General features: G+C 43.3%; 4 protein-coding genes across 8 annotated transcripts in view; 2 read left to right on the forward strand and 2 right to left on the reverse strand.

Annotated features, from left to right (window-relative positions):
• Positions 1–1,521: 1,521 nt before the first annotated feature.
• Positions 1,522–38,338, forward strand: rnf157 (ring finger protein 157). Of its 4 annotated transcripts, XM_029698967.1 has the most exons (19): positions 1,522–2,006; positions 5,307–5,425; positions 9,765–9,853; positions 10,056–10,205; positions 10,540–10,657; positions 10,813–10,923; positions 11,324–11,371; positions 11,574–11,645; positions 13,796–13,955; positions 14,178–14,290; positions 19,915–20,147; positions 21,607–21,709; positions 21,790–21,898; positions 22,018–22,226; positions 28,247–28,330; positions 28,434–28,482; positions 30,408–30,515; positions 31,961–31,995; positions 37,261–37,327. In XM_029698967.1, exons 1-18 carry the CDS (start codon positions 1,919–1,921, stop codon positions 31,993–31,995), a joined length of 1,998 nt encoding a protein of 665 aa, XP_029554827.1. In that variant the 5' UTR covers positions 1,522–1,918; the 3' UTR covers positions 37,261–37,327. The 4 variants fall into 4 exon arrangements, with proteins under 4 accessions (XP_029554827.1, XP_029554823.1, XP_029554826.1 ...); XM_029698963.1 differs by lacking the exon at positions 31,961–31,995 and having other exon boundaries at positions 37,261–38,338; XM_029698966.1 differs by lacking the exon at positions 37,261–37,327 and having other exon boundaries at positions 31,961–32,128.
• Positions 38,339–47,646: 9,308 nt separating this feature from the next.
• LOC115153483 (leucine-rich repeat-containing protein 59) lies at positions 47,647–52,942 on the forward strand. The gene is made up of 8 exons (XM_029698968.1): positions 47,647–47,844; positions 48,130–48,240; positions 48,516–48,575; positions 49,083–49,241; positions 50,350–50,454; positions 50,726–50,798; positions 51,756–51,947; positions 52,046–52,942. The coding sequence occupies exons 2-8, from the start codon at positions 48,142–48,144 to the stop codon at positions 52,387–52,389; spliced, it is 1,032 nt and encodes a 343-aa protein (XP_029554828.1). The 5' UTR covers positions 47,647–47,844; positions 48,130–48,141; the 3' UTR covers positions 52,390–52,942.
• A 96-nt stretch (positions 52,943–53,038) lies between these two features.
• Positions 53,039–56,158, reverse strand: nat9 (N-acetyltransferase 9). Of its 2 annotated transcripts, none has more exons than XM_029698970.1 (7): positions 56,072–56,158; positions 55,611–55,703; positions 55,146–55,255; positions 54,791–54,931; positions 54,571–54,630; positions 54,338–54,432; positions 53,039–54,046 (listed from the first exon to the last, which is right to left on the reverse strand). In XM_029698970.1, the coding sequence occupies exons 2-7, from the start codon at positions 55,685–55,687 to the stop codon at positions 53,885–53,887; spliced, it is 645 nt and encodes a 214-aa protein (XP_029554830.1). In that variant the 5' UTR covers positions 55,688–55,703; positions 56,072–56,158; the 3' UTR covers positions 53,039–53,884. The 2 variants fall into 2 exon arrangements, with proteins under 2 accessions (XP_029554830.1, XP_029554829.1); XM_029698969.1 differs by lacking the exon at positions 56,072–56,158 and adding an exon at positions 55,906–56,063.
• A 4,814-nt stretch (positions 56,159–60,972) lies between these two features.
• eme1 (essential meiotic structure-specific endonuclease 1) overlaps positions 60,973–71,267 on the reverse strand; it is a 26,813-nt gene continuing 16,518 nt past the window's right edge. The window contains exons 5-9 of the mRNA XM_029698971.1: positions 65,840–65,961; positions 65,366–65,510; positions 62,597–62,712; positions 62,260–62,449; positions 60,973–62,163 (exon numbers count right to left, since the gene is read on the reverse strand). Of these exons, the coding sequence (XP_029554831.1) occupies positions 61,987–62,163; positions 62,260–62,449; positions 62,597–62,712; positions 65,366–65,510; positions 65,840–65,961 (750 nt within the window). The 3' untranslated portion in view covers positions 60,973–61,986. The remainder of the gene's footprint in view (positions 62,164–62,259; positions 62,450–62,596; positions 62,713–65,365; positions 65,511–65,839; positions 65,962–71,267) is intronic.

A 71,267-nucleotide genomic window follows, 5' to 3' on the forward strand; every position in this document is an offset into this window, starting at 1 on the left:
TGGACTTGGACCTGCTGTTAGAGGTCTTCATGGATCCACCTGTACCCGAATACCCTAGACCCGATCCGGGACCCGAGTGGGCCTGGATCCTGAATTCTAAATAATGTCACGGGTCTGGGTCGAATCTGATATGATTGTCACGAGTTTTGGGTATGTGTAATTTTAACTGACTTGACTGGAAGGGCCCGCACAGATCGAAATGCGACTGCTGCAGAGAAAGAGACATTTTATATTTTATGCTGCTTCTCTTGCTTTTCATGAGAGTGAAGCGTGTTGCTTGTTGTTGCCCAATCATAAGTCATCAAAGCGACAATAGGCTACAGTCATAGACGGTGTCGTCCAGTTCCAAGAACTGGGATTGGTTTGTTGGGTTGAAAGTTGTCGCCCTTGACAGACTTGTGGCTTGAGGCTGGCGGATGAAGAAGCTGGGGTGCCTTTGGCGGAAAGATGTGAACCAATCCTTCCCGGACATCTCCTTGGTGTCTCAGGTCTCAGGATACTTGAAGCGATAGCGTTGGGCAAGCTGATATGCACATTTCCTTACCTAAATAACAAACACAACATTTCCTTAAAAAAAAATAATAATACAAAAAAAATGTAATTGTGAGTTTTCACTTTTGGGCCATTTCTATTGTGTAAGACTACCTCTTTAAGTAAATATCTGCAGCCCTTAACAGATACTCCTTCAGACTCCTCTCCTGCTCCTTACTAAATACTTTGTTGTGGTCTCTGTAGGCTGGCATTCAGGTATTACGACTATCCTTCAACCTCCTACAGTATCTTTAGAGTGTAACATGGCACACACCATGCGCCTTTGCTGCACCCCTGACTGACTGGACTCCTACCAGCACTTCTGGGAAGCTCTTTCGTAGGTCTCTGGATGAAACCTCGCTCTGTCTGTTGTTTTGACCCTATTTCTGGGCATGTCCTGTCAATATTCTGTCAATAAACAAGTCAAACACAAATGAAAACACATTCTGTTACTTCCGTCCCACCCCTCTCTCCTGTAACTTCTCCATGCAAGCATCCAAGACTAGCTAGCACAATACTTCAAACCTATGCTGTCATTAAGTCACTAGATGGGTTAAGAAAATAACGTATGTTTGGAAACGTAAAAAAAAGAAACACAACTCTACAACTGAAAAACACTTCTGGGTCATTCTTTTTACTATACCTCGCTTAAAGCAACCTTCAAATGTTGATGCAGCGTGCTGATATCTTGCAGGGAGGGTCATCTTCTGTATTAGGCACTTGCATGCGTCATTACAAAATTCGAGTTTCTTGTAATTTGAAAAAAATGGGCGTGGTACTTTCGTCCTGGCTCTTCCCTACAGTAGCTGTACTGTAAAATAAATTAGCTTAAAAACTGCCTAAATTTCTCTACACCTAATTAGATATTTTTTTTGGGGGGGGGGGGGATATCAGGAATCTTCAATTATTTCTCTCTTCTGTCAAGAGGGGGGCCACTAAAATGTTTTGCCTGCGATGTGAGGGACCCTAGGGCCTCCAAAATGCTAGGGCCGCCCCTGACAGTGGTACATAGCGAGAGACCTCGTTCTCCTCCGAAACGCGCTGAATTGGAGCGAAGAATGCGTCACGAAGTGAATGGATAAATTGCTTTGCTATTAAAGGGATGCATAGTACTGCTTTTCTGTCGGAAAACAAACCATCGATCAGTTTTGGCGACAGCACCAACCCCACTGGGCTTTGATTAAAGCAGACAAGAACAACAACTAATCCCAGAACGAGCACAACTAGGCTATAGCTGCCACAGGCAGGGAACCAAGGACATAAACCGAGATAAAAAATGGAAATGGCAGCACGAACTGGATTAAATGAAAGGGGGTAGAGGGGTTTTAGAGAATAGCGAATGTTTTCTTGTTATGTTCGTTAATTTGAGCTTTTATTTTCTGTGGAAATGGGAGCTTTGACCAGCAGACAGAACGCAGGAGTGGAAGAGGTCGATATACCGTCCACCTCGGTGTACCGCTATCCACCAAAATCTGGTAGGTGCCTGTTCCCCATAGACGACAGTAGCCTAACAGGAGCGAACCCATTCAACCCACAGCATATTCCAGGACAGCCTATATCTGCCTTCTCGGGTTGGGAAAAAAGACGTAGGGATTTATTATTAGGATATTATAAGGCCTATTTATTAATATTCGGATAATTATAGGCCTATGACTTATTTGTAAAATCTATTATTTAAATATAATGATGAATCACAATCATTACATCAGAGGACAAGGTGTCAGATCTAATGACAATGCCCAACATATGCCCAACATCCTGTCCGGAACCTAAAGGCCTCAGTGCTAGGGTGGCTAAATGTGGATAGAAAACTTCAGCAATAGAGCATTCATGAAAAAACTGGTCTACCAGACATCGAGTGCCAATCATAAAATTGTCATGTTTGAAACACACATGGAAAAACACGAGGTCTATGTGATGTTGGTCGGGTCAGTATCAGCCTGACCACCAGCCTCCCAGCAGAATAACGCTGAAAAGCATTATACCACATTCATTTTTTACAATTCCAATTAAAATAGGAAAAAGGAGCAAACTGAAGATTGCAGTGTGCAGGGGTGTAGTGCTGCTGCAGCGCACTCAAGCGTCGCTCAGACACTTCTCACAATGGTGCCCCATTTAGGTCTAGATCAAAGCTGAATCAATGTCTGTAAAGTCACATAATGTTTTATTTGTATTCTACATAACATAACCGAATAGAATAGCATAGTATAAGGTTACTGTTGAACCAAAAACACCACCCAATTTCTTATGAGATTTAGCTGAGTGAAAAGAAAAATATGCGCCAAAATGTAACTTTTTGTGTGACCCGACCAAATTCACATTAGATTGTGTTATAGATTGTGTTACAGACATGTCATTGAAGCAAATCTAAGAAGCGGTAGATCTGTTTCATGTGCACTATTTTTATGCTTTCCGTTCTTAAGTTTTTGCATCTTTTACTTTTAGTTTTGTACACCAGCTTCAAACAGCTGAAAATACAATATTTGTGGTTATGTAAAAGATATTTCACAGCGGTTTAGATGGTACAATCATTCAGAAGGGGACGGAGGGGGGTGCAACTCAATATGAAGGTGTTCTTAATGTTTTGTATACTCAGTTGATTAAAAAACAAACGTACTATTGTGCCCCTCAGTGACTTGCTAAGAGGGGGAATTGCCTCAATGAAATCGCAGGATTTCATAGCATACATTTTAACAGCACAAGGTAAATATACTGACTGTACTGGGGCGCTCAATTGTGTCTCCCAATGAGTCTTTCGTTCCAGACGGCTTTTCCTCTGCACATGAAACTAGATCTGCTCTTTCAGCTACAGATGGCGCTAAAGCAAAAAGCTAATTGTAATTAACTTGTAAATAAATCATCATAACAGTTATGGGAGTCTGGGACCTGATAAACTGGACATCTACATCCAACAAGTGTCGAAGGACAGATGAATACACTAGGTAGAACCTTTTCATCGTGGATCTGGTAGGACAAAAAATGCATGACTGGCTGGCCAATTTGATTGTTCATCATATTCTATTGTAGGTGACAGGGCGACGTGTTGTGTGGATTAAAACAGCATAAAACCGGGTGTATCACAAAGCATGATCAAATTAATTAGCGAGCTGCAGTAATTTTGAGAAACATTGAGAGGCTGTTTGGTACATTTTTGGGGAGAAATGAACTAGTTATCTACCTTTGATAAGCAGCAATTTCAAGTCTATCTAAACTAATATCGTTCTAACTCGGAAATATTAAGTTATTTCAGAATGAAAGTGAACTAGCGAGCGCATCATGCTTTGTGACATTATGTTAGCTATTCCCAGTAAGATCATGTGTTTTCATTTCTTACATCTGCATGCGTTCATGAGCTGGCTGCTCTTTCTAAATGGTAAATAGTATGTTCTAATCTGTTCAAAACAGTGGCAGCATGTGCAGAAATGGTCATTCGGTTTATGACATCCAAAAGTGAAACATGAGTATTTATGCTGCTGTTCAAATGCACAGATTGCTTTATATATCTTCTAAAAGAAACTACTGGTCGTTCGAAAACTTGGCATCATATTTCTGTCCTGCTGCTTTGTTGACAACTCCATCCACCACCATTCAGCCAATCAGCGCCCGCCACTGGCTGAGCTCATTCAAGAAGATCTAAATGCATATTCCCACGAAATTGATGGAGATCAAATGATTGGTATGCAGATGCAGTTTGGACATTTCACCGGTTTTAGAATATGAATAATAATTATTCGCTATTGACAGATGTCCTTTTGAAATTAGCAAAATCTAATTTGGTGTTTGAGGGAATTAAAAATAAAAATAAATAATTGAGACAAAATGTGTGGGCGTAGGCAGACGTTGCATTTGGAGGATGTATTATATGCATATTTTAAAAATTATGTTCAATAGGCTACATCTGTCAGTACCGGGGGTTGGAACCGGTTCAGTGAACAGAACCGAAAACTGGAAAATAACAAAACATTTAGAAGAAGAGAATCAGAACCGGGAACGAAAGAGATCTATACTGTTCCGGAACAAAACCGTTATTTTAAAAGCATGGGAACATTTAAATCCCAGTTTTTCCGAAGCTCACTCCCTAGTACTCTGTAGTAGTTTCCACACCAGATTATCTCGTGATCCCAGACAGCAGTGCACCTTTAGGGAGATATGGAGTTAATTCGGTAAACTCTGGAAAAGTTGGATATAAATGTTTCTTTTCACACATTTCATGAACCATACCGACTAGTAATTCATTCAGGATTATAGAATTCCCCACCAGGCAGTCTCATGAAAGGCATTTCCTGATCAGCACCATATATTCATTTTTTTCTTTGAGTTTAAAAACTTTTGTCCCTGTGATAAGACCAGAAGGGAGTTGGGGGGAGAGAACAGCAAAGGGGGGTTGGAGAACAGCCAGAACAGTCATGTTGATTCAGATCAGACGACCCTAATATGCATGCTACCCGACAGATGACTTTACTGTATAGAGAGACGCTCGAGACGCCCCCTAAACACAGATCTAGGATCAGATAACCTTACCTCAAACTGTAAAACTGTAATCTTAACCAATATGTGGTTAAGACATTTCTGATCTAAGATCAGTGGTTAGAGGCAATGTCTACACAACCTATTCCCCGGAACCAGGGTTGGAACACCTTGACCTAGCTCAATGAGCTCCTGTAACTGTCCTCTGTTCATGTAAAAGGGGAGAAACAGAATTGGGCTTCTGTGTATATGAGGAGGTGGAATCTTTGGGATCAGGTTTGCTCAATTCCTTTTCCTGTTCCCCACAGGAAGTTACTTTGCCAGCCACTTCATCATGGGCGGGGAGAAGTTTGACTCCACCCACCCCGAGGGATACCTGTTCGGAGAGAACACCGACCTCAACTTTCTGGGAACCAGACCAGTGGTGGTACGGATTGTCACAGTACACTACAGTACACAACAGTACACTACAGTACACAGTACAGTACAATACAGTACAGTACACTACACAGTACAGTGCAGTACTCTACACTACACTACACTACACTACACTACACTACACTACACTACACTACACTACCTTCTAAGTCTCCAGCTACAATACCATCTGTCTAATTCTTAAGACAAGCTTGTTGATGATGACGATGACTATGATAATGATGATGATGATGATGATGATGATGGCAGCTCAGCTTTATGTCCTCCAGGGGGGGAGTCCACATTATGACCTGGCTATGATGCTCAGAACAGTCTTGAGTTCCAGTTCTAGAGAGCACAGCACATACTAGAAGGGAAACATCCATTTGCTATATAAACTCACTCCACTGTGTGTCAAACACTCATAAGGGAATAGTTGTAATGGGTCCCAAATGGTACCTCGTTCACTATAGTGCACTACTTTTGACCAGAGCCCTATGGGCCCTGTTTAAAAGTATTGCACAATATAGAGAATAGGGTACCATTTGGGCGGCAGGTTTTGTTCCAAATACCTCCGATCGCAATTCTCATCATCTCTGCTGTATAGACAAGGGGAATACCATAGAATGTGACTGGGGGTGTGGTATGGAGCAATTTCAGTGACAACAGGAACTGTATTTGAATTTCATCATTTTGAATTTGTATTAGGAAATTTAATTTAAATGTCATGTTTTTAAATTTGTAATGTACACTGTTACACATTGAATATGTGTAACAGTGTAGGTTCCGTTCCTCTATTCGCCCCAACCCGGGCTCGAACCAGGGACCCTTGCACACATCAATAACTGACACCCGAAGCATCGTTACCCATCGCGCCACAAAAGCCGCGGCCCTTGCAACGCAAGGGGAAACCCTACTTCAAGTCTCAGAGCGAGTGACGTCACTGATTGAAATGCTATTAGCGCGCACCACCGCTAACTAACTAGCCATTTCACATCGGTTACATATGTAAATTGGACTTGTATTTCATGAATTGAAGTGGAATTGAATGAATATTGCATTCATTTAAAAATTATATTTAAATTCAATTGAATATTCAAATTAATTTATATATATTTATATAGGCCTGTTCAATTTCATTATGGTAGATATTGCATTAATTGTCTGTGTATTAAGTTTACAAACTATAATTTCAAGTTTATCAAAGTTTCATTCATTCAACTTCTCAGATGCATTCAGATTCAGTTTTCAAATTCAGTTCTTTAAATTCAGATTCAAAACCAAAGACAACACCTGGTACTTTGCCAGTCAGGAAAGGTAGAGGACAGCCCATAGAATCAAACGCTTCCTTTGGTAAACAGAAACTGATGGCGGTTTCTGAAGCCAATGTGGCATGTTGAATAAATGCTCTTCCAATGAATTTGGCTCTAGCATTTGAAATGTTTTGGCTATGAACTACTATGACCCCATTCCTGAAAGCTAAGACTCTCCGGAACATGGACATGCCTTCTGTTTCCCTCTATGATAATGGCAGGATGCGTTAGAAGGGAGTTTCACACAAAAACTAAATTTGACCCCCATTAGAATATAGTTTAAATGCCCTGTCATAGCCCTTCTAATGATAGCCTTTCCACTCCCTATTTAATTTTGATCTTGTGACTGACTGGGTTCAAACTAGGTCTCCTGTATGTCACAAGATTGTGTTAGCACACTTAGCTAAAACCTATAGGGAGGGATACGTTCAGGAAGTTAATGTAAAGGACGGCATGCTGCTTGCTTAACAAGTACCGCTTCCCCCTTATTCAGCTCATATATAGACTCGAACTAAGGACTTCTTCCTCGAAAACACCCTCCTGAAGCATTCCAACCCATCCTATTATTAAAAAAGGCCTTCTTCAATTGCACAAGGGGCGACACTTCAGGCGGAGGAGTGAGTTTCACAGATCCCCATCTGCTACGCTAATGCAAGTCTTCAAGATCTCATCAAAATAATGTGATCATGTAATCCATGCCTATGTGATGAGAACCTTGCCTGAGACCTGAAAACGTGTTAGTTTGTGTTACACAGTCTAGTTTTAAGCAGGGGAGGACATGGACATGTAGGCTGGTCCAGTTTTAGCCCAGTGGGCCTGTCTAACTTATTGTTTTTTGCGCAAAATTTAAATGATCTGGGGCCTCAAGGAAAAGAATGGGCCAGTGTGGGGGCCTGGAGGAAAATAATGGGGGGGGCTCAAGGTAAAGAATGGGCCGGTGTGTTAGAAATTCCAGGGCTGATTTATTGTAGATATTTTAAGGTTAACATGTGATTGACTGGGTTAAGAATGTGTTAGCCTGTTGAGCTAAAACCCTAAACATTGGTCCTTTGACTTGGTTTTGGCACACCCTGATCTGTTTCACCTGTCCTTATGATTGTCTCCACCCCCTCCAGGTGTCGCTTATTTTCTCCAGTGTATTTATCCCTGTGTTTCCTGTTCCTCCGTGCCAGTTCGTCTTGTACGTTTCTAAGTCAACCAGCGGTTTTCCCCAATCTCCTGCTTTTTGCATTCGCCTTTTTCTAGTCCTCCCGGTTTTGACCCTTGCCTGTTTCTGGACTTTGTACCCACCTGCCTGACCATTCTGCCTGCCTTGACCACAAGCCAGTCTGCCACTCTGTACCTCCTGGACTCTAATCTGGTTTTTGCCTGTCCACGACCATTCTCTTGCATACCCCTTTGGATTAATAAACATTGTAAGACTCCAACCATCTGCCTCCTGTGTCTGCATTTGGGTCTCGCCTTGTTAGGTTTGGTCTCTTCAAGGAGGAGGTAAAAGGGGGGAGAAGTGTAACACAGGTAGTTCGGTAACCACATTCATGTGATGAGTGACTTGTCTGAGACCTGAAAAGTAGCATTATCTGGTGCACAGGAGACCTGGGTTAGACCCTCATTAGCCAAACTAACACGTCTTCATGTCTCAGCCTAGGTTGCTCATCTCATAGCCTCGCGAGCGGCCTGATCCCGCGAGCTTACATGAATGGTTCACTACACACGATAATCAGTTTGGTAATTACGAGGCTACTCATCACATGGACGGATCACCAAACCACCTCTGTTGCACTCTCATTAAATGGGGTGCACAGACCCTTCTGCTTCTGTCTGCCACTGTAAGTGTTGTTGTGCAGTAGGCCTGATTTAGAGCCCAGTCAGTTATATTGGTGCCGTGATCTCTGAGTAGGAGGTCAAAGGGGGTGAAATGTAACTGAGGTGGTTCGATGAATCTTGCTGGAGATTTGAAGACTTCTGTTAGCTTCCTGAACTAATCCATATGGGCTAACATAGTGGGCTGACAGTCTTGTGACATGCAGAAGACCTGGTTCGAACCCAGTCAGTCGCAAGATTAAATAGGGAGTGGAAAGGCTATCCATAGAAGGGCTATGACAGGGCCATTCAACTATATTCTTATGAGGGGAACAGAAAGCACATCCATGCTCCAGAGGATCTTAGCTTTCAGGAGTGGGGTCATAATAGCTTACAGCCAAAGCGGTTCAAGGGAGTGTTTATATGTGTGTGCATGAATGCGTGTGTCTTCCCTGTACTGAAAAACAGCCTTGTCATTCCTACTCTACAGATCCCATAGCAGAATGTTCCTGGTGTGTGTTTTAATGAATGGCACAGTATTCAGTATAATAACACATCTGGGCCCAGCAGGAGCCTTTCCTGTAAACCACACACACACACACACACACACACACACACACCTCCCCTTAGTCCCAGAAGAGGGGTGTAGAGGTATCTAACCACATCCTGCCTTCCTACTAGACGGCATGTTCAATAGGGTTTCAAAGGTTCTTCTATACACATTTTTACAGTGCATTCAGTCATTTAGCAGACTCTTATCCAAAATGACTTAAGTGCACAGTAAGTGTATTATTCTAAAACAGGTACAGTATATCAACCAGAGATCCAGATCACTACACTTTAAACTTTTTTTTTTTTAAATAGCCCGGTATCAGGAAGATCAGTACCAGTAAGAATAAAGAATAATGTCAATGAAATAGTTAAGCGTCTGACATAAAAAACATTTTTAGACTCACTCAACTTTCTTCTTACACACAGTCAGCAACAAAAACATGGTTTGTGCAAAGATTGTGCAAAGTACAGTAAAGAAATTGTGTAAAGAAAATATATCTAATGTTTTAAGTGGGTATGCAGATAGGGTGTGCAGATAGAGTGTGCAAGCTTTTGTTCCAGCACTAACACACCTGATTCAACTGATCAAGGGCTTGGTGATTAGTAAATCAGATCACGGGACCCTTTTGTTGTTGTTGATATCGTTGTTGATGTGACCTTTTGTGTTTGGTTCCTTTACAGTTCCCCTATGCAGCCCCGCCACCTCAGGAGCCAGTGAAGACGCTACGAAGCCTTATAAACATCCGTAAGGATACGCTGAGGCTTGTACGGTGAGTATCTCTCACAAAACACACAATTGATTTGTAGTTTATATCCCTTTTATTATTTCCCTTATGCTTAGTCTGTCGAGTAGCTGGCCGGAGGCTTTCGCAAGCTTTGGTTCTGGGTCCTGGGATTACTCCCTGTACTCTTACTATGCTAATTGTAACGGTGTGTAGATGATGCTAGCTGTGTTTCGGTGTGGTATGGCAGGTGTAGTGACGGCCTGAAGCTGCCAGGGGAGGAAGTGGCAGGGAAAAGCAAAGCCTGTTACAACATAGAGTTCACCTTCGATGCTGACACACAGGTGGCCATCACCATCTACTATCAAGCTATAGAGGAGTTCCACAACGGAGTGCCAATGTAAGTCTGTGTGTGTGTGTGTGTGTGTGTGTGTGTGTGTGTGTGTGTGCATGCTTGTGTGTTTATCTTTCTGTACTCTTAGGAAAAAGGCTTCCAAAGGGGTTCTTCCTCTGTCCTCATAGGAGAACCCTTTTTGGTTCCAGGTAGAACCCTTTTGGGTAACATGTAGAACGGCTTATACTTGGAACCCAATAGTGTTCTACCTGGAACCATAAGCGTTCTACCTGCATCCAAAAAGGGTTCTTCAAAGGGTTCTTTGATGGGGACAGCTGAAGAACACTTTAAGGTTCTAGATATCATGTTCTTTTTCTAAGAGTGTGTATCTCTCCTATAGTTACCTTCCCCAGGACAGCTCTCTCCAGTCCGAAATGGTGCACTTTAAGAGAGGAGTCTGTCAGCAGTTCTGTCTGCCCTCGCACTCCGTCAACCTGTCAGAGTGGGCCGATGAGGAGGTATGGGCTGTGTGTGAGCGTGTGAGTGTGTGTTTATTCATATTAGTAGGAAGGATATGTGTGTGTGTGTTTCAGTGTATAACCTATCTTTATCTCCCTCTTTTCTCTCTCTTCCTCCACCCTCTCTCCCTCTCTCTCTCCCTCCGTCTTACTAGTTGCTTTTTGACATGGACAAGGATGTGTTTCCCATGGTCATTCAAGCGACAGTAGACGAGGGGGAAGATCACATGGGTCACTCCCATGTCCTCCTGGCCACCTTTGAAAAGGTAAGGAGCTTGGAGTTGGATGTGCTGTAGTATTGTAAGTCAAGTGTTCAATTAATTTAAAGTTTGTCTATAATGTTTTGAGATGCAGTTGACTCTGGATTTAAAAGCATCCCACTGGGCACAAACTGGTTGAATGAACGTTGTTTCCACATCATTTCAACACATAGATAAACTGAGTGGAGTCATCAACGTAAAGGAATTTGGGGAATGTTTGTCTTTTTTTCATTCAACTTTTAAAACCCAGTGACGTGGTTAAGTTTTTTGTTGATTTCACGTTGAATTCATGTTAGTTGACAACCCAATAAAATATAAATCAAAACTAGACGTTGAACTGATGTCTTTGTCCAGTGGGACTGGATTGGTATAGGCATTGGCTAAGTGTCTACTGTTTGTTTCACAGCACATGGACGGAAGCTACTGTGTCAAACCTCTGAAGCAGAAGCAAGTGGTGAGTTTGTTTCTACCAAGTCCTCCTCTTCTCTCTCTCTCCTCCTGCTCTCATCTCACTCTGAACTGTACCTTACAATCCCTTTTTCCTGCCTTGCTTACCTCTCTTTCCCCTCTCTCGCTCCCCCTTTCACTATCATTCCTAGTATGTTTTATACTGAAACCTTCTCTCTCATGCCCAACATGTTTCCTGTCCTCTCCAGGTAGATGGAGTGAGTTACCTTCTTCAGGAGATCTACGGCATCGAGAACAAGTACAACAGTCAAGAATCAAAGGTACACAGCTGAGAATTTGGTTGTTTAGGGACTACACTGTAAAGAGGTTACTGTGAATTTGACAGTAGCTTACAGGCTACTCAGTGGCAAGTAAAATGATGTATGTCATATTACAGTTCACCTACTGTAATATAAATAGGGTATCAAAGCACAGTAAAATACTGTAAAATTGACCTTATCTTACTGTAAAAAAAAAATACATTGGGATAAATGAATGAATGAACGGAGGGGAGGAGTTTGCTTTTCACAGTATTTTACTGTAATTATAAGGGATTGGTGCAAGCAGGTTGGCTGCTAGGTGAAGTGTTTACACATTACAGCAGGTTTATTCATGAATATTTGGTGTTTATATCACTTGCACTTCTAGAGGCCTTCACAAAGGCTTCCAAACTGGTAGTGACTACAGGGAAAACATACCAAAAGGACATGGCAAAATGCTCAACCATTTAAGGACTTGTTGCCACTCCAATTTTTCCCCTATACCAGTGGTTCCTAAACTGTGGGGCGCGCCCCCTAGGAGGGGGCGAGGGGGCGGCAGGGGGATTTGGGGGTGCATCATACTCACGAGTAGTACAACATCAGTTTTCCTCTTATCATGTCAGTCATTGCATATTTTAGAGAGCTATTTATAACTTGTCAGAAATGGTCCGATCAACTTGCCCATGTCAGCTAACGTTTTTTAGCTAGTTTTTGTAGGCCATAGATTTTGTAGTAATGTTCCCGTCACTCAAATATCACGAGTACACATTAGACATGGCAAAATGTATAGCATTATAAGAACATTTGCTTTAAAACAGCAAAAATAAGCTTTAACCCTTTCTTCCCGCCAACAAGAGGGATGTGAACAGCTTGAGTCATGAACAGTGCTTGTACCCATATAAATAGACTTAGCACACACCAGCACAGGGGGGCGGGATGTTCCCCAGTGCTGGAAGGGGGGCCTGAGTGAAAAAGTTTGGGAACCCATGCCCTGCCCTATACATTCTTCTTCTTCTTCTTCTTCTCATTACCACCACCAACAGGACTGGTGTATAAATTCATTATACTTTGAGACACAAAATAAGGAAAAACGTACCCTACCATCTAAAACTACCCTCATTAAAAACCCACCATCCTGCCCCCCCTAATTTAATTATATCTGGTCCTACACCAGCCTGGGAGGACTGGACACCACCACTCAACAAACCCTGTAGCTCTTTCCCCTATACAATTAGACGGGGCACTATAACCACATAGGAGTTCAATTCATACTGCATTCTCTCTCACGGGTGCAACAAATATAGCCTCTTACAAGGTGCCCATCAAAATATGCTAATGAGCCAGAAACTATATAATGTATCCACTAGTGGTCAAAATAATTTTGTCATTCCAAAGATATGGTACAGTACTGTCTTCTGTGGGGTAGAATTAGAGTACCAATCGAAATACAGCAACTCTTTGCCCCGTCCACAACATTTTCCCACAATGCACCATAATTTACAGTATGCTGCACTAAAACGTTTCAGAGTATTTTACTGTTGATTATACCCAAAATTGCAGTATAATTTACAGTTTTCCGTTACAGTGTAGTGACCACAATGCTTTTTGTTAAAAAACTTTCCAAATCACTCTCTGTAGAATTGGTTAGAGTATTCATGAGTTGCATGTTTCATCACAATATTGTTTTGAACATTCGTTTTGGACTGATGCCTGACTGAGCATTCTACTCAATGCATTGTCAATGAGCACTGAAGAAGATTTCATCAAAAGTGCATTACAGTGGCTTGGAAATACAATGACATTCAAAAGAAGGCAAATAACTAGTAGGAAAATAACTTTTGTCATCATTTTGATGTCTCCAGATTGACTTTATATGCAGTATAACATTAGCTAGCTAGCTAAGATTGAGCTGAGGCCACTGGATTTTAGCTAGCTAACGTTAGCATTGCTAGCTATTTTTGACAACCTTTGCAAGCTAATGACATTTCCATCTGGCTATTTGATGACATGATAATGCTGGCAAAGTTGTTTCCTATGAATATGCAAAGGAATTGAATTATTTTTACAGTATTGCTTGCTCAAGCTACCATACTGCTCTGTGAATGTAAATGATGTATTGATTGATTTATGTATTGATTAATTGATTGATTGATTGATTATGTTGGCCCCAGGTTGCGGATGATGAGATCAGTGATAACAGTGCGGAGTGTGTGGTGTGTCTGTCGGATGTCCGCGACACACTCATCCTGCCCTGCAGACACCTGTGTCTCTGCAATGCCTGCGCCGACACACTCCGCTACCAGGCCAACTGCTGCCCCATTTGCAGACTGCGTGAGTCTATGTCTATGATGCTACATAATACCTTTGTAAGCCACATGTTGACATTCCTAATACCTTCATAGCAATACTTAATAGATGCTCAGGACCTTCATAGCAATACCTACAGTAATACATGCTCAGTTATCAGGCTAACTGCTGCCCTATCTGCAGACTTTGTGAGTCTATAATGCTGCATAAGACCTTCACATCAATACTGTTATAATGCATCTTCAGCGTTCCGGGCGCTGCTGCAGATCCGAGCCATGAGGAAGAAGCTGAGTCCTCTCTCTCCTGCCAGGTTTAACCCCGTCATCACCTCCCAGACCTCTGACTCAGAGGAACACTCGGTAATATGTACACATACACTTAAAAAAATATATTTACATATAGTAACATCCAAAAGTTTGGACACAACTACTCATTCAAGCGTTTTTCTTTATTTTTACTATTTTCTACATTGTAGAATAATAGTGAAGACATCACAACTATGAAATAACACCTTTGGAATCATGTAGTAACCAAAAAAGTGTTAAACAAATCAAAATATATTTGAGATTTGAGATTCTTCAAAGTAGCCACCCTTTGCCTTGATGACAGCTTTGCACACTCTTGGCATTCTCTCAACCAGCTTCACCTGGAATGCTTTTCCAACAGTCTTGAAGGAGTTCCCACATATGCTGAGCACTTGTTGGCTGCTTTTTCTTCACTCTGCAGTCCAACTCATCCCAAACCATCTCAATTGGGTTGTGTAAGGACAGACGCTGGGAGAGGAGAAGCAAGTACAGGGAGTGAACATTTAATAAAGAATGAACATGAAACAAACACGGACAGGGAAAACAAAACGACAATAATGCTGACACAGGGAACAAACTGAGGAGCAGACCGATATAGAGGGGGCAATCAATAAAGTGAAGAAGTCCAGGTGTCACATTGGTATGAAGAGATTCGGGAGACAGGCGCAGGAATGCGTTGAGCCCAAATTACGGTGTGCTGTGTAAAGGCACGGGGACGAAGACCATACAAACACGTAACAAAACACAGGGTAGAAACCCCCCAAAAAAGAGCGAGGAGTACCTCGAATAAATAACACATCCGCACAATGATTAACACACGGGACGAGACACGTAATCATCTGCACAATCCACAAAAAAAGCAAAAAAGCCAAAACACACAGCACAGGTACTCACACGCACCAACGGACATAGTAACAATAAACGATAGCCCAATGGAAACCAAAGGGCACACTTATACAAGTACTAATCAGTGGGAATAGGGGACAGGTGTGCGTAATGAAAGTTACGGAGGGATCCGTGACACCAGGTGAGTCCAATGAAGCGATGATGCGCATAATGATGATGACAGGTGTGCGTACTGATGGGCAGCCTGGCGCCCTTGAGCGCCAGAGAGGGGAAGCGGGAGCAGGCATGACAGTACCCAGGGGCGCCACCCAGCGTCCCACCTGGGCGAGCCTGACGGCCTGGCCGAGGCGTGGGAACCAGATGATCCGGCGGAGGCGTGGAAGCCCGACGAGCCGGCTGAGGCGTGGGAGCCCGACGAGCCAGCTACGGCGTGAAAGCCCGACGAGCCGGCTGAGGCGTGGGAGCCTGACGAGCTGGCTGAGGCATGATGCGGGATGGGAGCCTGCCGAGCCCGCTGAGGCGTGGGAGCCTGACGAGGTGGCTGGGGGGGGGGGCCTGACGAGTCGGCTGCACCCCCGGTCGAAAGAACCGGGGGTGTTCTTGACATAATATGGACTTGGTCTTTTACCAAATAGTGCTATCTTCTGTATACCACCCCTGCCTTGTCACAACACAACTGATTGGCTCAAATGCATTAAGAAGGAAAGAAATTCCACAAATTAACGTTTAACAAGGCACACCTGTTAATTGAAATGCATTCCAGGTGACTACCTCATGAAGCTGGTTGAGAGAAGGCCAAGAGTGTGTAAAGCTGTCATCAATTCAAAGGGTGGCAACAAAATCTAAAATATATTTTGATTTGTTTAATACTTTTTTGGTTAGTACATGATTCCATATGTGTTATTTCATAGTTTTGATGTCTTCGCTATTATTCTACAATGTAGAAAATAGTCAAAATAAAGAAAAACCCTTGAATGAGTAGGTGTGTCTAAACTTTTGACTGGTACTGTATACAGTTGAAGTCGGAAGTTTACATACACCTTAGCCAAATACATTTAAACTCAGTTTTTCACAATTCCTGACATTTAATCCTAGTAAAAATTCCCTGTTTGAGGTCAGTTAGGGTCATCACTTTATTTTAAGAATGTGAAATGTCAGAATAATAGCAGAGAGAATGATTTACTTCAGCTTTTATTTCTTTCATCACATTCCCAGTGGGTCAGAAGTTTACATACACTCAATTAGTATTTGGTAGCATTGCCTTTAAATTGTTTAACTTGGGTCAAACGTTTCGGGTAGCCTTCCAGAAGCTTCCCACAATAAGTTGGGTGAATTTTGGCCCATTCCTCCTAATAGAGCTGGTGTAACTGAGTCAGGTTTGTAGACCCCCTTGCTCGCACGCGCTTTTTCAGTTCTGCCCACAAGTTTTCTATAGGATTGAGGTCAGGGCGTTGTGATGGCCACTCCAATACCTTGACTTTGTTGTCCTTAAGCCATTTTGCCACAACTTTGGAAGTATGCTTGGGGTCATTGTCCATTTGGAAGACCCATTTGCGACCAAGCTTTAACTTCCTGACTGATGTCTTGAGATGTTGCTTCAATATATCCACATAGTTTTCCTCCCTCATGATGCCATCTATTTTGTGAAGTGCACCAGTCCCTCCTGCAGCAAAGCAGCCCCACAACATGATGCTGCCACCCCCGTGCTTCACTGATGGGATGGTGTTCTTCAGCTTGCAAGCCTCCCCCCTTTTCCTCCAAACATAACGATGGTCATTATGGCCAAACAGTTCTATTTTTGTTTCATCAGACCAGAGGACATTTCCCCAAAAAGTACAATCTTTGTCCCATGTGCAGTTGCAAACCGTAGTTTGGCTTTTTTATGCCGGTTTTGGAGCAGTGGCTTCTTCCTTGCTGAGTGGCCTTTCAGGTTATGTTGATATAGGACTCGTTTTACTGTGGATATAGATACTTTTGTACCTGTTTCCTCCAGCATCTTCACAAGGTCCTTTGCTGTTGTTCTGGGATTGATTTGCACTTTTCGCACCAAAGTACATTCATCTGTAGGAGACAGAACGTGTCTCCTTCCTGAGCGGTATGGCGGCTGCGTGGTACCTTCAGGCATTTGGATATTGCTCCCAAGGATGAACCAGACTTGTGGAGGTCTACAATTTTTTTTCTGAGGTCTTAGTTGATTTCTTTTGATTTTCCTATGATGTCAAAGAAGCACGGAGTTTGAAGGTAGGCCTTGAAATACATCCACAGGTACACCTCCAATTGACAAAAATTATGTTAATTAGCCTATCAGAAGCTTCTAAAGCCATGACATAATTTTCTGGAATTTTCCAAGCTGTTTAAAGGCACAGTCAACTTAGTGTATGTAAACCTCTGACCCACTGGAATTGTGATACAGTGAAGTATAAGTGAAATAATCTGTCTGTAAACAATTGTTGGAAAAATTACTCGTGTCATGCACAAAGTAGAAGTCCTAACCGACTTGCCAAAACTATAGTTTGTTAACAAGAAATTTGTGGAGTGGTTGAAAAACGAGGTTTAATGACTCAAATCAAATCATATTTTATTGGTCACATACACATGGTTAGCAGATGTTAATGCGAGTGTAGCGAAATGCTTCTGCTTCTAGTTCCGACCATGCAGTAATATCTGACAAGTAATCTAACAATTTCACAACTACCCTTTACACACGAGTGTAAAGGAATGAATAAGAATATGTACATATAAATATATGGATGAGCGATGGCCGAACGGCATAGGCAAGTTGCAGTAGATGGTATAGAGTACAGTATATACATATGGGATGAGTAATGTAAGGTATGTAACCATTATATAAAGTGGCATTGTTTAAAGTGACTAGTGATACATTTATTACATCCAATTTGTAATTATTAAAGTGGCTAGAGATTTGAGTCAGTAAGTTGGCAGCAGCCACTCAATGTTAGTGATGGCTGTTTAACAGTCAGATGGCCTTGAGATAGAAGCTGTTTTTCAGTCTCTCGGTCCCAGCTTTGATGCACCTGTACTGACCTCGCCTTCTGGATGACAGTGGGGTGAACAGGCAGTGGCTCGGGTGGTTGTTGTCCTTAATGATCTTTTTGGCCTTCCTGTGACATCGGGTGGTGTAGGTGTCCTGGAGGGCAGGTAGTTTGCCCCCGGTGATGCGTTGTGTAGACCTCACTACCCTCTGGAGATCCTTACGGTTGTGGGCGGAGCAGTTGCCGTACCAGTCGGTGATACAGCCCGACAGGATGCTCTCGATTGTGCATCTGTAAAAGTTTGTGAGTGTTTTTGGTGACAAGCCAAATTTCTTCCGCCTCCTGAGGTTGAAGAGGCGCTGTTGCGCTTTCTTCACCATGCTGTCTTTGTGGGTGGACCATTTCAGTTTGTCCGTGATGTGTACGCCGAAGAACTTAAAACTTTCCACCTTCTCCACTACTGTCCCGTCGATGTGGATAGTAGGGTGCCCCCTCTGCTGTTTCCTGAAGTCCACGATCATTTCCTTTGTTTTGTTGACGTTAAGTGAGAGGTTATTTTCCTGACACCACACTCCGAGGGCCCTCACCTCCTCCCTGTAGGCCGTCTTATCGTTGTTGGTAATCAAGCCTACCACTGTAGTGTTGTCTGCAAACATGACGATTGAGTTGGAGGCGTGCATGGCCACACAGTTATGGGTGAACAGGGAGTACAGGAGAGGGCTGAGAACGCACCCTTGTGGGGCCCCAGTGTTGAGGATCAGCGGGGTGGAGATGTTGTTTCCTACCCTCACCACCTGGGGGCGTCCTGTCAGAAAGCCCAGGACCCAGTTGCACAGGGCGGGGTCGAGACCCAGGGTCTCAAGCTTAATGACGAGTTTGGTGTTAAATGCTGAGCTGTAGTCGATGAACAGCATTCTTACGTAGGTATTCCTGTTGTCCAGATGGGTTAGGGCAGTGTGCAGTGTGATTGCGATTGCGATTGCATCGTCTATTGGGGCGGTAAGCAAATTGGAGTGGGTCTAGGGTGTCAGGTAGGGTGGAGGTGATATGATCCTTGACTAGTCACTCAAAGCACTTCATGATGACGGAAGTGAGTGCTACAGGGTGGTAGTCATTTAGCTCAGTTACCTTAGCTTTCTTGGGAACAGGAACAATGGTGGCCCTCTTGGAGCATGTGGGAACAGCAGACTGGGATAGGGATTGATTGAATATGTCTGTAAACACACCAGCCAGCTGGTCTGCGCATGCTCTGAGGATGCGGCTATGGATGCCGTCTGGGCCGGCAGCCTTGCGAGGGTTAACACATTTAAATGTTTTTCTCACGTTGGCTGCGGTGAAGGAGAGCCTGCAGGTTTTGGTAGCGGGCCATGTCGGTGGCACTGTATTGTCCTCAAAGCGTGCAAAGAAGTTGTTTAGTTTGTCTGGGAGCAAGACATGGTTAGCACTCCAATCTAAGTGTATGTAAACTTCCAACTTCAACTGTATATACAGCTGTAGGCATGGTGTTTTGAGCTATCCGATTGGCCAGGGCAGTAGGCTCACTCGATTTAGCCACAGATCTCTCGGTCCACCGGGTAGGTGGAGTTTGTTTTTTCAGACAGATGAAATGGTTCAAAATGCGAACACTTTGCATATGCGGTGTGCAGGGCTTCTGAATGAAGTGCACCTTCCCGCCAACAGAGCAACACGAAAAAATTTAATCGTTTGGTGATCGACTTGTCGCGATCGACCAGTTGGTGACCGCTGGCGTATAGCAACATAACAGCTCATCTCTTTTTTATGTTCTCTCTACCCCTGTCCCATCCTTCCTCTCTCTCCTTTCCCCCCACCCTCCCCCAGGTGTCGGATCACATTCCCCCAGGTTATGAGGTCGTGTCCCTCCTGGAGGCTCTGAACGGGCCCCTGAGCGTGTCTCCCTCTGCCCCCCCTCTGCAGGACCTCTCTGTGGGCCACATCTCGGGGACCCTGCCCCCCTACAGCAGTGAGACCCACCCCGCCCCGGCACACTCCATGTCCCCCCTGGACCACTCCAACTCAAGCCAGGGACTCAAACTGAAGAAGAGCGGCTCCAAGTAAGTGGAGCAAACACCTGGAGACATATAAAGTGCACTAGTTTTGACCCGAGGTCTGTTCAAAAGTTGTGCACTACATGGGGAGTAGGGTGCCATTTGGGATGCAGACACACATACAAACATACTGTACATTTGAATAGGAATTAATTTCCTATGACTTTTAAAGGTTTAGCTAATAGAAAATACACTATATATTGAAATGTATGTGGACACCCCTTCAAATTATTGGATTTGGCTATTTTAGCCACACCCATTAATGACAAGTGTATAAAATCGAGCACACAACCATGCAATCTCCATAGACAAACATTGACAGTAGCATGGCTTCACTGAAGAGCTCAGTGACTTTCAACGTGGCACTGTCATAGGATGCCACCTTTTCAACAAGTCAGTTCGTCAAATTTCTGCCCAGCTAGAGCTGCCCTGGTGAACTATAAGTGCTGTTATTGTGAAGTGGAAATGTCTATGAGCAACAATGGCTCAGCCATGAAGTGGTAGGCCACACGAAGTGGTAGACCACACAAGCTCACAGAATGTGACCGCAGAGTGCTGAAAAAAAATTCTCTGTCCTCAGTTGCAACACTCACTACCGAGTTCCAAACTGCCTCTGGAAGCAACGTCAGCACAATAACTGTTCGTCGGGAGCTTCATGAAATGGGTTTCCAAGGCTGAACAGCCGCACACAAGCCTAAGATCACCAGGCGCAATGACAAGCGTCGGCTGGAGTGGTTGTAAAGCTTGCCGCCATTGGACGCCTTCTCTGGAGTGATGAATCACGCTTCACCATCTGGCAGTCCAACGGACAAATCTGTGTTTGGCTGATGTCAGGAGAACGCTACCTGCCCGAATGCATAGTGCCAACTGTAAGGTTTGGTGGAGGTGGAATAATGGTCTGGGGCTGTTTTTCATGGTTGGAGCTAGGCTCTTTAGCTCCAGTGAAGGGAAATCTTAACACTACAACATACAACTTCCAACTTTGTGGCAACAGTTTGGGGAAGGCCCTTTCCTGTTTCAGCATGACAATGCTCCCATGCACAAAGCAAGGTCAATACAGAAATGGTTTGTCGAGATCGGTGTGGAATAACTTGACTGGCCTGCACAGAGCCCTGATCTCATCCCCATCGACCAACTTTGGTATGAATTGGAACGCCGACTGCAAGCCAGGCGTAATCGCCCAACATCAGTGCCCGACCTCACTAATGCTCGTGGCTGAATGGAAGCAAGTCCCCGCAGCAATGTTCCAACATCTAGTGGAAAGCCTTCCCAGAAGAGTGGAGGCTGTTAAAGCAGCAAAGGGAGAGCAACTCCATATTAATGCCCATGATTTTGGAATGAGATGTCCACAGATGGACACCTGCTACTATTCATGTAGTGTTTTTATGTCCGGATAAAGGGAGAGTTGTTAGAGTGTTTGCTGTGGTGTTTATGATTCTGACTGTTGCATTGTGGGATGTGTCAGGTCTCTCTCCCAGAATTCTTCGGTGCTGCCAGGGGAGGAGGGAAAGAAGTCACAACACAGTGAATCAGAGGTTCAGGCCTGCCGCCGGAAACAACAACTTGAGGTACACTGACATTCTGACACAGTTTGTGTATGCGTGTTTGTCTGTGTCCGGTGTATGTTTGACCTTACTCTCTGTTCCAGAGTGGTGTAACTTCAGAGAGTGAGAACCTGACTCTATCCTCGTCTGGAGCCATAGACCAGTCCTCCTGTACTGGGACACCTTTCTCCTCCACCATCACCTCCCCTGAAGGTAGTCCTGCTGGGGCTGTCAGGGGGTGGGCAGAGGGCAGTGGAAAATGTGTCCAATGTGTCAAATTATAAAACACTGTTAATTGTCTCCTCCTCTCTCTCTCTCTCTCTCCCACACAGACCCAGTGAACAGTAGCCTGGCCCAGTCAGTCATGTCCATAGCTTTCTCCCACAGCCAGCACTCTCAGATCAGCACTGACACCCTGTCCTCCATGTCTGGTTCCTATCTGGCCGGACCGGAGGGAGAGGTAGAGGGGGGAGACATAGAGGGGGAGAAGATCCAGGACGCACCCATGGAGAGCCGGGGACCCTCACAGCAGGACGGGGAGGTGAGAAACATGAGGGGGAACAGGGGGATGAGAGAGGAGAGAGTGGGGTACTCCTAGAAAAATGGCTTGTTGTGATATAGAGAATACCCCCCTCTCTTTCTCTCTGTCTCTCACTCTCTCAATTCAGTTCAATGGGGATGTATTGGCATTGGAAACATACAGTGCCTTTGGAAATATTCAGACCCCTTGACTTTTACTACATTTTGTTACGTTACAGCCTTATTCTAAAAATTATTAAATAAATGTTTTTCCTCAGCAATCGACACACAATAGCCTATAATGACAAAGTGAAAACAGGTTTTTAGACATTTTTACAAATGTATTAAAAATAAAAAACAGAAAAACCTTAATTACATTAGTATTCCAACCCTTTGTTATGAGACTTGAAATTGAGCTCAGATGCTTCCTGTTTCCATTGCTCATCCTTGAGATGTTTCTACAACTTGATTGACAACTTGACCTGTGTTAAATTCAATTGATTGGACATGATTTGGAAAGGCACACTCCTGTCTATATAAGGTTCCACAGTTGACAGTGTATGTCTGGGCAAAAACGAAACCATAAGGTTGAACGAATTGTCCGTAGAGCTCCGAGACAGGATTGTGTCGAGGCACAGATCTACGGAAGGGTACCATAACATTTCTGCAGCATTGAAGGTCCCCAAGAACACAGTGGCCTCCATCATTCTTAAATGGAAGAAGTTTGGAACCACCGAGACTCTTCCTAGAGCTGGCTGCCTGGCCAAACTGAACAATCGGGGGAGAAGGACCTTGGTCAGGGAGGGGACCAAAAACCCAATGGTCACTCTGACAGAGCTCCAGATTTCCTCTGTGGAGATGGGAGAACCTTCCAGAAAGACAACCATCTCTACCGCACTCCACCAATCAGGCCTTTATGGTAGAGTGGCCAGACGGAAGCCACTCCTCATTAAAAGGCACATTACAGACCGCTTGGAATTTGCAAAAAGGCACCTAAAAACTCTCGGACCATGAAAAACAAGATTCTCTGGTCTGATGAAACTAAGATTGAACACTTTGGCCTGAATGCCAAGTGTCACGTCTGGAGGAAACCTGGCACCATCCCTACAGTGAAGCATGGTGGTGGCAGCATCATGCTGTGGGGATGTTTTTCAGCGTCAGGGACTGGGAGACTAGGCGTGATTGAGGCAAAGCTGAATGGTGCAAAGTACAGAGAGATCCTTGATGAAAACCTGCTCCAGAGCTCTCAGGACCTCAGACTGGGGTGAAGATTCACCTTCAAACAGAACAACAACCCTAAGCACACAGCCAATACAACGCATGAATGGCTTCGGGACAAGTCTCTGAATGTCCTTGAGTGGCCCAGCCAGAGCCCGGACTTGAACCCGATCGAACATCTCTGGAGAGACCTGAAAATAGCTGTGCAGCAACGCTCCCTATCCAACCTGACAGAGCTTGAGAGGATCTGTGGAGAAGAATGGGAGAAACTCCCCAAATACAGGTGTGCCAAGCTTGTAGCGTCATACCCAAGAAGACTCAAGGCTATAATCGCTGCTAAAGGTGCTTCAACAAAGTACTGAGTAAAGAGTCTGAATACTTATGTAAATGTGAAATTCCAGGTTTTTTTAAATACATTTTCAAACAAATCTATAAACCTGTTTTTCTTTGTCATTATGGGATATGTGTAGATTGATGAGGGAAAAAATTCATTAATCAATTTTAGAATAAGGCTGTAACGTTACAAAATGTGGAAAAAGTCAAGGGGTCTGAATACTTTTCGAATGCACCGTATGTTTACATCGCCAAAGCAAGTGAAATAAACAATACACAAAAGTGAGAAGAAACGCATTTAAACATAAATAAAAAACAATTAGAAATTTACAGTAAACATTGCACTCAAAAAGGTTTCAAAAAGATAAAGACATTTCAAGTGTTATATTATCAGCCATGTACAGTGTTTTAGCAATGTGCAAATAGTTGTAGTAGGAATAGTGGGGGAGATAAATAAACAGATAAATATAGGTGGTATTTAGAATGTTTGTGCTCCACTGGTTGCCCTTTTGTCATGGCAACGGGCCGCAAATCTTGCTGCTGTGATGGCACATTGGGGTATTTCGCCTAACAGATGTGGCAGTTTATCATTGTTGGATTTGTTTTCAAATAATTATTTGTGGGTCTGTGTGATCTGTGGTAATGTGGTCATACATTTGGCAGGAGATTAGGAAGTGCAGGTCAGTTTCCTTTTGTGGACAGTTGGCACTTCGGAGCCAGGTCTGACTACGGCGACCTCTCAATAGCAAGGCTCTGCTCACTGGGTCTGTACATAGTCAAGAATTTTCTTACATTTGGGTCAGTCTCAGTGTGTACTGTGTACTCTCTGTTTAGGGCCAGATAGCATTCTAATTTGCTCAGTTTTTTTGGTTGATTCTTTCCAGTGTGTCAAGTAGTAATTTTTTTGCTTTCTCATAATCTGGTTGGGTCTAATTGTGTTACTGGCCTGGGGCTCTGTTGGTTCTGTTTGTGTGTTGAATAGAGCCCCAGAACCAGGGGACTTCTCTAGGTAGATGAGGGCTTTGATGTGGAATGTGGAGGCATCGCTTCCTTTTAGGTGGTTGTAGAATTTAACAGCTCTTTTCCAGATTTTGATAACTATAGTCCTAATTCTGCTCTGCATGTATTGTTTGGGGTTTTGCATTGTATATAAAGTATATTTCTGCAGAATTCTGCATGCAGAGTGCCAATTGGGTGTTTGTCCCATTTTGTGATTTTTTGGTTGGCGAGTGGACCCCAGACCTCACAACCATAAAGTGCAATGGATTCTATAACTGACTGAAGTATTTTTGGGACAGATTCTAATTGGGATGTCTAGTTTTATGTTCATTTTGATGTCATAGAGGGCCCTTCTTGCCTTGTCTCTTAGATCATTCACAACATTGTGGAAGTTACCTGTGTTATTGATGTCTAGGATGAGGTAGGTATAATTCTTTGTGTGAGCTAGGGCAACCGTGTCTAGATAGAATTTGTATTTGTTGTCCTGGCACCTGGACCTTTTTTGGGGCACCATTATTTTTGTCTTACTGAGATTCACTGTCAAGACCCAAGTCTGACAGAATCTGTGCAGAAGATCTACAGTGCCGTGAAAAAGTATTTGACTCCTTTCTAATTTTCTCTAGTTTTGCATATTTTTGATACTGAATGTTAGCAGATCTTCAACCAAAACCTAATATTAAATACAGGGAACCTGAGTTTACAATTAACAAACAAAAATAGGATACTTATTTGATTTATTTAAAGTAATTGCCCCCTTACACTCAATAACTGGTTGTGCCATCTTTAGCTGCAATGACTGCAACCAAATGCTTCCTGTAGTTGTTGATCAGTCTCTCACATCGCTGTGGAGGAATTTTGGCCCACTCTTGCATGCAGAACTGCATTAACACAGCGACATTTGTGGGTATTCAAGGGTGTACTGCTCGTTTCAAGTCCTGCCACAACATCTCTATTGGGATTAGATCTGGACTTTGACTAGGTCATTCCAAAACTTCAAATGTGTTGCTTTTTATCCATTTTCATGTAGAATGGTTCCTTTTATTGAGGCAAGTCGTCCAGGTCCTGACTTAGCAAGGCATTCCCAAACCAATTACCACCACCATGCTTGCCCGTTGAGGTTCTTACTGTGGGGTGAAATGTTTGGTTTTCGCCAGACATAATGGGACACATCTCATCCAAATAAGCATATACAGTACCTACTCATTCAAGGGTTTTTCTTTATTTTTACTATTTTCTACATTGTAGAATAATAGTGAAGACATCAACACTATGAATTAACAGATATGGAATCATGTAGAAACCAAAAAGGTGTTAAACAAATCAAAATAGATTTTAGATTTTAGATTCTTCAAAGTAGCCAACCTTTGCCTTGATGACAGCTTTGCACACTCTTGGCATTCTCTCAACCAGCTTCACCTGGAATGCTTTTCCAACAGTCTTGAAGGAGTTCTCACATATGCTGGGCACTTGTTGGCTGCTTTTCCTTCACTCTGCAGTCCAACTCATCCCAAACCATCTCAAATGGGTTGAGGTCGTGTGATTGTGGAGGCCAGGCCATCTGTTGCAGCACTCCATCACTCTCCTTTTTGGTCAAATAGTCCTTACACAGTCTGGAGGTGTGTTGAGTCATTGTCTTGTTGAAAAACAAATGTTAGTCCCACTAAGCGCAAACCAGATGGGATGGCGTATTGTTGCAGAATGCCGTGGTAGCCATGCTGGTTAAGTGTGCCTTGTATTCTAAATAAATCACAGTGTCAGAAGCAAAGCACCCCCACACCTCCTCCTTCATGCTTCACGGTGGGAACCACACATGCAGAGATCATCCGTTCTCCTACTCTGCGACTGACGAAGACATGGCGGTTGGAACCAAAAATCTCAAATTTGGACTCATCAGACCAAACAACAGATTTCCACCGGTCTAATGTCCATTGCTCGTGTTTCTTGGTCGAAGTAAGTCTCTTCTTATTTGGGCTGCAATTTGAGGTGCAGTTAACTCTAATAAATGTATCCTCTGCAGCAGCGGTAACTCTGGATCTTCCTTTCCTGTGGCGGTCCTCATGAGAGTCAGTTTCATCATTGCGCTTGATGGTTTTTGCGACTGCACTTTCAAAGGTCTTGACATTTTCAGCATTGACTGACCTTCATGTCTTAAAGTAACAATGGATTGTCGTTTCTATTTGCTTATTTCAGCTGTTCTTGACATAATATGGACTTGGTCTTTTACCAAATAGGGCTATCTTCTGTATACCATCCCTACCTTGTCACAACACAACTGATTGGCTGAAATGCATTAAGAAGGAAAGAAATTCCACAAATTAACGTTTAACAAGGCACACCTGTTAATTGAAATGCATTCCAGGTGACTACCTCATGAAGCTGGTTGAGAGAATGCCAAGAGTGTGCAAAGCTGTCATCAAGGCAAAGGGTGGCTACTTTGAAGAATCTCAAATATACTTTTTCACAGGACTGTAGGTGCTGCTGTACGCCCTCCTTGGTTGGGGACCGAAGCACCAGATCATCAGCAAACAGTAGACATTTGACTTTAGATTCTAGTAGGGTGAGGCCGGGTGCTGCACACTGTTCTAGTGCCCTAGCCAATTCATTGATATAAATGTTGAAGAGGGTGGGCTCAAGCTGCATCCCTGTCTCACCTCACGGCCCTGAGGAAAGAAATCTGTGTGTTTATTGCCAATTTTAACGCACACTTGTTGTTTGTGTACATTGATTTTATAATGTCATAATTTTCTTCTCCAACGCCAGTTTCCATCAATTTGTACAGCAGACTCTCATGCCAAATTGAGTCAAAACTCATTTTAAATAAACAAAATGAGAAAAATGTGCTTTTGTTTTGTTTGTTTGTAAGGATGTTCAGGGTGTATACGTGGTCTGTCGTACTGTATTTTGGTAAGAAGCCAATTTGACATTGTCTCGGGACATTATTTTCACTGCTATTGATGATACTGTAGAAGATTTTGCTGTTGACGCAGATTTCAGGGTAATCATTGGGGTCAAATTTGTCTCCACTTTTGTGGATTGGTTCCAAATATTGTGAAGATGCCAGAGCTGAGGATAATGTTGAAGAGTTTAACAATAGCACATTTGAATTCATGGTCTGTATATTTTATCATTTAGTTCAGTATACCATCAATATACAGGCCTTTTTGGGTTGGAAGGTTTGTATTTAGTCCTGTAGCTTATCCAATGTAATTGGAGAATCCAATGGGTTCTGGTAGTACTTTTTAATAACTGATTCTAAGTTTTGTAAATGATCATGTATACATTTCTGTTCTTGGTTCTTTGTTATATGGCCAAAAAGGTTGGAGAAGTGTTTTATCCATACATCTCCATTTTGGATAGGTAGCTCTTTATGTTGTTGTTGTTTATGTTCCAATTTTCCCAGAAGTGATTTGATTCTATGGGTTCTTCCTTCACATTGAGCTTTCTGACATGCTGTTCCTTATTATTTGTTAGTGTATTTCTGTACTGTTTTAGTGTTTCCTCATAGTGAAGGAACTACTCATAGAGCCAAAAGAACATAACTTCTCACTCGCTGTGTCAGAAGAGCAGGATTCAGAGGTACATATACCGTATAGTACCTAAACTAAAGGAATGGCTATAGATGAAAAAAAACATATCAAATATACAATACAAAATGAATCTGTCTCTCTCCTTCTCACAGGGAAATGATGTCACAGAGGAACACTGCCCCTCCCCTTCCCACAAGCAGGGTAAATAGGACCTCTCGCCTATACCTCTCACCTCTGACCCCTCTCTCAGCTTTACCCTCCTCACTATCTGGCCATGCTGGAAAAGACAGAAGTACGTGGCAGTCTAAGCACTAATACAATGTTACCCACTAATCCTAATTTAAAGCCTCACCCTAACTAACTCCTTGCCTAAGCCCTACATTGGGGAACAAATATCACCTGTACACTGCACTGTAAACCCCAATGTGCTGTCATCACAAAATGTACATGCAAAAACACAGATATTAAAAACAATTCCAAAAAATCTACCTACAGTAGAGCATGCTGGGAAAAAAGTTCATTTATTATTATAACTTGATGTGACTTCTCATTTAGTTTTGAGTCAGTACCACATATACATTTTAAGTAGTAATTACGTTTCATTGACTTTGAATTCAAATTACTATAAGTATTTAAGTAAAACATGCCTTGGGGTTTACTCGCTCATCAATTCTTACAATATTTCCACTTTTGTCCTTTCTAACATGGCCTTTTAGTGACTGACTAACTTGTTACAGCACCCTATCCTGTAAACTGTACCATATAAAGCTCATTATTAGTGAGATGGCAGGGTGTTTTAAGGGGTGCCATGCTAGATTCTCTCCACTGTAAATGATAATGTGGGCTAAAATACTGGTCACACTTTATTTGGCTAGTCCGGACTTTCCGTCTGTAGATGCTCGAACAATGGTCATACTATCAACAAACTACCTGTTGATAAGCAACTGCTTGCTAAGGCTAGGGTTAGGGTTAGGGTTAGGACTAGGACTAGGACTAGGGTGAGTACATAGTGAGTCGATAGTTTGTAGAACATCTACATATGGACTATCCAAAAAAAGTGTTACAACACTGACCATCGGTGAAACCATCACTAATCATCCGTTTGCACATGTGCATTTGGTTCAGTTTGCTCTCTCTGTGTGTGTGTGTGTGTGTGTGTGTGTGTGTGTGTGTGTGTGTGTGTGTGTGTGTGTGTGTGTGTGTGTCGTTGGTTTGCCAATGCTTGTGTATGTTTGCCTGCTGTGCTCTGCATGCACTGCTTAGATTCCACACCCTGATATGCAATTGTGTGTACAGTATATTTGTGTGTGTGTGTGTGTGTGTGTGTGTGTGTGTGTGTATATCTGTGTCTCTCCCTCTCTCTCTTTGTGTGTATATGTTTGGAGTCATATCCTCCCCACCTTTCCTTCTCCTCTGCTTCCCTCCTCTATTCCACCATTCAAAAGTCAGATGAATTGGTCTTGAATCTCTAACCCTGCCTCTCAGTGTGCCCAGAGTTTGAGTGTGTGTGAATGTGCATGCGTGTGACCTCAGAGTTTGTGTGTGTGTGTGTGTGTGTGTGAATGTGTGTGTCAGTGTGTGTGTGTGTGTGTGTGTTACTTATGAATGTGTGTTTAAATACTATGTCTGCATGTTTGTGTGTCTTTTGTGTGTGTTTGTTTGTGACATAATCTTAGTCACCATGCATCTTCTTAATATGCATTTTTCTCCAGTCCAGTTGTAGTGGATATGTGCATGTGTGGAGTGGTGAACAATAAACAAACAATGAATCAATTAGTTAATAAGGAAACCAAAGGAATCCTGTCTCTATATATGTTCATGTGATGTACATTTGCACGCGTGTGTCACTGCTTCTCCGTGTGCATCCTCTGAGCCTGAGCCACATGCTAACCATCATCACATGATTTCACCCATGCCCTCTTTTACACACACACACACACACACACACACACACACACACACACACACACACACACACACACACACACACACACACACACACACACACACACACACACACACACTAGCATAGTCATCTAAAAGCTACTGACCCCCATCTACACCCCCCTCTCCCTCCCCCCTGCTGTGCCTGGCTACTGTTGTTTGACCTTTGCCCCCGCTTGCAGGTGGGCGGAGCAGGTGTCCAGAGTTGGCCAATAACAATCACGCCCTCTGCGACACACCCTGTATGGGGGGGCTGGACAATGAGCAGGTTCCCGACAGCCGATTCGCCGGTGAGTGGCAACCTACTGAACATGGACCAATCAAAGCTGAGACTGGGCATGGGGCGGGGGAGAGAGGGGCATGTCAGTGAAAGGAAATAAGGGAGCGAGGGATCATGGAGAGGAGAAACAGTGGAACAGAAGTCAGGGTAGAGAGACAATGGAGAGGGTGGAGCGAGAGTGAGACAGAGTTTGTCAAAACTGAGGTTCCTATGTTTCTAGCTGAGATTTTAATTACTATAAATGGAGAAAGTGAAGAGGGGAGAAAATTGGATTATATACCCCATAAAATGTCGGTCTACTAGAGTTGTTTCATCTCAAATGGCTCAGGAAATAGATTCAGTGACATTGAAGGAAGAAAATATTGACCCAAAATAAATGAGGCTGTAATTGGTGATCCATCCATACTAAACACAAGACAGTGCATCTTTCTCAGCAGTTAGAACAGGAGGCTTCTTTCTTCTCATCATCCCCCCATCCTTCACTGTCGTGGTTGTTGTTTGTTCTTGTTGTTTTTCTCAGTAGTGGGTAGTTATGCACTCTCTTCCTCCTCTCCTCCCAGCAAAAAGCTCCTGTGTGTGTGAGAAAGTGTGTGTGTCTACATTTGTGTGTGAGAGCATGTATGTGAGAGCATGTGTGTGTGAGAGCGTGGGTGTGGTTGTTCTCTCTGCTCCATCCCAGAGTTCCAAGTTCATGTTCAGTGTCTGCCAGCTCCGAGCCGCTTTGCTTATCGTCTGCGACTCATCCCTCAATCTCTCCCTCTCCTTTGCTTCTCCCTCGCTTGCTAGATGTCCTCCCTCTGCTGACTGAAGCAGGTTACCGTGAGGGAAGGGGAGTGAAAGGCTTTGTTTCTCTATGCAAAAGAGCAAGAGAAAACCCAGTGCAGTGTGTCAAGATCCAGGTGCTGGTTTTGGCAAGAACAACTAGTATCCAAAAACAGGTGTAAAAACTGCCCTTTAGCTTTGTTTCTCTAAGTCTGTAGCACTCTAACATGGGTACTGTTTCTGTTGCCACCAACTCTCAAACGACTAGTCCCTGTTTTCCGGCCTTTTTATTCAAAAGCTCAGGCCGCAGAGCGAACGCAGAGATTTAGAGGTCTGGCTACTTGAGAGCATTCCTTATTTTAGTGGATGTCTGTTCTTTCAATGAAGAGATCAGGTACCACGTCGTTAACTCTCAAAAATATGTCTTAAAAGGAAGTCAATCTTTAAGGATTCTGCATTAAAAAAATATATATAATAATTGCGAAGCCTTAGCTCCTCCCATTCCTGTAACTCCCAACATATTGCCCCCCACTGCCCCCTGACCTCGCTCCCCCTACTCTTTGTGGTTGTTGTCAGATGAATTCTCTGTGCTGTAAATGTGTTCTATTCTCTCTCTTTGTTTCTGTCCTTTATCCATCATTTAATATCTCCTCTTCGATGCCCCTCCTCTCTCTCTCTCTTTCGGATGGACAGATGTGGACTCGTGCCCTGTGCACATTGAGGAATAGGTATGGCTATAGCTGTGGCTAGCTGATAGGTTAGAGATTGTTCACTAAACTTCGCGCTTTCTGCAAAACTGAAAGCGTGAAGCACCACATTTAATCATGGCAAGGAGACTGGAAACATGACTGAATACAAACAGTGTAGTTATTCCCTCCGGCAAGGCAATCAAACAAGCAAAGTGTCAGTATAGGGACAAAGTAGAGTCGCAATTCAACGGCTCAAACACGAGATGTATGTGGCAGGGTCTACAGACAATCACGGATTACAAAAAGAAAACCAGCCCCGTCACGGACATTGACGTCTTGCTCCCAGACAAATTAAACAACTTATTTGCACGCTTTGAGGACAATACAGTGCCACCGACTTGGCCCGCTACCAAAGACTGTGGGCTCTCATTCTCTGATGTGAGTAAAACATTTAAACGTGTTAACCCTCGCAAGGCTGCCGGCCCAGATGGCATCACTTGCCGTGTCCTCAGAGCATGCGCAGACCAGCTGGCTGGTGTGTTTACGGACATATTCAATTAATCCCTATCCCAGTCTGCTGTCCCCACATGCTTCAAGATGGCCACCATTGTTCCTGTTCCCAAGAAAGCTAAGGTAACTGAACTAAATGACTATCGCCCCATAGCACTCACTCCTGTCATCATGAAGTGCTTTGAGAGACTATTCAAGGATCATATTACCTCCACCCTACCTGTCACCCTAGACCCACTCCAATTTTCATACCACCCAAATAGGTCCACAGACGATGCAATCGTCATCACACTGCCCTATCCCACCTGGACAAGAGGAATACCTATGTAGGAATGCTGTTCATCGATTACAGCTCAGCATTCAACACCATAGTACCCTCCAAACTCATCATTAAGCTTGAGACCCTGGGTCTCGACCCCGCCCTGTGCAACTGGGTCCTGGACTTTTTGACGGGCCGCCCCCAGGTGTGAAGGTAGAAAACAACATCTCCATCCTGCTGATCCTCAACACTGGGTCCCCACAAGGGTGCGTTCTCAGCCCTTTCCTGTACTCCCTGTTCACCCATGACTGCATGGTCATGCACAGCTCCAACTCAATCATCAAGTTTGCAGACAACACTACAGTGGTAGGCCTGGTTACCAACAACGACGAGACAGCCTACAGGGAGGAGGTGAGGGCCCTTGGAGTGTGGTGTCAGGCAAATAACCTCTCACTTAAGGTCAACAAAGCAAAGGAGATGATCGTGGACTTCAGGAAACAGCAGAGGGGGCACCCCCCTATCCACATCGACTGGAAAGTAGTGGAGAAGGTAGAACGTTTTAAGTTCCTCGGCGCACACATCAACAGCGCCTCTTCAACCTCAGGAGGCTGAAGAAATGTGGCTTGTCACCTAAAACCCTCACAAACTTTTACAGATGCACATTCGAGAGCATCCTGTCGGGCTGTATCACCGACTGGTACGGCAACTGCACCGCCCTCCAACGCAAGGCTCTCCAGAGGGTAGTGCAGTCTGCACAACGCATTACCGGGGGCAAACTACCTGCCCTCCAGGACACTTACAGCACCCGATGTCACAGGAAGGACAAAAAGATCATCAAGGACATCAACCACCCGAGCCACTGCCTGTTCATCCCACTATGATCCAGAAGGTAAGGTTAGTACAGGTGCATCAAAGCTGGGACCGAGAGACTGAAAAACAGCTTCTATCTCAAGGCCATCAGACTGTTAAACAGCCATCACTAACATAGAGAGGCTGCTGCCAACATACTGACTCAAATCACTGGCCACTTTAATAAATGGTTTTAATAAAGGTATCACTAGTCACTTTAAATAATGCCACTTTAATAATGTTTACATATCCTACATTACTCATCTCATATGTATATACTGTATTCTATACCATCTACTGCATCTTGCCTATGCTGCACAGCCATCGTGCATCCATATATTTATATGTACATATTGTTATTCCATCCCCTTACATTGTGTGTATAAGGTAGTCGTTGTGAATTTGTTAGATTACTTGTTAGATATTACTGCACTGTCGGAACTAGAAGCACACGCATTTCGCTACACTTGCATTAACACCTGCTAACCATGTGTATGTGACCAATAAAATTATATTTTATTTTATTTGACTCCCTGAAAACTGCACTACCTGTTATTAACCACTAGTAGCTGCATGATGTAGAGCAGTGACCTATCACCTTGGTCCTGGAGAGCCAAATGGTGTGCAGAGTTTATATTAGTTTCAGCCCAGCACTCAATCACTCATTTTGACTAATCCTCAAGAAGACCTTGATTAGTTCAATCAGGTGCAGTCAGTGTTGGGCTGGTACAAAACCCTGCATGTAGCTACCGCAGCTCTCCTGTTTTTCAGGGACAAATCCAACTTGAGAAACACGTCTAGTAAAAGTGTTTTGTGCACATTTCTGAAGTTGGGATTGGCCCCTTATTGAATGTGCATCCAGCCCAGCAGGCCTCACTTTAACCCCCCATCTTTATGACCAGTTACATGATGACCACACCGATCACGTCACGTGCGTTGCAAAATTAATGTGCACATACAGTGGCAAGAAAAAGTATGTGAACCCTTTGGAATTACCTGGATTTCTGCATAAATTGGTCATCAAATTTGATCTGATCTTCATATAAGTCACAACAATAGACAAACAGTGTGCTTAACTAATAACACAGAAATTATCGTATTTTTCTTGTCTATATTGAATACATCATTTAAACATTCACTGTGTAGGTTGGAAACACTATGTGAACCCCTAGGCTAATTACTTCTCCATAAGCTAATTGGAGTCAGGAGTCAGCTAACCTGGAGTCCAATCAATGAGACGAGATTGGAGATGTTGGTTAGAGCTGCCTTGCCCTGTAAAAAACACTCACACTTTGAGTTTGCTATTCACAAGAAGCATTGCCTGATGTGAACCATGCCTCGAACACAAGAGATCTCAGAAGACCTAAGATTAAGAATTGTTGACTTGCATAAAGCTGGAAAGGTTTACAAAAGTATCTCTAAAAGCCTTGATGTTCATCAGTCCACGGTAACGCTAACACGCTAACATCTCTGTTGAAGAGTCTATGATACGTAAAACACTAAACAAGAATGGTGTTCATAGGAGGACACCACGGAAGAAGCAACTGCTATCCAAAAAACATTGTTGCACGTCTGAAGTTTGCAAAAGTGCACCTGATGTTCCAGCGCTACTGGCAAAATATTCTGTGGACAGATGAAACTACAGTTGAGTTGTTTGAAAGGAACACACAACACTATGTGTGGAGGAAAAAAGGCACAGTACACCAACATCAAAACCTCATCCCTACTGTAAAGTATGGTGGAGGGAGCGTCAGGGTTTGGGGCTGCTTTGCTGCCTCAGGGCCTGGACAGCTTGCTATCATCGACGGAAAAATGTATTCCCAATTTATCAAGACATTTTGCAGGAGAATGTTAGGCTATCTGACCGCCAATTGAAGCTCAACAGATGTTGTGTGATGCAACAGGACAACGACCCAAAACACAGAAGTAAATCAACAACAGAATGGCTTCAGAAGAAAATACGCCTTCTGGAGTGGCCCAATCAGAGTCCTGACCTCAACCCGATTGATATGCTGTGGCATGACCTCAAGAGAGCAGTCCACACCAGACATCCCAAGAATATTGCTGAACTGAAACAGTTTTGTAAAGGGGAATGGTACAAAATTCGTCCTGACCGTTGTGCAGGTCTGATCCGCAACTACAGAACACATTTGGTTGATGTTATTGCTGCCAAAGGAGTCTTATTATTGAATCCAAGGGTTCACATACTTTTTCCACCCTGCACTGTGAATGTTTACACGGTGTGTTCAATAAAGACATGAAAACGTATAATTGTTGTAACGGTTGTCGTCTGGAATGGAGGACCAAAACGCAGCAGGAATGTGGATGCTCATCTTGTATTTTATTTTAACCCAGAAAACGCCAAAATAACAAAAGAAGAACGAACGATCAACAAAACAGTCTTATCATGCTCACACGCAAAACAAGAGACAATCTCCCACGAACACTAAACCAAACACATACCCATATATAGGACTCTCAATCAGAGGCAACGAGAAAGCACCTGCCTCCAATTGAGAGTCCAACCCCCCATTAACCTAAACATAGAAATACAACTAACTAGACTAAACATAGAAATACATTAACAAGAACAGTGCCCAAAAACCCCGGAATACATAAATCAAATACCCTTCTACAAAACCACCACCCCGAACCACATAAAACAAATACCCTCTGCCACGTCCTGACCAAACTACAATAACAAATAACCCTTATACTGGTCAGGACGTGACAATTGTTTGTGTTATTAGTTTAAGCAGGCTGTGTTTGTCTATTGTTGTGACCTCTAAAATGTGATCTGATCTTCATGACCAATTTCTAAAGAAATCCAGGTATTTCCAAAGGGTACACATACTTTTTCTTGCCACTGTACATGTTATTCAATCATTGCATCCACACTGCTCGCGCACGTCAACTAGCGTCTGCTTAGCCAGGCGCTAAAATAGACCATGGTTCTATTTGTGACGCTTGATGCGCTGCAAGTCCCGCCTCTCCTATCTCCTCATTGGTTTTTAGGAGCATATACCCACGTGGGTGATTGAAAGATGAACTGAGGTCCACACTCCATTCAATTTGGTTGTGGAAATGCACCTTAAAGTTGGTTGCCAACCGCCATATAAAGTCCAAAGAAGAAGAAGAAACCTAAGGAGTAGAGATTACTAGAAACAAACTCGGTTTACCCTTTTATCTGTGGATTAAATCACGGAATAGAGGACCTTGTGCTTTACAGGTAAAATAACAACCCAATGTTTTCTATCACAGGACAAATTAGCTAGCAACAGCAAGCTAGTTAGCTAAATTGACATAAATGTTTAAGGCTTTTTTGACATGTCCCCAAATTAATATAGTTCAGAGTTCGTTTTGATATTTCAACCTGCATGTCTTGATCACGTCTGGTGTGGGTGGACAAAATTAACATGCACGCGATGGCGTACGCGGACGCACACGCGCAAGCGGTCTGGTCAGCATGTTAGACTGGCCAGCCACAGACTTTAGACTACCATTATCGCCCACTAGGTGGAGATAGGCCGGCGAGCACAGTCCTCAACACAAGGGCCTTGCATGTTGTTTTTATCTTACATCCTTTATTTTTCTCTCTCTTTTCCCCTTTTCTTTCTCGCTCTTTCTCTGTCTGTCTCTGTCTCTCTGTGTCTCTCTCTCTGTCTCTCTGTCTCTCTCTCTCTCAGGTCTGATGTATCTGGGAGGCTATAGGCCAGTGTTGGAGCCCCTCTCCCACCACGCCTCCACCAGTAATATCAACCTGGAGGAGCAGGAGGCGGAAACTATGGACAGTCAGAGTCCCAAACACATACCTCCCACACCACGCCGCTGACCACACACACACGCATGTCCAATTTCGACCTCAGTGCTATAACAGCACATACTGATATTTTATTCATTTTAGGCAACCTCATGATTGCGCAGTAGACCTTCCTTACTGCATCTCCTCACCTGATTAACCAACTCCCATGTCCCTCATCCACCCTGAGGCTGTGTCCTCACTCAACCATCCTACACTTCTCTTCTTTCTGGACTGAAGAGGAGGAGCGTTTATCTCAGTTGCTAATTCTAACAGGGAAGTCTTGAAGAAGAAGATTTAACCAATCCACAGTCCAAGAAGGAGACTGCTAGAGTTAGACCACTCCCCCCCTCAATGTGTCATAATGGCTTTCTTGTGTTTTGTGTCATTAGTTCATATTTTGAGATGCCTCCCCTTGCCTCTAACAACCAACCAGTCAGGGGTCAGTGTACTCCAGTCCATGAACCAGAAATCTCTGGCCGTGGTTTTGCATGCAGCGCTCTGTCTCCAAGCAGCCCTACTGTACTCAGCAGTGTTCTGTCCTCCCACAACTACCTGGTCTGAATGGGATTATCCTTGTTAGCTAAGAAACTGGACGTGCTGTATGTGGTGGTGAATGGAGGATTTGATCCAAAATGGAGGACTTGATTTGCTCCAAAGTGGTGGTAGATTCTGAACTGTAAAGGAGACAGAGGGGAGAATGTACGATGCCGATGGAGTATGTGTAACTCAGAGGGGAATGTAATGTAATGATTTGTTTTGGGATTATTAACTATAGAAGAATGACCTCTGAACTTTGAACTACCCCATGTACCCCTTGCACACCTTTCCCAACACGTACACCACCCTACAAAAACACGTGCTGTTTGATAGACAAACCTGAACCTTTTTCTCCTCATTTTGTGAAAACCTTTATTTTGTTTAATTTATGTTGTTTTTAGTGTAAAGCTCTCCAGGTGATTTTGTCACATGTTCTGTGTTTTATTTGTTTAAACAAAAATGTGTTGTTTATTATGTGGATGATTATACAGTACCAGTCAAAAGTTGTCACACCTACACCTAGACAAGGATGTTTCTTTATTTTTACTATTTTCTAATAGAATAATAGTGAAGACATCACAACTATGAAATAATACATATGGAATCAGGTCGTAAAAAAAACTGTTAAACAAATCAAAATATATTTTAGATTTTAGATTCTTCAAAGTAGCCACCCTTTGCCTTGATGACAGCTTTGCACACTCTTGGCATTCTCTCAACCAGCTTCACCTGGAATGCTTTTCCAACAGTCTTGAAGGAGTTCCCACATATGTTGAACACTCATCCCAAACCATCTGTACCAGTACCTCCTGTATATAGCCTCCCTATTGTTATCTTACTGTTATGTAATTATTTGTTTGTTTTATTTCTTGTTTTAGGTATTTTCTTAAAACAGCATTGTTGGTTAAGGGCTTGTAAGTAAGCATTTCACTGTAAGGTCTACTACATCTGTTGTATTCGGCACATGTGACAAATAAAATTTGATTTGATCTCAATTGGGTTGAGGTTGGGTGATTGTGGAGGCCAGGTCATCTGATGCAGCACTCCATCACTCTCCTTCTTGGTCAAATAGCCCTTACACAGCCTGGAGGTGTGTTGGGTCATTGTCCTGTTGAAAAACAAATGAGGAATCCCACTAAGCACAAAAAGGATGGGATGGCGTATCGCTGCCGAATGCTGTGGTAGCCATGCTGGTTAAGTGTGCCTTGAATTCTAAATAAATCACAGACAGTGTCACCAGCAAAGCACCCACACACCTCCTCCTCCATGCTTCACGGTGGGAACATCTGTTCACCTACTCTGTGTCTCACAAAGACACGGCGGATGTTTCTTGGCCCAAGCAAGTTTCTTTGCAGAAATTTAACCATGAAGGCCTGATTCATGCAGTCTCCTCTGAACAGTTGATGTTGAGATGTGTCTGTTACTTAAACTCTGAAGCTTTTATTGGGGCCGCTATTTCTGAGGCTGGTAGCTCTAATGAGCATATCCTCTGCAGCAGAGGTAACTCTGGGGCTTTCTTTCCTGTGGCGGTCCTCATGAAAGCCAGTTTCATCATAGCGATTGATGGTTTTTGCGACTGCACTTGAAGAAACGTTCAAAGTTCTTGAAATGTTCCGCATTGACTGACCTTCATGTCTTAAAGTTATGTACTGTCATTTCGCTTTGCTTATTTGAGCTGTTCTTGACATAATATGGACTTGGTCTTTTACCAAATAGTGCTATCTTCTATATACCACCCCTACCTTGTCACAACACAACTGATTGGCTCAAACGCATTAAGATGGGAATAAATTCCACAAATTAACTTTTAACAAGGCACACCTGTTAATGGAAATGCATTCCAGTTGACTACCTCATGAAGCTGGTTGAGAGAATGCCAAGAGTGTGCAAAGCTCTCATCAAGGCAAAGGGTGGCTACTTTGAAGAATCTCAAATATAAAATATATGATATTTGATTTGTTTAACACTTTTTTGGTTACTACGTGATTCCATATGTGTTATTTCATAGTTTTGATGTCTTCGCTATTATTCTACAATGTAGAAAATAGTAAAAATAAAGAAAAACACTTGAATGAGTAGGAGTGTCCAAACTCTTGACTGGTACTGTATGTGAAATGAATAATGGTTTTGAAGTGCAACACTGAATGCACTTCTAGCTGTTACCTAGGCAACAGACTTTGTGGTGCATGAGGCGATTGTAGAGTAAAACATGAAAGTCTAGGTCAGTCTCAACACCCCTGTAGAGTACCCACAGTGGTACACACCTCTGACCTTTCTGTATTGTCATTATGGGACAATTGTATACTCCTTGCATCTTCTCTCTTCTCGCCTTGTCTTCTTCTCAAAACCCATTGGAGGTCAGAGTGGAGGGACCTCTGGCTTTCTCATCCAATGGGTTTTGAGAAGGAAATGAGGAGAGAGTATGCGAGGAGTATGCAGTTGAGACCTTTCCATTGTCTCCAAATGACACCCTATTCCCTATATAGTGCATTACTTTGACCCGAGCCCAATTCCACATATTGTGCACTGCATTTGACCAGAGCCCAATTCCCCTTTAAGTAAAGGTAGTAAGCCATATGGGGAATAGGGTGCCATTTCAGATGCATAAATTGTCAATAAGACACACTATAGATGCCCTCTTCCTTATCCCCAACTACAGGCAGGCAACAGCTCTCAGTTAGCTAGTGTTTACACACTGTCAGCTCATACACCCCTACCTGTATCCCTCTCATCTACGGTATATGGACCGTGGTTCACTTTTGTAGACCAGAGAAAACATGGGATGCTTCCAAAATGTAACCCTATTCCCTATATAGTGCCCTCAATTGATTTGTGAAGGGAGCAATGTCTTATGCATTGAGATTGTGAATGAGCTTGGTCAGGGTTCTAGAACAGAACAGAAAAGCCATGCTTCCATTCCAGAATGGAGACTTATATGGTGGCGACAGAATGTTGATTGGTCATTTCTCCACATGGTTCTAATACTCTTTTCACACACAAAACTCTTTAGTGGAACCAGAGGTACTATCTGTTTCATTGGAAACGTACACCTTCAAATTAATGCTAAATGTCATCTTTCTTCCCACAGTACGTTAATGTCTTTGTGTGCGTGTGCGTGTGTGTGTGTGTGTGCGTTGATAGCCCTGCTGAGTGGGTGTGTGTGTGTGCTGATAGCCCTGCTGAGTGGGTCTGTAGCAGGTTGTTAACATGCCTTTAAATGATCAAGCCTCCTGTGTAATCACATTCAACCCTCTGTGGATGAAATCAGTGTGTGCGCGCGTGTGCGTGTGTGTGTGTGTGTGTGTATACATTCATTAAATATTAGAGCGATTATTTACTACATTAATATCCCCTCAACAAAGACACGCACAGACACCGACACACACACACACACACACACCGACACATACACACACACCGACACATACACACAGTCTCGTTGACCGGTTGCTGACAGAACACAAACACATCTTGTTCAGATGGTTTAGAGGGGACTTTTGCCAGGGGCAGTTGTTTCATTACTGTAAGGCCTAGATTCAGTCAGTTCAGCAAAAACCAACAACTTCATAGTATATAATGTATTTTGTTAGGGTGGTGTCGGAGGTGTAACTGCGTTGGAACTGTCAAATCCACTAGCGGCTCCTGACATTATTCCTATCGCAGACATTGCCGTTGGAAGCACCGAGTCGTATTAGTAGAAATCTAATCTCTCGTGGACAGACTACTTAAACATAAGCAAGATTTTAGTTTTGGCCCAACTAACAATTCTAGGGAGAGATAATGTTTTTGTAATGTTCCCCTGATGTTTGAGTGTCCAATTTTCTGTTAGTTAGTAGAACATTCTATGTATGTTAGCAAAAACCTCCTGAGAACCCATTTAGCATGTTTTGTCATTGGAGTTAGGAGAACATTCAATATTAATATTCTAGACATGTTTAATGGGACATTGCAAGAACATTCATGTGTCCAGTTTTCTGAGAGTAAGGAGAATATTCCATCAAACATAACAGAACATGGTTGCCATGTCCTCAGAATAAAGATATTTATGTTCTAGACACCTTTCATGTGACATTGCAAGAACATTCCAACCTGAACACATCACCCTTTGTTAATGTTGCCAAGCCCCTCAAGGCCCTGATTGGTGGACCGTTGATCCATTCACAGCTCTTTCTCTGTTGTCAAGGTTAGGTACACCCACAAATGGTGCTTTCAACTTATTTGACACACTTTGACATCAAATCAAACTTTGTCACATGCGCCGAATACAACAAGTGTAGACCTTACCGTGAAATGCTTACTTACAAGCCCTTAACCAACAATGCAGTTCAAGAAGAGTTAAGAAAATATAACCTATATAAAAAAATATATCCTAAATAAAAAAAATGTAAAAAAATTATAATAATACAAAAATAATAATAAAAAGTAACACAATAACATTACAATAACAAAGCTATATACAGGGGAAACCAGTACTGAGTCAGTGTGCGGGGGTACAGGTTAGTTTAGGTAATTTGTACATGTAGGTAGGGGTGAAGTGACTATGCGTAGATAATAAACAGCGAGTAGCAGCAGTGTACAAACAAATATGGGGGTCAATGTAATAGTCCGGTGGCCATTTGATTAATTGTTCAGCAGTCTTATGGCTTGGGGGTAGAAGCTGTTAAGGAGCCTTTTGGTACTAGACTTGGCGCTCCGGTACCGCTTGCCGTGCGGTAGCAGAGAAAACAGTCTTATGACTTGGGAGACTGGAGTCTCTGACAATTTTATGGGTTTTCCTCTGACACCGCCTATTATATAGGCCCTGGATGGCAGGAAGCTTGGCCCTAGTGATGTACTAGGTCGTACACACTACCCTCTGTAGGGCCTTACGGTCAGATGCCGAGCAGTTGCCATACCAGGCGGTGATGGAATCGTTCAGGATGCTCTCGATGGTGCAGCCTTAGAAATTCTTGAGGATCTGGGGACCCATGCCAAATCTTTTCAGTCTCCTGAGGGGGAAAAGGTTTTGTCGTGCCCTCTTCACGACTGTCTTGGTGTATTTGGACCATGATAGTTTGTTGGTGATGTGGACACCAAGAAAGTTGAAACTCTCGACTCTCTCCACTACAGCCCCGCTGATGTTACATTTTACATTTAAGTCATTTAGCAGACGCTCTTATCCAGAGCGACTTACAAATTGGTGCATTCACCTTATGATATCCAGTGGAACAACCACTTTACAATAGTGCATCTAAATCTTTTAAGGGGGGGGGGGGGGTTAGAAGGATTACTTTATCCTATCCCAGGTATTCCTTAAAGAGGTGGGGTTTCAGGTGTCTCCGGAAGGTGGTGATTGACTCCACTGTCCTGGCGTCGTGAGGGAGCTTGTTCCACCATTGGGGTGCCAGAGCAGCGAACAGTTTGGACTGGGCTGAGCGGGAACCGTGCTTCCTCAGAGGTAGGGGGGCCAGCAGGCCAGAGGTGGATGAACGCAGTGCCCTTGTTTGGGTGTAGGGCCTGATCAGAGCCTGAAGGTATGGAGGTGCCGTTCCCCTCACAGCTCCGTAGGCAAGCACCATGGTCTTGTAGCGGATGCGAGCTTCAACTGGAAGCCAGTGGAGAGAGCGGAGGAGCGGGGTGACGTGAGAGAACTTGGGAAGGTTGAACACCAGACGGGCTGCGGCGTTCTGGATGAGTTGTAGGGGTTTAATGGCACAGGCAGGGAGCCCAGCCAACAGCGAGTTGCAGTAATCCAGACGGGAGATGACAAGTGCCTGGATTAGGACCTGCGCCGCTTCCTGTGTGAGGCAGGGTCGTACTCTGCGAATGTTGTAGAGCATGAACCTACAGGATCGGGTCATGTTAATGGGGGCCTGTTCGGGCCACCTTTTCCTGTAGTCCACGATCAGCTCCTTTGTCTTGCTCACATTGAGGGAGAGGTTGTTGTCCTGCCACCACACTGCCAGTTCTCTGACCTCCTCCCTATAGGCTGTCTCATCGTTGTCAGTGACCAGGCCTACCACTGTTGTGTCGTCAGGAAACTTAATGATGGTGTTGGAGTCGTGTTTGGCCTCACAGTCGTGGGTGAACAGGGAGTACAGGAGGGGACTAAGTACACACCCCTGAGGGGCCCCAGTGTTGAGGATCAGCGTGGCAGACGTGTTGTTGCCTACCCTTACCAGCTGGGGGCGGTCCGTCAGGTAGTCCAGGATCCAGTTGCAGAGGGAGGTATTTAGTCTCAGGGTCCTTAGCTTTGTGATGAGCTTCGTGGGTACTATGGTGTTGAACGCTGAGTTGTAGCCAATGAACAGCATTCTCACATAGGTGTTCCTTTTGTTCAGGTGGGAAAGGGCAGTGTGGAGGGCGTTTGAGATTGTGTCATCTGTGGATCTGTTGGGGCGGTATGCGAATTGGAGTGGGTCTAGGTTATCCGGGAGGATGCTGTTGATGTGAGCCATGACCAGCCTTTCAAAGCACTTCATGGCTACCAACGTGAGTGCTACGGGGCGGAAATCATTTAGGCAGGTTACCTTCGCTTCCGTGGGCACAGGGATTACGGTGGTCTGCTTGAAACATGTAGATATTACAGACTCAGTCAGGGAGAGGTTGAAAATGTCAGTGAAGACACTTGCCAGCTGGTCAGCGCATGCTCTGAGTACACGTCCTGGTAATCCATCTGGCCCCGCGGCTTTCTGAATGTTGACCTGTTTAAAGGTCTTGCTCACATCGGCTACTGAGAGCGTTATCACACAGTCATCCAGAACAGCTGGTGCTCTTGTGCATGCTTCAGTGTTGCTTGCCTCGAAGCGAGCATAAAAGGCATTTAGCTTGTCTGGTAGGCTCGAGTCACTGGATTAGTCCTGCTCCTTGAAAGCGACAGCTCTAGTCTTTAGCTCAATGCAGATGTTGCCTGTTATCCATGGCTTCTGGTTGGGATATGTACGTATGGTCACTGTGGGGACGTCGTGCCTAAGAACAGCCCTTAGCCGTGGTTTATTGGTCATATACCACACCCCCCTTGTGCCTTATTGCTGAAATATATAGGTCCATTATCATTTCTACATTCTTTCTATCTGTTTTTTTTAGGGATGCAAGTTAGGGAGGCACTGATATTGAAATTCTGGGCCAATACTCATTTTATGGCCTTTTTAACCATTCTAGCACAGATACAAACTGCAACCCAGTTTATATGTTCATAAGGCTAATAAGAAAATATGTAAAATTACTTGAATATGGGAAAGGTGGATTTATTTTGTATTTGCGTCAAAACTGAGTGAAATGCATCATAAAGGTATTGAAAAGTTTGGCTAAACATTTAGGTCATTAGGTAATAATTGTGTGTGTAGAAAAACATATCTGCATTGTTTTCAATTGCGGTTTTGTCACAATCCCTTCTAATGTGTCTTGTGGCCATGTGAGGGAAATAGAAGACATGTATCTGTTCCTGAGAGTCTTAGCTTTCAGGAATGGGGTCATAATAACTAATAGCATCAATCGTTCAAAAGCTAGAGCTAAATTCGGAGGAAGAAAACAGAAACCATTCCATTTGTCACAACCACTAATGGTTACTCATGAGCGGAGGAGGACCTCGAGCAGAGGAGGAAGGCAAGACAACAAAAATTAACAAAATGATGCCAAGTTCATGAGACCCCCTGATGAAGCTCCAGGCAATTACCTAGGTTGCGTAACGGTAAGACCGCCTCTGTGGACAAGGAGTGCCTCATTTCATACAAGCACAGTTTTGTTTCCACTTTTCCTCTCCTCAATTAACTTAGTAACACACATACCCTATGCCTCTGACTATATGATGAGAGTCTACTACTTCTATAGATCATGTTAAGGTCATTCATAACTCTTCATTATTCCTCCTAACTTATTTTATTTTAACAAGGCAAGTCAGTTAAGAACAAATTCTTATTGACAACGACGGCCTACCCTGGACAACGCCGGGCCAATTGTGCGCCACCCTATGGGACTCCCAATCACGGCCAGGTGTGAGGCAGCCTGGATTTGAACCAGGGACCCGCAGTAATTCCTCTTGCACTGAAATGCAGTGCCATAGACCACTGCGCCATTCGGGATCCCATAATAATCCCATAATGCATCACATAGATGTAGATAACCGAACTGTGCTGTATAGCTGACGGGAGCTGTTTTTGTTCTGGATCACCTTCCAAACTTTTCTTACCTGGGGTTAGAGATAGGTGACCCTACAGCTAATTTAGGATGTCAATAACTGCATGTATTATCAGTGTGTGTATTGCTCATCTCCAAGAACATCCTCCTGACAATCTACCACAGCATGATAACAACTCACCTGGACTACTGTGCTCACAGGAGGCTGCTGAGGGGAGAACAGCTCACAATAATGGCCAGAACGGAGCAAATGAATGGCATCAACACCTGGAAACCATGTGTTTGTTGTATTTGTTACCATCCCACCTACTTTGCTCCAGTCATTACCACGAGCCCGTTCTCCACAATTAAGGTGCCACCAACCTCCTGTGACTGTGCCACAGTATGGCGTCCCTGCCTACGTCGATGCAATAAGACAGGTTTTAACCAGCTACAGCGTATCATCAACAGGGCTGCTCGTAGCAAGACCGGGTATTCACGGAAGGAGCACATATTAACAAAGGGTCTTCTGCAAAAAGCTGTAATCCAACCACTGACGGACAGGGACCATTACAACAGCCTAGTGACTGTTTTCAAGGCGACACAGCACAAACTGCCTGAATACGTCAGATCTGTTCAGGTGGGAGTCTCCACCCATCCTCCAGGGTTGCACATCAGAGCAGCAGCCAAAGTCTATGACCAATAGGACCCCCACCTACTAGCACTACTAGTGGCAGTCTGCAGGACCCCCACCTACTATGGCAGTCTGCAGTTCTTTGAAACATTTCTCTGGAACAAGCTGTACTTATCCACATGACAACTAGCCAGCATGTCCGCCTTCAAAAGAGCTATACACATATCTAGATCAGTGGAGGCTGTTGAGGGGAGGACGGCTCATAATAATGGCTGTAATGGATTAAATGGAATGGCAAATGGTATGTATTTCATATCATTCCACTAATTCCCACTCCAGCCATTACCACAAGCCCGTCCTCCCCAATTAAGGTGCACCAACCTCCTGTGCTGTATATGCTTCTGTGTATGGTGTGTTTTAATTGATTCTTTGGAACCCAGGACTCCCTGGAAAACAGTGGCAATTGTTACTGAGTGGACTATCCTGGCTAAATAAATACAAATTAAGAAAATATCAAAGTGTACCTGCCTAGTGGTTAGAGCGTTGGCCCAGTAACCGAAAGGTTGCTGGATCCAATCCCCTAGCTGACAAGGTAAAAATCTGTCGTCCTGAGCAAGGCAGTTAACCCACTGTTCCCTGGAGGCCAAAGATGTGGATGTCGATTAAGGCAGCCCCCTGCACCTCTCTGATTCAGAGGGGTTGGGTTAAATGCAGAAGATACATTTCAGTTGAAGGCATTCAGCTGTACAACGGACGGACGAGGTATCTCCCTTTCAAACACTATAGAAAGAGTATTTATGTTACCCAACTTTGTTCCTGGTTATAATAAACGGTGTGCTTTTCATGTCATTTTCAACTAAATAATTGTATTGTAGACTATGCTGAACAACAATAAAATAAAATAAACTTCCTGTGTGTGTTCGTGTGAGAGACTTGCCAGTTGCTCCTCCAAAGCTGTAGGTGGCGATACTGCTCTGAAATGTCGCGACATTGCCCCACCGCCAACTGGACTGCGAGTTCAATCAATGACGTGGATTTTCATTGTAACAACTAACGCTACACAAATGATATTTGTCAGCGATTTAATCGCACTTTACGAATATTTTGCCAACTGTCTTTAAAGTACAGATTCGTGTAGTATTTATTAGTAGGAATAGAAGGTCCGAGACGCTTGAAAACGGTTGTGATATCTTAGTGAAACAGGTGAGTACTTTGACTAACGTTACCAAGAAAAGGTTACTTTGCTGCGCTGTCACTGCAGCGACCAACAAAAGAAAGTACATTTGTAGCTAACTAACGTTAGTCAGTTTAGCTAAGAAGTGATTACAACGACAGTAAAATAATAACATTGCAACAGCGTAGTTTACGTTAAATAGCTTGTTGGCTAGATGGGCTACAGCAGCTAGCAGACCATAATCACCATGTCAGTAAGCTATTCTATTAGCTATGAAAGTTTCTGTTTACAAAATCATGTGTATTCTCCCCCAGCCAAAACTCAGGATGAGTAAAAACAAGGTGTTGAATCTGAAGGACAAAATCGATGGAAACGAGATGGATCTAAGTCTCTGTAACCTCACTGAAGTTCCTGTTAAAGAACTAGTAGGCCCACAACGACACACACATTACCTTTTATAAAGCCATATATTGTAGGCAACAGTGGAGGCTGGTGGAATGAGCTCCAGGAGGACAGGCTCATTATGATGGCTGGAATATAACAAATGGAATGGAGTCAAACGTGGTTTCCATGTGTTTGATACTGTTCCATCTATTCCATTCCAGCCATTACAATGAGCCTGTCCTCCTTTAGCTCCTCCCACAAGGCGCAACTAGTATGGAATAGTCACGTTGTCATACACTTATGTGTGTGTTTTCAGGCTGCCTTCCCTAAAATCACAGTCCTGGACCTGTCCTGCAACAATATCACCTCCCTGCCTGTGAGTAACCTTGAGTTAACCTAGTCCCAAATGCGGTGATTCTTTCCATTGTGCACAGCATAGCCACACACATTTACATAGAGAAAAAACATTTATGTGAGAAATGGCGGTGGAAACACCTTAATGCCCAAATATTTATATAATAACCATCATATAGAAGCAAACTTGAAGTCACGTTGCTCCAGTCTGAAGACAACTGGCTAATGTCACTGACTAATGTATAGTAGCCTACCCAGCTGGATGGTCAAGGAGTTGTACTATAATGAAGTAAAGGAGAGATGTGTGGGTAGAGCAGGAGAGAAGAGGCGTAGGGGGTAGCAGAAGTAGTGTACAGTACCTTGAGTTTCCTCTAACTTGTGCAGACATTCCACTGTCTCCTGTCAGTGGACCATAGGCACCATGGTGGAACATTGCAATAGGAGTGGAGAGAGATGATTATTACAGACTGTATATAAGTGTGTGTGTGTGTGTGTGTGTGTGTGTGTGTGTGTGTGTGTGTGTGTCCAGCTGGAGTTCTGCAGCCTGAGTCACTTGGTCAAGGTGGACCTTAGTAAGAACCTCATGACCGTTCTACCTGATGATCTGGGTCGCCTTGGCAACCTGCAACACCTGGACCTGTACAACAACAAGCTGACCATTCTGCCTGTCAGCTTCTCCCAGCTCAAGGTGGGTAACAAACACACACACACACACACACACTAGGGCTGGGAATTGCCAGGGACCTCACGATACTAAACCGTATCTAATCACTGAACTTAGCATTTTTTTTAATGGGGAAGCATGTTTCACCATTGGAACCCATGTTACAGAAAGACACAGATAATGAAACATGTCTGCCTGGGTGGCTGTAGTTAGTTCCCATTATCACCAAGCTCTTCTAGAGTAATAGTTATAGCAGGCTAACTACAGCACAATAAGGCCCATGTTTCATTGATGCAATTCTGCTAGAAATAAATTGGACTAAGAACTAGAGAGAATGTATTCAAAGTGAACACCAGTCCCAATTAAGTGGGCATAATTTGTGTATATGGAAATGCTGCTGACTTGGCAAAATTAGTTGGTGATGACTTACATTTCTCATGTAAATAGAGGAAAAATAGACCTTTCCCAAACATCAGTGTACAGACAGCCCAGAGAACCAGCTTATGCAACCATTTGATTGTGGTAATGTCTCAAGCCAGAGGGGCATAGTGTTCCTATGTTCCAGGAAGCAATACAAGCTTCAAATGATGCGCTGGTATGAAACACATATTTACCGTGTCCCTAAAGTCCCTCTATTCTGGCATTTTCAACACTATTATTCATTAACATCATCATTGGTATCGTAATCTGCTTAATTCTATAATATATAGTCATATTTACTGATACTTAATAACTTTTTGGCAGAAACATTAGTAAAGCCCTGTGAATTAGCTGGAAATAAACTTTGAATCCGACCAGCAACAGTAGGAAAGGCTAACTGTAATCAACCAATCCAGAACGTTTTACAACAATCAGACATTTCTATTGTTAGTTCATTAAACAGGTTTAAAAACAGTGAGTCATACATCTCTTTCATGTCCAAGACTATACAGAAAACTCTACAATAAGAATAAGCCAGCTATCTTTGAACTCTGTAAACTTAGTAAACTCCAACATGACCACAGTGGCATATGGATGGAGGTTGAAGACAGAAAACAATTCACACAATCTCAACAGGTTTATTTGTGTGTGTGTGTGTGTGTGTGTGTGTGTGTGTGTGTGTGTGTGTGTGTGTGTGTGTGTGTGTGTATAGAACCTGAAGTGGCTGGATCTAAAGGACAACCCTCTGGAAATCAACCTGGCCAAGGCTGCAGGAGACTGTCTGGATGAGAAACAGTGTAAACAATGTGCTGCCAGGGTAAGACTGGGAGGGGGGCTGAGGGAAGTAGAGGAGATTCCACAACTCTTGGAGGACAATGAAAGTTGATAAAGCTTATTCATTGTTAAAAGAAGCTGAGGGAGGAAAAGATGGACTGAGGGAGAGGGAGGGAATTAGAGGTAGGAAGGGAAGTAGAGATGAATAAATGAGAAATGAAGGGAGAATGGGGGAGGAAAGAAATGTTGGGACAGACTAGAGTTATCTGGTTCCAGCATGGTGCAATATCATTTAGACTACAATATGATTGTAGGTTCTCCAGCACATGAGGATCCTTCAGGACGAGGTGGACAAAGAGAGGGAGCGGCGCTTCCTAAAGGACAAAGGTGGGTACTACAATGCAGGTGCCCGTGGTCAGTCAACCTAGGTCTGTGTCCAAAATGACACCCAATTCCTTATGTAGTGCAGTACTTCTGACCAAAGCATAGTGCACTACTTTTGACCAGAGCCCTATGTAGGGAATAGGCTGCCATTTCCTGCCCTAGTGGCTATGGGTTCGCTCGTTATTTCATAGTGTTTTAACATTGCTAGCGCAGAGCAGCTGATATCACTGACTATATAGCTTTCCATGCTTATAGTGTGGAATTTGATTTAAATTCAATAAACGTTATTATTCCTCACTGGGTAATCATTGAACGAGACAAAAAATGTAAACGGAAGCCGCGGGGCAGGAACACCTGCTCTTTCCATGACATGGACTGACCAGGTGAAAGCGATGGTCTCTTATTGATATCACCTGTTAAATCCACTTCAGTGAAGAGGAAGAGGAAGAGACAGGTTAAAGAAGGATTTTTAAGCCTTGAGAGAATTGAGACATATATTGTGTATGTGCCATTCAGAGGGTGAATGGGCAAGACAAAAGATTTAAGTGCCTTTGAACAGGGTATGGTAGTAGGTGCCAGTCGCACGAGTTTGAGTGTGTCAAGAACTGCAACGCTGCTGGGTTTTTCATGCTCAATAGTTTCTCGTGTGTATCAAGAATGGTCCATCACCCAAAGGACATCCAGTCAACTTGACACAAGCATTGGAGTCGACATGGGCCAGCATCTCTGTGGAACACTTGTCACCTCATAGAGTCCATGCCCCGATGGCAAAAGGGGGTGCAACTCAATATTAGGAAGGTGTTCCTAATGTTTTGTACACTCAGTACATTGAACATGATAGAAAGTGAACATCAAAGCTTAAGAGTTTCAATCTCGTTACAGTTTGGGTTCGGGATATAAACTAATTGGTACGTTTGACTGTTAATCTGTTTTCTTTCGTCCATCCTTCCATCGCATTAGAATTGGAGAAGAAGAAGGAGACGAAGCAGAGAGAGAGGGAGGCGAAAGAGAAGGAGGCGCGTAAACGAGACAAGGCAGAGGAGAAGGAGAGGAAGAGGAAGGAGTACAACGCTCACATGGCTGCCTTGGCCATCCAGGAACAGAAGAATAAGAGAAAAGAGAAGAAAAAGAGGAATGGACAGATAGCAGCAGGTATGCAATGGGCGCGTTCCAGGTTGTCCTTAATGCAGTCGTGCAGCGCACATGTTGACTACACAGCGCACGTCACTTACTCCCATCTCTCTCTCCAGATAAGAAAGCAGCAGCTGAATCCGCCCCCAAAGCCCGAAGACGCTCGCTTATTGGCCTGCTGTTCAAGCTCCTCCTGCTGGGATTGGCTGGCTTCGTGGGGGTGTGTCAACTAACGGGGCTAAAGGAGGAGGCAGTCTGTGTGCCAATCAACGTTGCTGTGGATGACGGCCTCTCCTGGGTCCGGGAACAGAAAGTAGATGTGAGAGTCAGAGAGCTGGTGGAGGAAGTGGATATCAGAGCCAGAGAGTTGCTGCAGAAACTGTCCTCTCTGGTGCCACAACTCCTGGAGCCGCTCGGAGTCGTACCCACGGCAACGGAACCCGTGGAAACGGTAGAAAAGTGAGGATGGATGGATGGACTGACGAGAATGAAAAATGGACGATCAGCTTAAATTCCTATGGAATTGTCCTGTCGTCGCTCCTGGTTTCCCCTCTTTGTATGCGCTCTGTTTTTAACCAGTGGCTGTCTGCGTCAAAATTCACTAACACCCTAGTTCCCTACAGTATGTGTTCTAGTCCAAAATAGTGCACTATTAAAAAGGAATAGGGTGTGATTGGAGACTTGCCCTGTGACACATGCACACTCCCAAGTCAACTCCCAGCCACTGTAGATCTGAATAGGTGTACTGGCATTCAATATGATGGAAATTCACTTGCCTAATAGAGGGTAAGATGAAGCAACTATATAGTGCTTATACCTGTCCTATTCCTTTCAAGTCTACACTGGTGCACAGGGTGTAAAAGGTAGGGGTTGATTTTGGATTGGGCAATAGTGACAGGCCCCACCTGTGCTGCATTAATCTGTGCATCTTAGATCTGGGGGTAAATTGGCTACACTCATTTTTGTAATGCGTCATCTCTGCTCAAGGACTGTCAACATTAAATGGCTATAAGCTTGAGAATTGTCTTTGTATAGAGACGTGTACGTGAGAATGGAGCATCATGGCTGATTGAATCAATGGAAAACCCATAAATATAATTGGGGAAAAAACCTCTTACCACTTTGGCAATTTTAATATCTACATAGTACATTTGTAGAGTTACAAAACACTGACAAACAACCTTGGACGGCAAATATAAGTTTCTGTAAAAATAAAAGACGTAAGACACTTGACACGATTGGAATAGGTAGATGACTACTGACTACAAGCTCTACAATACATTATCATCCAAGCAAAATACAAATAACTTTGTCCCATTATATGGGTGAAAACTGTACTTCTATGAACAGTGTTTCTGACAGGGCGTATCACCATCAGAAAATCTACTGTGCGGAGTCTAGATAGCAAGCGTGAATAGTTCAGGGAATCCTTTGTAGACCCACTGAGTAGCCATTAACTATTATTATGGTTATTAAATTTGAGGCCTGGAGTTTTCCCCGGCCATGTATAAACAACACAGAGTTCCATTCAACGGTAGCCTATAGCAGCCACAGGCCATGGGGTCCTTCGCCCAATTAAACTCTCCATTCCAGGTATTCGACTGTACCCAGAATGCCTTTGTCTGACAGGAGGAAGTTGCCCCTAAGCGCTGATCTAGGGTCAGTCTTACATTCCCTCCCTAATGGTTATGATTGGGGGAGGGGGTGCTGATCCTAGATCTGTGCCTAAGCGCATCTTCTACCAAAGCCAAATTCTGTTTCTTCTCCTCGAAGTGTGCACCCGTACACTGCCCCTTCCCCCTATGGATTTAAAAGGAATGGACAGATGTAGGAAATGTGTTAAAGTCCCTCTAGTCTAACCCATGATTACACCCATCCAATGCTTTCTAAATGAGGGGGGAGTGAATGAACGCACACTTCGGGAAGGAGGAGGGTAGCGGATCTGTAGCAGCAGTGGTTCACAGGGTGGCGTGTGACGACGTCACTTCCTGCCGGCTGTCCCGGTCCTTCCTGTACTCTCTCTCCTGCATGAACGCCATGTCCCCCAGCAGCCGGGTCCGCACCGCCTGGTCCACCGTCATGCCAAGGGTGACCTCCCGGAACACCTCACTCACAGACAGCTGCAGGGGGCAGAAGTCAAGGGCTAGGGTGAATATACAGCTACAAGAGTATCATACTTTGGAAAAGACCTAGAGAAATGAGGTATTCTGACTGCATATACAATAAATACACTGGAACAATTTCAGTATTTTCAACGTAGCCTTTGAGTTGGGGAAACTGAACTGATCAACAGCGCTATAATAATCCCTCTTTAAATAACTAAAGTAAGGATGACCAACATGTTGCAGTCGTTTATAAAGGTTTCCCCTATTAGGGGATGTGATTAACACCACATATAAAACCCTGCTTACCTCGTGGAAGTGGAACCTTTTGAACATGGCGATGCTGACTTTGTTGTCCAGACCGATCTTCGCCTCAAACTTCCGGATCCCCAGTTTGGTCACCCCTGACAACGGAACACAGCACAGCTGTTACTATGGCAGCACAATCCCAATGTTCCAAAACCCTGATTCTAAATTCCAAACGTTTTAAAATCTCAATATTAATCTAAATTTGTGTCATAGTGAAATATCTCTGTACGTACCGTAGCAGATCATCATCCGTGTGACCTCTTTTCCCAGGCCTTTGCCTCTGTAACTGGGCTCTACACAGGACATGCAAAAGCTGTGTGACTGATAGAAAACCAGGAGTATGTGACCAATTACATTAACTGACCAACTGAGTACCAACAAGGAACGAGTGAAATTGTGCACCCTTGTTGTAGCATGTTTATTACACATTTATTATATATGTGTGTGTGTGACCTGCGATCATGATCTCCAGCTCAGCGAGGGAGGAGTCACTGGGGTCCGTCAGGAAGATGTTGACATCTCCCACCATGCACTGCTCTTCCTGTACGGCAGGGTCCGCCCACCGTTGTTTATCCAGGATGATGAAGGTGCACTCTGAAAAACAGAGTTTGGTAATCAAAACAAGAGACTAAAAAAGTATATTTTAAAATCCCCTTTACTGCATCAAGACCCTACATTACATGAAACATTCATGAGAGAGTGAGTAAGACAGAGTGACTACAATAAGGGCGTTAAAGTGGAGAGACCATCCTAAAGAGCGCCTTAAAACACCACAGCTTGTGTGTGAGAGTGTATGACGGAGGCTCACTGTCATCATCCTCCCTCCAGCTCCTCTGCATGTCATACTCCTGCTCCAGAGTCAGCGGCTCAGATGCAGTCAGCTGCTGCAGCTCAGGACAGCCCATCCACTGGTGGTACCTGTCATGGAGAGGTAGATAGATACATGCACAGGTCACAGGTTCAGAAAGGGACAGGTAGATACAGATAGGAGATCAGGAGAGCTGATCCACGGGTAGTAGCTGCAACCACACAGACGGGAGAACAGGTAGATAAAAGGTAAATGGTGAAAAACAGATGCAGGTAAATAATGTATAAGTGCAAGCCTATACAATAAACTACTGCTAATTACTACATTCTGCAACAACAGAACGTAATCTTTGTATAGGCTGCAACAAAACAAACACAATGAATACGTGATTTCACGACTAGAATAAGAATTACAGCGGGACAATCAATGACAGTGAATTGATTAAATGACTGTTTTTTTTCCTACCTGGGTACATGATCTGCGTTGTAAGGCACCAGTACGACGTGTTTCCCCTCCAGTAAGGTATCTTCGTTTATTCTCATGATGAGTGTTACCTGACTGACACGACAGGCGACACAAACATAAGCTAACGTTAGTTATCTAGCTAACTATCCATCGGTTTGTCTGCTATGGATAATTGTATGTTATTTGCTGACAAAGCATTTCTTTTGATTTTCTGTCGTTGGAACAGCTAGCTAGAGACAACTTCACAAGCTAGCTATTCATTCATGTCAGCAAAACTAGGCAGCTAGCTACTTACTAGCTAACTAGACGTAATCTCATTGGCATTTGTTAGATATGCAGGTGATGAGATCTTTCATGAGAGACTTTCCATAACGAAATCTGTGCCATGTTGTCATGTTTTAGTAGCTAACGTTACAGTTGTCAGTTTTTCTAGCTAGCTAGCTAACTAACTGGCTACTTACCTCTGAAAAAATAGCTACTTCCTTATTCTTATTCTTCTATGATATCATGGCGGTCCGCAAAGAAACGTTGAAGGTGCATGCCGCCACCTACTGTTCGGGAGTGTGCGATCAATCATGGCTGCAGTCCAAACTCTAGGGCAGCATTCCAAACACTTAAAAGACACCCCCTATCCCCTCAGCCCTCAAATTAAGTGGACACTTCTGATGACGTATCATGACGTCTGACGAGTATACACTTGCAGGGCAAGGTACGAGGGAGGAAGAAATGAATTTTAAATGGACTGCCCTTGCCTGGAAATTCATCACTCGTTCATCCTGCGATGATTGTGTTTTCAGCCACCGGTAGCTTGTGGGTGCTTTATATTCGCTACAGTCAATTATGATTGCATGTCTACTAATATTAACTATATCATTATTAATATACGCCTACTGTATGATAGTAGCTTACGTTGCAAACTTGACTTGCTTGGCTAATCATTTGGACCGATGACAAATATGGTCACAGGGATTCCCCCAAGGGCATAGGGCTGAGGGTTTAGGGCCGAGGGCTGTCGACTTTTGAGTTTGAAATGCAGCCTAAGGTTGTGTTTCAAAGTCATAAAAGACACACCCTCGTCCACTTACCCTCACCTTATGCCCTTTGGGGGAATCCCCGCGGGCCATATTTGGAGGCAAATGTTTGAGGTTTTTAATATGATAACTGATGATCAATGGGCACCACTGTTGTCGGTAAATCGACCCTGCTTACTAGAAGTTTAGATAGCTGGCCACTAGACTAACATGCAATGTAAAAAAAAAAATGCTGACATGGGCTAGTTGAGTGACTGTCGATACACAATCACATTTCAAAATTACACATTGTGTATTCTATTACTCTAACTCTCAACAGTAAGTCGAGACCCCGACTGAGTAACTAAAAAATAAATAAATTGGTCCCAGGCCTACATAAGGGTGCCCTGCAGCCGCAAATGTATTACAAATAATAAACAGAAATACCTTGTTTATGTACGTAAATATCCTTTGCTGTGAGACTCGAAATTGAGCTCAGGTGCATGCTGTTTCCATTGATCATCCTTGAAGTCCACCCGTGGTAAATTATATTGATTGGACATGATTTGGAAAGGCACACACCTGTCAACTGTCCTAAACCAAGCCATGAAGTTGAAGGAATTGTCCGTAGAGCTCCGAGACAGGATTGTGTCGAGACACAGATCTGGGGAAGGTTACCAGAAATGTCTGAGCATTGAAGGTCCCCAAGAACACAGCGGCCTCCATCATTCTTAAATGGAAGTTTGGAACCACCAAGATTCTTCCAAGAGCTGGCCGCCTGGCCAAACTGAGCAATCGCAGTAGAAGGGCCTTGGTCAGGGCGGTGACCAAGAACCCGATGGTCAGTCTGACAGAGCTCCAGAGTTCCTCTGTGGATATGGGAGAACCTTCCAGAAGGACAACCATCTTTGCAGCACTCCACCAATCAGTCCTTTACACTAGAGTGGCCAGATGGAAGCAGAGAATTAGGCCTACACATACCTTGCCATGCACTTGTCATGCACTGCATTCTTCTGCTGCAACTCCCTCATAGTCCTTCTCTGCATGCATCTCCAACACATTTGTAGTTTAAATTCTGCAGCCTATGTTTTCAAATATTAGATTTTGCATTGGACGTGGGAACAGGAAGAACCCTTTTTCTCTCATTCGGATTTGTTTACACTTCAAGGATATCCATACACAATGCGTCTTCAACTACCTCTGGAGGTGGTCAGGAAGATCAGATCACAATATGTATTTTGATTGTCTACACCTGTCGAAATGTGGACACAATCAGAATGTGGCCAACATCAGGACAATGGACGCATGTTAGAACCAGGTTTAAATGGGGCTAGGTAGTATGCTATCAAATATTTATTTAAAAAATAAAAACATTTCTTTCACTTTAGAAATGTGAAGTAGGTAGTCTAATTTAATAACTGTTTTGGTCGCTCTCCACCCTCCCCTTCATTGGCATTCAAGGTACTAGAAGCTGATTGGCTTAAATCGTAAATATGCTAAACATATTAGCATATGTGGATTTGACAATTGATTAAAATAATATAAAATGTAATTATCGATATAAACAAATCACATTTTTATATCAAACAGTTTTTGATAGATAATTCCAATTATTGATATCAATAATTACATGTTATATATAAAATATTACAATTCTTGATGAATTTGAATTGTCAAAATCAAAAATGGGTTTCTCCATTAAATCCTGATTTAAAAAAAAATGTATATCAACAATAATTGATATATATTTATTTGAATCTCTATCTGAGCTGAGACAACTGGAGGTTGTCTGCAAGGAATAACTGGAGAAGATATCTAAAACAGGTGTGTAGAGAAAACAAAAGATTGGGTTAAATCGCCCATGACACGGTCATTGATCACCTCTTCGGGATCGATGTCCCCCCCGTGGGACAGTTGAGCTAACGTAGGCTAATGTGATTAGCATGAGGTTGTAAGTAACAATAATATTTCCCAGGACATAGACATATCTGATATGGGCAGAAAGCTTCAATTCTTGTTCATCTAACTGCACTGTCCAAGGTACCGTAGCTATTACAGTGAAAGAATACCATGCTATTGTTTGAGGAGAGTGCACAATTATGAACTTGAAAATGTATTAATAAACCAATTAGGCACATTTGGGCAGTCTTGATACAATATTTTGAACAGATATAATGGTTCATTGGTTCAGTCTAAAACTTTGCACATACACTGCTGCAATCTGGTGGCCAAAATATAAATTGCGCCTGGGCAGGAATAATACATTACAGACTTTATCTTGCATTTCAAAGATGATTGTAAAAATTTTAAAAACGCATGTTTTTTGCTTTGTATTATCTTTTACCAGATCTAATGTGTTATTCACCTACATTAATTTCACATTTCCATAAACTTCAAAGTGTTTCCTTTCAAATGGTATCAAGAATATGGATATCCTTGCTTCAGGTACTGAGCTACGGGCAGTTAGATTTGGGTATGTCATTTTAGGCGAAAATGTTAAAAAATTAAGGTCAGTTTAGCCTAGGGCTTGTTCAGGACGCAATGTTTTGGAACGTTCAGAAGAAATATGCTTTGTAGAACTAACATGCCTCTCTGACATGTACAAATAAGATATCAGGTCAGCTCTATTCTTGGAATTTCTGTCTGCAACGCTCTCGTGTTGACAGTAGTATTTGATGACTTGTCTTTATGTCCACAGAGGAAGTCCAGGGTCTACTGAGTAAATGTGAGTATTTTTTTGTTTGAACCAGATGGTTAGATTGCAGCCAATGACATGTCTTGGGAGCTAGTTTAGCAAAGTCAGCGAGGTTGCCTTCCTGAGACCTGAAGTACTATCGCCCCTGACCAAAAAATGCTTTGGTGGTAAGCTACAGGGTCCTGATGCTAGCAATACTAGTTAAGAGGTCAGTACTGAAAGATCATTCTGATTTTGTGTGTGGTAAATATAAAAATTCAAAAGGCACTCGGACATCTGAGCTATCTGTTTTGCAGGTGCATGGTAACAGTTGGATAAGATGAGAAAAAAGAAGGAACCCGCAAACTGCGCTTTACGTATCGGCCTCACGGCTTTTGAGTTTTTTTTTTAAATTAGCACGCTTTATGTAGACCTAGCCCCACCCACATCCGTTCCATGCATTGAATGGGGTTGGAGGCAAAGGAAAAACAAATAAGTGCTACCAAATATAACAATATGCATTTCATAAATATTAGAATAAAGTGTGTACATAAAACACATTAAAAACGTCTGTAAAATCACAATGAGGATATCGACCTACCAAGCAAGTTTTCATAAATCATTGGGTACAGCTTAAAACCTGTTGGGACTAGGGGGCAGTATTTGCACGGCCGGATAAAAAACGTACCCGATTTAAACTGGTTACTACTCTGCAGTCTGCCCAACGCATCACCGGGGGCACACTGCCTGCCCTCCAGGACACCTACAGCACCTGATGTAACAGGAATGCCGAAAAGATCATAAAGGACATCAACCACCTAAGCAACGGCCTGTTCACCCTGCTATCATCCAGAAGGTGAGGTCAGTACAGGTGTACAGGGACCGAGAGACTGAAACAGCTTATATCTCAAGGCCATCTCTAGCCGGCTAACACCCGGCAACTCAACCCTGCACCTTAGAGCCTGCTGCACTATAGACATGGAATCACTGGTCACTTTAATAATGGAACACTAGTCACTTTAATAATGTTTACATACTGCTTTACTCATTTCATATGTATATACTGTATTCTATTCTACTTATTTTAGTCAATACCACTCCGACATTGCTCGTCCTAATATTTATATATTTCTTAATTCCATTCTTTTACTGTTGTTAGATACTACTGCACTATTGAAGCTAGCATTTTGCTACACCCACAATCACATCTGCTAAATATGTGTATGTGACCAATAAAATTAGATTTGGTTTGACATAAAGGAATCAGCCAGTGGGGATGGAATAATTAAGCTGTGCTTGGAAACAATGACAACTCCTGGTCTCTGACTAGTAGTTAGTGTCAGTCACAACAACAAGTATGCGCACATCCCAGAACTCTACCCCAGCTCCAACAGAGTAAGAGTATCTGGACTGGACAGCTGGCATTTTGTCTTTCTACAGTGTCTTCTCTGTCACACTGACCCATCTGTACACATTCACTGAGCCCCTCTAACCAACATTTGCGGTTGATTCAGTGACTTTGCGCCAGGTAGCCAATACTGCACAATTTAATACGGCACTTTCCCCCCCAATCCCCCCCTTCCCTTATACATGTGTAAATATTGTATTTTAATTAGTGCCTTCCTGTATTATACTCATGCTACACAATGTATTCTATTCTACGGAGCCATTTACTTTATGTTCGTATCCTTATCTTTTATTAGTCTTATAGTTGTTGCATTGTCAAGAAGGAACCCGCAAGTAAGAATTTCATTAGGCAGTATATACACCATGTGTATCCTGTACATACAGAAAACTTGTAACTAGAGTAGCCTCCTGTGTCCTAGAGGAACACCTGACCTGAGTATTCAGAGTCACAATCTTCTGTGAATTGTGGCAACTGCAAGATGAGATATTTGCAACTCTACTCAATCAGATAAATACTCACATAACTTTCCACACTGGAGTCACTAATAAACTCTGTACTGTTAATTAATATTTGAGCAAGTACAAGACAAGAGGAACATTTGATCTTTTCCCCTGATATTTCCCCTGTTCATTGTGACATTGTTGTCATTTGGAAATAAACCACATAAAACCCATTTTCTAGAAACTCTGGTTTGATTTAGAGTTCTTGTGGTGCTCTTGTCTAAACTTGTGAATGTACCTAATCCAAAGATAGGGAAAAGTTTAGAAACAGAAAAAAAGAGCAGCAGAGACAACTCACTAGTCTTATTTAATGTACAGGTTTCCCTAACCCACCTGTGTGTTATGTAATGTAGCTGGTGTCTATTATTGACTATCTATTTTGGTCAAAATCCCATGATTGTATTAGACGCTTTAATAAAATAAAATGTATATTACAAACCAAGGTGGATGTCATAAAACGGGACACTATCCAAATCAACATTGAAATCCAAATGTCACTGTGCTCCATAGTTCACGGAGTGTATTTCAAACCTGCTCCTGAGGACCCACATATGTGTACCAGCCCCAAACTAACATGTCTGACTCAATGGATCAGCCAATCACAAAGTCCTTGATTAGTTGAATGAAGTGTGTTAGTACTGAGCTGGAGCAAAAGCCTGCACATCATATAGGTCCCCTGAGGCAGGGCTGAAGACCAGTGATGAAGAACAGATTTAAAACCTCAGTCCAACTCCACTCTTCCACTATTGAGGTCACTGGTCAGATGCATGACATCATAAAAGGGTCAAAGCGTGGAATCCAGGGTCTGCTGGGGGTCTGATGATGTCATCACCAGGAAGAGACGCTTGGAGAGCTCAGGACCAACCCGGCGAGTTGTGGAAGTCACGCCCTCCCCTCTGCGAATCAGGAGGTCCGATAGCAATGACAGTTTCTCACGCTCTGACTTGCACCGAATGTACGCCTGCCAACGACATCACAATGCGGAGAGCAATTGTGAGATTCAGTGTGGGGAAAGAAACATGCTGCATCTTTGTGTACATATTGTGTGTGGTTTTACCTGGTTGAGTAGCTGTGGAGAGGGGTAGGCAGCGAGGATGGCAGAGGCCATATCTTGGCTGACTCTGTTCAGCTGCTGGATCTGTCTCTTCCAGACCTGCAGCAGTCCTTTCCCAGCCCTGTCCACTTTCTGGCCTCCAGCCCACTCACTCTCCAGGTAGAACGAGAAGCCTGTCTTCTCCCTCTCTCGTCTGGAGACAGACACACAAACACACAATATATGAGATGTTACTCGCTTACAACTCTGCACAACTGTATATTGTAATGACTTACTGATTGAGTGGTTCTATATTGAAATTACACAGTTGATCATTTATCTGTCACAGCATCTCACTCACTTGAATGGGGCCTCAGCTACTGCTTTGGTTGCCATGACGATGTGGTCAGAGAACTCCTTCCAGGTGGACAGGAAATGCACCTGAACCCCCGTGTGTAGCTGCAGGTGTACAACGGCCTGATGGGATGGATGTTGGAGGACCAAGAGAGACTGTTACAGAGGTACTTTGGAAAACTGTCACACAAGTGTCCTACATGACATGAAGCATGTAGGCTTACCTTTACTCCATACAAGTGGACATGGGTGTGCAGGGGCGTCATACACCCCAAAAATCTGAGGGGGCCCAAAGTACGTGAGGATGGCTGGGGGGGTGGTCCGTAGGAGTGCTACGCCTCCCAACCGTAAGTTTGAGAATTTAGCATTTTTCAAACACCTGAAAACAGCTTTTTCCTGCAATCTAGACCCATAATGTATGTAAACAAATGTCTATTTTTCTACATATCTAAGCATACCTCAAGCTGTCTGTATCCTCCTGAGGGGGGGTTCTTTTTTTAAAGAAACTAAATATGCTTCTCTGCATCTCTACTAAAATCTGGGTAAAAGATTAAAAGTGGCGAACCGTGACTATTGGACTTAGGCCTTCAGGTGTGATTTTTTTCTCTCCAATACTTCCTATCCAAAATCATGAAAACAACTGATACAGAGCATCACTTAATGCGCCCGACATAATATTGTGTAGTCGGACCATTCCAGTGCAGACTCTAGCACAGGAGAAGAAATGCTTTTTGATGACAAAATCAAAACGGGCCTGAGCTGTGCTTCGGGCTGCAGCTCACACAGAGACAGCACTGGGACACAACAGCAGCTGTGTGTGTAAACCATGGGGAAACCAAGCCAGGAAAAAAAAAGCCATATTACAACTTATGTTGTGATAATTGTGTTGGTAAGGCTACTTCATACCCATTAGAAATGCATTGATATGCCACCGTGATATACACAGTGTACAAAACATTTGGAAAAACTTTAATACTTTGTTGCACCCCTTTTGCCCTCAGAACAGCGTTGGGGCATGGACTCTACAGTGTATAGAAAAGCGTTCCACAGGGATGCTGGCCCATGTTCACTCCAATGCTTCCCACACTTATGTCAAGTTGGCTGGATGTCCTTTGGGAGGTGGACCATTCTTGATACACACAGGAAATTGTTGAGCATGAAAAGTCCAGCAGCGACGTAGTTCGTCACACTCAAACCGGCGCGCCTGGCACCTACTACCATACCCCGTTCAAAAGGCACTTAAATCTTTTGTCTTGCCCATTCATGCTCTGAATGGCACACACACAATCCATGTCTCAATTGTCTCAAGGCTTAAAAAGTATTATTAAACCTGTCTCCTCCCCTTCATCTACACCAGGGATGGGCATCTGGCGGCCCGTGGGCCACCCCCCTTTTCAAGGCCCTCGGATCAATCCTCCCCTCCTCCCTGAACGTAACATGTAAAGTGTTGGTCCAATGTTTCATGAGCTGAAATAAAAGATCGCAGAAATGTTCCATACTCACAAAAAGCTTCTCTAAAATGTTGCGCACAAATTTGTTTACATCCCTGTTAGTGAGCATTTCTCCTTTGCCAAAATAATCCATCCACCTGACAGGTGTGGCATATCAAGAAGGTGATTAAACAGCATGATCATTACACAGGTGCACCTTGTGCTGGGGACAATAAGGCCACAAAAATGAAGTTGTCACACAACACAATGCCACAGATGTTTCAAGTTTAGAGTGAGCATGCAATTGGCACACTGTCCTTCTCTCAATACATATCAAAGCTGCAAGCTAAGGTTAAATCTACACCTGGTTTCCTCTATCGTAATCACTCCTCTTTCACCCTAGCTGCCAAACTAACCCTGATTCAGATGACCATCCTACCCATGCTAGATTACGGAGACGTAATTTATAGATCGGCAGGTAAGAGTGCTCTCGAGCGGCTAGATGTTCTTTACCATTCGGCCATCAGATTTGCCACCAATGTACCTTATAGAACACATCACTGCACTCTATACTCCTCTGTAAACTTGAAGCAAGACCCTCTGGTTGATGCTTATTTATAAAAACCTCTTAGGCGTCACTCCTTCCCCTATATGAGATACCTACTGCAACCCTCATCCTCCACATACAACACCCGTTCTGCCAGTCACATTCTGTTAAAGGTCCCCAAAGCACACATCCCTGGGTCGCTCCTCGTTTCAGTTCGCTCCAGCTAGCGACTGGAACGAGCTGCAACAAACACTCAAACTGGACAGTTTTATCTCCATCTACATTCAAAGACTCAATCATGGACACTATTACTGACACTTGTGGCTGCTTCGCGTGATGTATTGTTGCCTCTACCTTTTTGCCCTTTGTGCTGTTGTCTGTGCCTAACAATGTTTGTACCATGTTTGTGCTGCTGCCATGTTATGTCGCTACCATGTTGTCATGTGTTTCTGCCATTCTGTGTTGCTGTCTTAGGTATCTCTTTATGTAGTGGTGTGATGTCTCTTGTTGTAATGTGTGTTTTGTCCTACTTTTTTTATTTTTAATCCCAGCCCCCATCCCTGCAGGAGGCTTTTCCCCTCCTGGTAGGCCTTCATTGTAAATAAGAATTTGTTCTTAATTGGCTTGCGTAATTAAATAAAAGGTTAAATAAAAATAAGTAAGTAACCTTGTCCGAGACAGATCGGCCCATAGTTGAGTTGGTTTCAAAGACTAAAAACTTGCTCAAATAGTATTTGCAAAGACAATTCCACACACTATATTGTCAAATGATTACCAGCTGCTAATGATGACAACCCACCTCCTCCACCTCAACTCGAGACACCTTGGGCAGTGCATCACCTTCATCTTTCTTCCTCCTCTTTTTCACCGCCCCCTTTCCTGCTGCTTGCTCATCCCCCAGGACCGCATCCCGGAACTTCTTCTGATTCTGGGATTTCTGGGATCTGTAGGCAAAACAATGTTTTTTGGGGCAAAAATGGAGAACTTTTATGGGACACTGCTTGACGAAGTTTGATGTTTCTACAAGAAACACTTTTCCTTCCTCCAAGTAACACTTACTTGAAATGCTAACACTTTATAATAACTTCTAGCAATAAACCATTTAATTATGAATGCTTAATTGTTTTCAATAAATGATCAAAAATGCTTTATAAAACTATTATAAATACCCCCAAGGGGACGGTTGCATAGTACCTTGTCCCCAAATAGTGCACTTTGTAGGCAATATGGTGCCATTTGGGACACAGACCACATCCCTCTCCAGCCCCCTCACCTGAAGTATTTCTCCAGGTCTATGACCACCAGACTGGGGGTCTTGCCAGGGTTATGAGCCTGCAGACCCAGGGTCCAGGAGGTCAAAGAGGCGCTACAGTCTGCACGTCCACCCCTCTGTTCCTGGGTAACATACAGACAGGGAGGAGGGAGGGAGGTCAGAATCTGGTCACAGTGTATTGCCTAATAGTTGTAAAAGTGTCCTGGATTGATGCAATTATTATCAGCACAAGTGTTGAGACGGCAACGGTTGTTTTGTGTATTTTTTTTTACGCATGTTTAGCATGAAATACTGTACATCAATGTGTGACTATGCCTTCTTGGTTGTTGTTATTGTTGCTCAACAACAAGGTATTGTTAAGCAATAAGGCCAGAGGGGGTGTGGTATATGGCCAAAATACCACGGCTAAGGGCTGTTCTTAGGCACGACGCAAAGCGGAGTGCCTGGATACAGCCCTTCCCTGAGGTGCCTTACTGCTATTATAAAATGGTTACCAATGTAATTACAGCAGTAAAAATAAATGTTCTCATACCAGTGGTATACGGGTCTGATATCACAGCTTTCAGACAATCAGCATTCAGGGCTCAAACCACCCAGTTTATAAATCAGCAATATGCTACAACAAAACATGCTAATATGCTCTTCCGCGTCATTGTCAATTGTAAGTGTCAGCATTTTAGGATGTTTTGTTGTAGCCTCTGTAAGCTTTTCACTCATCATTATTCATGATACATTCACGTTTTTCCATAAATCATGGCATTATCAGGATTAATTTAGAACTGTTCAGAAACATGTTTTTTTTTTGTTTTTTTTCACCTTTATTTAACCAGGTAGGCAAGTTGAGAACAAGTTCTCATTTACAATTGCGACCTGGCCAAGATAAAGCAAAGCAGTTCGACAACATACAAAAACACAGAGTTACACATGGAGTAAAACAACATACAATCAATGATGCAGTAGAAAAAAATAAAAATAAATAAATAAATAAATAAATAATAAAAATAATAAAAAAATTTCAAAAAAATTTTAAAAAACAAAAAAATAAATAAATAAAAATAAACAAAACAAAAATAAGAAAAAATTAAAAAATAAAATAAGACTATATACAATGTGAGCAAATGATGTGAGATAATGGAGGTAAAGGCAAAAAAATGCCATGGTGGCAAAGTAAATAAAGTATGGCAAGAAAAAAACACTGGAATGGTAGATTTGTAGTTTGAAGAAAGTTAAAAGTTAAAATATAAATAATATGGTGCAAAGGAGCAAAATAAATAAAATAAATAAATACAGTAGGGGAAAAGGTAGTAGTTTGGGCTCAATTAAAGATGGGCTATGTACAGGTGCAGAGATCTGTGAGCTGCTCTGACAGCTGGTGCTTAAAGCTAGTGAGGGAGATAAGTGTTTCCAGTTTTAGAGATTTTTGTAGTTCGTTCCAATCATTGGCAGCTGAGAACTGGAAGGAGAGACGACCAAAGGAGGAGTTGGCTTTAGGGGTGACCAGAGAGATATACCTGCTGGAGCGCGTGCTACAGGTGGGTGCTGCTATGGTGACCAGTGAGCGGAGATAAGGGGGGACTTTACCTAGCAGGGTCTTGTAGATGACCTGGAGCCAATGTGTTTGGCGACGATGATGAAGTGAAGGCCAGCCAACGAGAGCATACAGGTCGCAGTGGTGGGTTGTATATGGGGCTTTGGTGACAAAACGGATGGCACTGTGATAGACTGCATCCAGCTTGTTGAGTAGGGTATTGGAGGCTATTTTGTAAATGACATCGCCGAAGTCGAGGATTGGTAGGATGGTCAGTTTTACGAGGGTATGTTTGGCAGCATGAGTGAAGGATGCTTTGTTGCGAAATAGGAAGCCAATTCTAGATTTCACTTTGGATTGGAGATGATTGATGTGAGTCTGGAAGGAGAGTTTACAGTCTAACCAGACACCTAGGTATTTGTAGTTGTCCACAAATTCTAAGTTAGAACCGTCCAGAGAAGTTATGCTGGATGGGCGGGCAGGTGCAGGCAGCGATCGGTTGAAGAGCATGCATTTAGTTTTACTTGTGTTTAGGAGCAGTTGGAGACCACGGAAGGAGAGTTGAATGGCATTGAAGCTCGTCTGGAGGGTTGTTAACACAGTGTCCAAAGAAGGGCCAGAAGTATACAGAATGGTGTCGTCTGCGTAGAGGTGGATCAGAGATTCACCAGCAGCAAGAGCGACATCATTTATGTATACAGAGAAAAGAGTTGGCCCAAGAATTGAACCCTGTGGTACCCCCATAGAGACTGCCAGAGGTCCAGACAGTAGGCCCTCCGATTTGACACACTGAACTCTGTCAGAGAAGTAGTTGGTGAACCAGGCGACGCAATCGTTTGAGAAACCAAGGCTACTAAGTCTGCCGATGAGGATGTGGTGATTAACAGAGTCAAAAGCTTTGGCCAGGTCAATGAATACGGCAGCACAGTAATGTTTCTTATCGATGGCGGTTACGATGTCGTTTAGGACCTTGAGCGTGGCTGAGGTGCACCCATGACCAGCTCTGAAACCAGATTGCATAGCGGAGAGGGTGCGGTGGGATTCAAAATAGTCGGTAATCTGTTTGTTGACTTGGCTTTCGAAGACCTTAGAAAGGCAGGGTAGGATGGATATAGGTCTGTAGCAACTTGGGTCAAGAGTGTCACCTCCTTTGAAGAGGGGGATGACAGCAGCTGCTTTCCAATCTATGGGAATCTCAGACGACACGAAAGAGAGGTTGAACAGGCTAGTAATAGGGGTTGCAATAATTTCGGCAGATAATTTTAGAAAGAAAGGGTCCAGATTGTCAAGCCCAGCTGATTTGTAGGGGTCCAGATTTTGCAGCTCTTTCAGAACATCAGCTGAATGGATTTGGGAGAAGGAGAAATGGGGGAGGCTTGGGCGAGTAGCTGTGGGGGGTGCAGTGCTGTTGAATGCAGTAGGGGTAGTTAGGTGGAAAGCATGGCCAGCCGTAGAAAAATGCTTATTGAAATTCTCAATTATAGTGGGCTTATCGGTGGTGACAGAGTTTCCTATCCTCAGTGCAGTGGGCAGTTGGGAGGAGGTGTTCTTATTCTCCATGGACTTTACAATGTCCCAGAACTTTTTAGAGTTGGAGTTGCACGAAGCAAATTTCTGTTTGAAAAAGCTAGCCTTGGCGTTTCTAACTGCCTGTGTGTATTGGTTTCTAACTTCCCTAAAAAGTTGCATATCGCGGGGGCAGTTCGATGCTAATGCAGAACGCCACAGGATGTTTTTGTGTTGGTTAAGGGCAGTCAGGTCTGGGGAGAACCAAGGGCTATATCTGTTCCTGGTTCTAAATTTCTTGAAAGGGGCATGCTTATTTAAGATGGAGAGGAAGGTATTTAAAAAAAATAACCAGGCATCCTCTACTGACGGGATGAGGTCAATATCCTTCCAGGATACCAGGGCCAGGTCGATTAGAAAGGCTTGCTCGTTGAAATGTTTCAGGGAGCGTTTGACAGTGATGAGTGGAGGTCGTTTGACCGCTGACCCATTACGGGTGCAGGCAATGAGGCAGTGATCGCTGAGATCTTGGTTGAAAACAGCAGAGGTGTAATTAGAGGGCACATTGGTTAGGATGATATCTATGAGGGTGCCAGTGTTTGCGGCTTTGGGGTTGTACCTGGTGGGTTCATTAATAATTTGTGTGAGATTGAGGGCATCAAGCTTGGATTGTAGAATGGCTGGGGTGTTAAGCATGTCCCAGTTTAGGTCGCCTAGTAGCACGAGCTCTGAAGATAGATGGGGGGCAATCAGTTCACATATGGTGTCCAGAGCACAGCTAGGGGCCGAGGGGGGTCTATAGCAGGCGGCAACGGTGAGAGACTTGTTTTTGGAGAGGTGGATTTTTAAAAGTAGAAGTTCAAATTGTTTGGGTACAGACCTGGATAGCAGGACAGAACTCTGCAAGCTATCTCTGCAGTAGATTGCAACACCGCCCCCTTTGGTCGTTCTATCTTGTCTGAAAACGTTGTAGTTAGGGATGATGATTTCACAGTTTTTGGTGGACTTCCTAAGCCAAGATTCAGACACAGCTAGGACATCCGGGTTGGCAGAGTGTGCTAAAGCAGTGAATAAAACAAACTTAGGGAGGAGGCTTCTAATGTTAACATGCATGAAACCAAGGCTATTACGGTTACAGAAGTCATCAAAATGATGTTCTTCTCTTACTTGAATAGAAAAAGGCACGAAACATTATTCACCATTCCATTCTGGTCGGGCAAAACATAACCCACAACAACAAAAAACTGCAAATGCATCCAAGGAGTTTATAGAATTACAAGCTTGATGTAGTCATTGCATGCAAGGAATATTGGACAAAATAGTCAATTTGACTACTTTCATACACTTTATTTAGCTCATTAATCTATAGGTTCACATACTTTTTCCCCACAAAGAAAGTGACTGTTGGATCAATTTGCTCAATAAAGAAATGTAAAAGTATAATTGTTTTTGTGCCATTTGTTTAAATCAGATTCACTTCATCTATACTCAACAACAAAAAATTAAAGCAACATAGTGTTGGTTCCATATTTCATGAGCTGAAATAAAAGATCCCAGAATTTACCATTTGCATAAAAACCTTATTTCTCAAATTTTGGCACCAACTTGTTTAAATCCCAGTTAGTGAGCATTTATCCTAAATCAAGATAATCCATCCACCTGACAGTTGTGGCATATCAAGACGGTGATTAAATGGCATGATCATTACACAGGTGCACCTTGTGCTGGGGACAATAAAAGGCCACACTAAAATGTCTCAAGTTGAGGGAGCGTTCAATGTCATACTGACTGCAGGAATGTTCACCAAAGCTGTTGCCAGAGGATTTTATGTTAATTTCTCTACCATAAGCAGCCTCCAACATTGTTTTAGAGAATTTGGCAGTATGTCCAACAGGCCTCACAACCGCAGACCATGTGTAGTATGATAATGCACGGCAGTATGTCACAAGGATCCGTACACAATTTCTGGAAACTAAAAATGTCCCAGTTCTTCCATGGCCTGCATTCTCACCAGACATATCACCCATTGAGCATATTCGGATGCTCTCGATCTATGTGGAGAACGGCATGTTCCAGTTCCCGCCAATATCCAGCAACTTAGCACAGCCATTGAAGCGGAGTGGGACAACATTCCACGAGCCACAATCAACAGACTGATCAACTCTATGCAAAGGAGATATTTCGCCCCAATCCTTTTTTAAAATGTTTTATATTGGTCACCAACAGATGCATATCTGTATTCCCAGTCATGTGAAATACATAGATTAGGGTCTGATGAATTTAACTCAATTGACTGATTTCCTTATATGAACTGTAACTCAGTAAAATCGTTGAAATTGTTAATTTATATTTTTGTTCAGTGTATTAGTACATTTTAGGTCAAATTTATGCAGA

Source organism: Salmo trutta, chromosome 18 (assembly GCF_901001165.1).
Source record: "Salmo trutta chromosome 18, fSalTru1.1, whole genome shotgun sequence".
In the NCBI taxonomy this organism is placed as follows: Eukaryota; Metazoa; Chordata; class Actinopteri; order Salmoniformes; family Salmonidae; genus Salmo; species Salmo trutta.

Excerpts from the sequence above, each read along its gene's own strand:
- rnf157 (XM_029698963.1), top strand. The coding sequence starts at position 1,919 with ATGGGAGCTTTGACCAGCAGACAGAACGCAGGAGTGGAAGAGGTCGAT. Across the intron at positions 14,291-19,914 it reads CTGACTCAGAGGAACACTCG|GTGTCGGATCACATTCCCCC; the intron begins GTAATATGTACA and ends ACCCTCCCCCAG. Across the intron at positions 22,227-28,246 it reads CCTCACAGCAGGACGGGGAG|TGTTTCCTCATAGTGAAGGA; the intron begins GTGAGAAACATG and ends GTACTGTTTTAG.
- LOC115153483 (XM_029698968.1), top strand. The coding sequence starts at position 48,142 with ATGAGTAAAAACAAGGTGTTGAATCTGAAGGACAAAATCGATGGAAAC. Across the intron at positions 48,576-49,082 it reads ACAATATCACCTCCCTGCCT|CTGGAGTTCTGCAGCCTGAG; the intron begins GTGAGTAACCTT and ends GTGTGTGTCCAG. Across the intron at positions 49,242-50,349 it reads TCAGCTTCTCCCAGCTCAAG|AACCTGAAGTGGCTGGATCT; the intron begins GTGGGTAACAAA and ends GTGTGTGTATAG.
- nat9 (XM_029698969.1), bottom strand. The coding sequence starts at position 55,934 with ATGCCAATGAGATTACGTCTAGTTAGCTA. Across the intron at positions 54,433-54,570 it reads ACGGATGATGATCTGCTACG|GGGTGACCAAACTGGGGATC; the intron begins GTACGTACAGAG and ends TTCCGTTGTCAG. Across the intron at positions 54,047-54,337 it reads AAAGGTTCCACTTCCACGAG|CTGTCTGTGAGTGAGGTGTT; the intron begins GTAAGCAGGGTT and ends TGCCCCCTGCAG.